Source organism: Polypterus senegalus, chromosome 9, assembly GCF_016835505.1.
Source record: "Polypterus senegalus isolate Bchr_013 chromosome 9, ASM1683550v1, whole genome shotgun sequence".
Classification (NCBI taxonomy): Eukaryota; Metazoa; Chordata; class Cladistia; order Polypteriformes; family Polypteridae; genus Polypterus; species Polypterus senegalus.
The window spans coordinates 90491947-90564035 of record NC_053162.1 but is presented as its reverse complement, the minus strand read 5'-3'; the positions used below and the strand labels follow the sequence as shown (position 1 = coordinate 90564035).

The 72089-nt window shown below is 39.8% G+C and overlaps 1 protein-coding gene across 1 annotated transcript; it reads left to right on the top strand.

Annotated features, from left to right (window-relative positions):
• Positions 1–15455: 15455 nt before the first annotated feature.
• tat (tyrosine aminotransferase) lies at positions 15456–64510 on the top strand. The gene is made up of 12 exons (XM_039763464.1): positions 15456–15542; positions 15869–16099; positions 27582–27686; positions 28746–28813; positions 32560–32718; positions 34437–34575; positions 36375–36427; positions 55187–55339; positions 58075–58203; positions 60872–60955; positions 62394–62492; positions 64162–64510. Exons 1-12 carry the CDS (start codon positions 15476–15478, stop codon positions 64309–64311), a joined length of 1437 nt encoding a protein of 478 aa, XP_039619398.1. The 5' UTR covers positions 15456–15475; the 3' UTR covers positions 64312–64510.
• The last annotated feature ends 7579 nt before the right edge of the window (positions 64511–72089 follow it).

Here is a 72089-nt window from a genome sequence, read left to right as displayed (position 1 = left end):
TGATACTAACAGAACACCCTGTGATATTATAAATCAGTTGTGACCAGTTTTTGAATTCTTGCTTAAAACTACTTGATCATATTTCTTAAAACTGTGAGTGCCCTGATAACCTCTTTATCTGAAAGAAGCAATGTGCACATTCCAATTCAGGGAGTCGCAAGCTATGGTAATTTATGTATAACCTAAAAATGAACTGCCATATATATATATTTTTTTTTTGTTTAATAAAAAACTAGGTATAAAGAGGGAAGCCCCAAGTTAGGCTGCAGGCTGTCTGATCTGACCAGTCAGCGGCACTGAGCTGAGAGGGGCTGCAGCCTCTTTGACTCACCAAAAATAAAGAAATTGCTTTTTTACTTTTTTATTGGTGTTCGCCTCCTGTTGTTTCCGACTTTCAGCAACCACACTATCTTATTGTGTTTTATTTCAGCAGAGGTTATTGACAACACAATTAATTAAAGAATCTGATTGATTTTAAAGTACCAAATTTTAGTATAGAGTATTTATTGTTATTGCACTCTTTATTGGGACTGAAACTGAAAGTAAAGTTTTATATAGACTATTGCTATCGGCTCAGTCTCTGATGAAATATCAACACCCTATAGTAATTTTTCCCTGGTGTTGGCCCTGCTACTACTGCAACATTGGTAATATGTACACCATAACATTCTGATCCCATTTAATCCAATTCATGGTCATGGTGATCCAGAGCTGGTCTTGGCCAATTTGGGTGCAAAGCCAGAATCAACCCTGAACAACTCACAAAAATGTTAATTAAATGCACTATGAGATTGTATTCTACTGAAGTTATCACTGGAATTAATGTGCAAGCCACATACAGTTATCATTTATACAGCCTGACATCTCATAAACCAGCGTTTCTCAACTTTTACGTATTTGCGACCCAAGTTTTCATAACAGTTTTAATCGCACCCCGCTAATGTTTTTTTGAAAGGAGCCCACTAATACCAATTTGTTCTTTTTTTAATTAATGATATATCATAGATGTATACATATTATACCTACTTAACTTTTATCGACATTTATCTAACTCTATGTTTATTTATCTAGTATCAGAACGTAGTTTAAGTTAATTTGTTTTGGTTTCAATAGATGTATTTTTCATATTTTCGATTCTTGTTTTCTTTTATTCACATCTTCGCACTCCCCTTTTTATTACTTTGCGCTCACCTAAGGGGGCCCACCCCACAGTTTGAGAATCACTGTCATAAACCATGAATGATCATATACATTGTAAAAGAAGACAAATGAGAGGAGACAGGACCTAGGGTCCCAGATGGAAAAAAAAAACATATTTTGCAAAGCTGGAGGTGGGAAAGACAAGGTGCACAAGCATGCTGGTGGAAATGACTTTTGCATTTCTAAAGAGCACAGATCCCTGCTCGTATTGGGTTGTTCAGGGTTTTCTCCTTCTTGTTTTGGCTGTTATGTTATTTTCCTCAACAATGAAAATCAAACTGCAATCAAACTTTCTAATGAGTGGATCATATAATTAAAATTTAAATACAAATTTATTATATGTGTGTTAGCATTAGCAAAATTACATTTTGCGCCGACAAATATCATAGTGATTTTTGACATTTGACTATTGTGAGGGATGGCCAGCAGATCAACCCAGCCAGGACGCCCAAAGGATGGAAGAATGGAGGAAGGGAGATATTTTTGGACACTGCCTCCCCCCAGTGCCCTGGATTCCCAGATTGTATCCTGGGACTTGGAGTTCAGTTTCACAGCCTTGTTGGGTACCGTGGGTGCTGCCTGGAGGAGCTGTAAAGGACCGGAGGAGCCATGCCTCATCCATAGCCTGGAAGTACTCACAAATCACAAGGACAGAAACTCTGAAGTACTTCCAGGCTGAAGAAAAAAACAGTTCTCCATCTGATCCGGAAGTGCTACCAAGTCACATGGGCTGAAGGACAGAAGCACTTCTGGGTCGAGGACTATTTAAAGGCCTGATGGGAACCCAGCAAGCGAGCCAGAATCAGGAGGTGGTAGACAGTGCTTGCTGGGAGGTTTGGAGGAGAGAATTGTGCTTTATTGTGTGTATTATTGTTAATACTAGCCTGTTATTGGTGGATGAGGTGCTTAGGGCACTGTTTATAAGAAGACCGTCTATTTTTTGATATTTTATCAGCCCACATTTAACTTCCTCTGTCAAACAATGTGACCCTTTTCCATGTCATTTCTGAAATCTGTGTCCATATTTATCATGCATCTCAGAGAAGGAAAACAAGCTGGCCATGTATGCCTGCTTCTGATGTCAGTTTTCACTTAAAATGAGTTATTGAGTGTGACAGGACACGAACATGATAAACAAGAATAGATTACAATAAACAACTTGATCTCAATTAATAGAAAGCACAAATCACCTTACCTGATATACTTCTGGCATTACATATCAAAAGTATGTATATTAAAATAATGTATTTAGAGATTTCCACACAACTACAGTGACAATAATTATGTGGTCTAAAAAAAAAAGCAGATGGACATATTATCATAGTCATTATAGTAAATGTAAATATTGCATTGCATTACATTTAGGAAATAGATAAACAACACCTAAAAATGGAATGCTCCTTGTTAATAAAGAAAAAAATTGTCCATTTCATAACCACAACAACTTCTTATTTGGAGTTTGTAAAATTAGGACTGTAGCTTGTGGCACATGGTGACTAGTGAAGTTCATTTTTAGGCATTGTTATGGTGTATAAAATCTGTAAATTATTCTGTATATTTTTATAATTATATTTTGCTCAATCCCAACAAGATGAATTCAGATGTAGGAGGCATTATAATAAAAAGGCATTTCCTGTTCCCTTACACCTCACTTTTATAACAGTTGTTCACAGCATAGTGCTAATTTGGTATTACATCCTGGGAAAAGAAGACTGAGTCGACACCTCAAGGCTATTGATTACTTTATGGATGGACATCTGGGACAACAATTTGATTTACAGCCTGGGAAAGACGGACATGGCAATGTTTTAGGCAACATCAAAAAACTTTGTTATCTGGGAAAGTTATATTAAAGAGTTTGAGCAAAATTCATCCATCATATTGACAGCCAGCCAATCAGGTGCATGCAACATTCATGTGTTGTGAAACCACGGCATGAAGCTTTATAATAAATATGCCTCATTTGAAAGCAACGTCAGAAGAACGGAAACAGCAACGACGGAAGAGCAACGTCAGAAAATAAAACAAATATGATGGCATATGACTTTGTTATATGCAAAAAAGAAGAAAAATCTCAGGTTGTAAACATATGCCAACTGCTGCATTTGAAGACAGCGAAAAAGCCGTTTTTATGTGGTTGAGTGATGCTCCTTCAACAAATATTCCTATTAATGCGGCACTCATTCAAGAAAATGTGTGGTTTTTAAACTCTCTTGGGACCTCTGTCAACGGGACAACAAGCTTTGAGCCTGCTGTTTCCGGCCCTGGCAATGGACAAACAATCTTACATAGATGCTGCAATCACGCTTCAGGATGCACTTCAGTGTGACGTTCCCGTTGGGTGGGTGATTCCCAAAAGAGTTCAGAAACCTCACAATATGAAGAAGAAGCAGACTATTCGGCTTCTGATTGATAACTGTGCGGCCCACAACATACTTCCACATTCAGATAATGTTCGCGTTGAATTCCTCCCGCCCAATTGCACAGCAGTGCTTCAGCCATTGGGTTTGGGCATCATTCGCACCCTGAAAGTGTATTATCGCAAGGAAATGCTGAGAAAAATTCTTGTCAACATAACTTGTAGGCAGGAGGAGATTAAAATTAACACGAAAGAAACTATTGAAGCTGCTTCTATTTCCAACATCCTATCTTTGTGAGGCAGCATTTTCTGCAGTGACAGCAACCAAAACGAGATTACGGAGCAGACTAAACATAAGCAACACACTTCGCGTGGCACTGTCTTCCATCGTCCCCAGATGGGATCTTCTGGTTGCAGGAAAACAAGTTCAGGGTTCCCACTGATTCTGCATTATGGTAAGCTGTATAATTTCTATTACGATATTATAAATTAATAATAATAGAAATGTAATGTACATTGTGTATAAAACTGCCCTACGAACCCGCCCCTAATCCCTGGAATGCAGTGTTTTCCTTTCTCCAAACATCACGGTTTTCATTTAAACCAAAAAGTTCTATTTTGGTCTCATCCGTCCACAAAACATTCTTCCAATAGCCTTCTGGTTTGTCCATGTGATCTTTAGCAAACTGCAGGCGAGCAGCAATTTGTTTTTGGAGAACAGTGGCTTTTTCCTGCAACCCTGCCATGCACATCATTGTTGTTCAGTGTTCTTCTGATGGTGGACTCATGAACATGAACATTAGCCAATGTGAGAGAGGCCTTCAGTTGCTTAGTAGTTACCCTGGGGTCCTTTGTGACCTCACCAACTATTACACGCCTTGCTCTTGGAGTGATCTTTGTTGGTCAACCACTCCTGGGGAGGGTAACAATGGTCTTGAATTTCCTCCATTTGTACACAATCTGTCTGACTGTGGATTGGTGGAGTCCAAACTCTTTAGAGATGGTTTTGTAACCTTTTCCAGCCTGATGAGCATCAACAGCTCTTTTTCTGAGGTCCTCTGAAATCTCCCTTGTTCGTGCCATGATACACTTCCATAAACATGTGTTGTGAAGAGCAAACTTTGATAGATCCCTGTTCTTTAAATAACACAGGGTGCCTACTCACACCTGATTGTCATCCCATTGATTGAAAACACCAGACTCTAATTTCACCTTCAAACTAACTGCTAATCCTAGAGGTTCACATACTTTTGCCACTCACAAATATGTAATATTCGATAATTTTCCTCAATAAATAAATGACCAAGCATAATATTTTTGTCTCATTTGTTTAACTGGTTTCTCTTTATCTACTTTTAGGACTTGGGTGAAAATCTGATGATGTTTTAGGTCATATTTATGCAGAAATATAGAAAATTCTAAAGGGTTCACAAACTTTCAAGCACCACTGTATGTGTGTGTTATTATTTAGGGTGTGGGAGTAAACCAATCCAATAACGAACTTGACACATGTAAGGGGTAAATAGATGATAACACAGGCACCAATGATGGTAGGAAATAACAAAGTTGGTGAGAGGGTGCAAGTTCATGACTGCTCATTTTGAACCCACAATGTCTGAAGTATTGCCGAATTAATTTGGACGAATGCCATCTTTTATATGCTTGTTATGGAAGAAGTCAGTGTGACCACCCCTGTTTGGTTACTGATGGAAAAGAAATCTTGTCCATCATCGTCTCTGTATGTTTTGATAGATAGATAGATAGATAGATAGATAGATAGATAGATAGATAGATAGATAGATAGATAGATAGATAGATAGATAGATAGATAGATAGATAGATCGTCTGCGTATTAGTGAAACAGGACAGTGAGGAGGGCCCCGCCCAGCTCTCTACGCCTGAAATCACTCTTCCCCCTCCCCTCAGCCCGCATCCTCTGTCTCGGATTAGTGCGAATATACCGCTCCTGCAAGCAAACTATGATTCTTAGCGCAATGAGAGAAGTTGCAAAATCAACCGAAATGTTTAAGCAAATTATAAAAAAAAAGATCTAAATCTGTTAAGTAGTTCTCTCGTCCGCTAACTAAGAAATTTTGCACTTGGACCACGATAATTTAAAAGCCATTTCTTAGTGAGCACCTATATGCCAAGGGTAACCTACATTCCAAACTTCAAGTCCCAAGTCCTCATGGTTTGGGAGATTTCGTAATGAGTGAATTAGTGATATTTGGCTTTTATATATACAGTATATATATTAGAAATGTTGTGTACCCAACATCCCTTATCTTCCACTTGTAGTATGTCTATCCCTGAGGTGATAATGTCTAGACAGCTTCTCCAAAGTATATCAACAAATTTCAAGGAAATTACCCCTTAATGATCTTATTGAATGAAGAGAAAGAGATATTTGAATTAAAATATTAAAAAGGAATGAAATTCAGCCATTCATATAATGTGTTGTAGTTCAAAATAGGAGGTGTGGTGTAGTGGACTTCAAACCCTGAGGTTGTGGGTTCAAATCCCACTACTGCCACTGTGTGACCATGAGCAAGTCACTAGACCTGCTTCTGCTCAATTGGAAAACCAAAAGAAATGTAACCAATTGTATCATAAATTTTGTAAGTCTCCCTGGATAAAGGCATCAGCCAAATAAGTAAATCAATGTGTGTCAAGAATGTCATAATTCAGTTAATGTTTTTATATTGTTCACATACACTCACCTAAAGGATTATTAGGAACACCATACTAATACGGTGTTTGACCCCCTTTCACCTTCAGAACTGCCTTAATTCTACGTGGCATTGATTCAACAAGGTGCTGAAAGCATGCTTTAGAAATGTTGGCCCATATTGATAGGATAGCATCTTGCAGTTGATGGAGATTTGTGGGATGCACATCCAGGGCACGAAGCTCCCATTCCACCACATCCCAAAGATGCTCTATTGGGTTGAGATCTGGTGACTGTGGGGGCCATTTTAGTACAGTGAACTCATTCTCATGTTCAAAAAACCAATTTGAAATGATTCGAGCTTTGTGACATGGTGCATTATCCTGCTGGAAGTAGCCATCAGAGGATGGGTACATTGTGGTCATGAAGGGATGGACATGGTCAAAAACAATGCTCAAGTAGCCCGTAGCATTTAAACGATGCCCAATTGGCACTAAGGGGCCTAAAGTGTGCCAAGAAAACATCCCCCACACCATTACACCACCACCACCAGCCTGCACAGTGATAACAAGGCACGATGGATCCATGTTCTCATTCTGTTTACGCCAAATTCTGAGTCTACCATTTGAATGTCTCAACAAAAATCAAGACTCATCAGACCAGGCAACATTTTTCCAGTCTTCAACTGTCTAATTTTGGTGAGCTCGTGCAAACTGTAACCTCTTTTTCCTATTTGTAGTGGAGATGAGTGGTACCTGGTGGGGTCTTCTGCTGTTGTAGCCCATCCGCCTCAAGGTTGTGCGTGTTGTGGCTTCACAAATGCTTTGCTGCATACCTCGGTTGTAACGAGTGGTTATTTCAGTCAAAGTTGCTCTTCTATCAGCTTGAATCAGTCGGCCCATTCTCCTCTGACCTCTAGCATCAACAAGGTATTTTCGCCCACAGGACTGCCACATACTGGATGTTTTTCCCTTTTCACACCGTTCGTTGTAAACCCTAGAAATGGTTGTGCGTGAAAATCCCAGTAACTGAGCAGACTGTGAAATACTCAGACCGGCCCGTCTGGCACCAACAACCATGCCACGCTCAAAATTGCTTAAATCACCTTTCTTTCCCATTCTGACATTCAGTTTGGCGTTCAGGAGATTGTCTTGACCAGGACCACACCCCTAAATGCATTGAAGCAACTGCCATGTGATTGGTTGATTAGATAATTGCATTAATGAGAAATTGAACAGGTGTTCCTAATAATCCTTTAGGTGAGTGTATATCTAGTCTAAAATTGTCTTAAGTGTGTCAGAAGTACCAGAATCGCTACATCATATATTTTAGAAATGTCCTACACTCAGACCATTTTACGCAAAAACTTTAGTACATCTGCCAGATGGCCTGTATTTAGAATCACTTCTAAAGCTTTAAAAGCATTTTTGGAATAATATGAGATGGGATAAAATATGTAAAGAAAAATCTCTTAATAACCCACAGTACATGTCTTGCACTGATTCTGCTCTACTAGGACAATTCAATTCAATTCAATTCAATTCAAAGAACTTTATTAATCCCAGAGGGAAATTACTTGTGCTCGGTTACAGGTGCTCACAGTTGTTGACTAAGGAAAGGAAAAAAAAAAAAAAATACATATGCTATAGGGAGGTAGTATTGCAGTTGTCATATTATTATTATGGGTAAGTATTAATGTCCTGTTGTATACCAGTCAATGCAAAAAGCCACATACATGTTTGTATGGGTTACAGAGAAGAGTTGTAAACTTTTATGGCCGTTGGGAGAAAGGATCTCCTGTGGCGCTCTGTGGAGCACTTGATAGTAATCAGTCTCTGGCTGAAACTGCTCCTCTGTTCAGCGAAAACACTGTATAGCGGGTGAGAAAGATTGTTCACAATGGATTTTACTTTGGATAGAATCCTCCTCTTCGCTACTACATCCACAGAATCAAGCTCCATGCCTAGCACAGATCCGGCCTTTTTAATTGACTTGTCCAATTTGTTCTTATCAGACACCTTAATGTTCCCACCCCAACAGACCACAGCGTAAAAAATTACACTCGCCACAACGGTCTCGTAGAACATCCATAGAATGGTGTTACAGACGTTAAAAGACCTGAGCCTTCGAAGAAAATACAACCGACTCTGTCCTTTCTTGTAGAGTGCCGTTGTGTTGAGTGACCAGTCAAGTTTGTTGTCCAGATGGACTCCCAGATATTTGTAATCAGAGACCATGTCCACTATCTCCCCCTTGACAGATATAAGAGTCGAAGGGGTCTTGCTTCTCCTAAAGTCCACAACCATTTCCTTTGTTTTCCTGATGTTCAGTTGAAGGTGATTGCGCTCACACCAGGAAACAAAGTCATCCACAACAGACTGGTACTCAGAGGTGTCACCCTCCTTTATACACCCAACAATCACAGAGTCGTCAGAGAACTTCTGCAGGTGGCATGACTCTGAATTATATCTGAAGTCAGATGTGTAGAGGGTGAAAAGAAACGGAGACAGTACTGTCCCCTGGGGAGCTCCAGTGCTGCAGATCAAAGTCTCTGACACACAGTTCTGTAGTCGGACATACTGGAGACGGCAAGTCAGATAATCCATGATCCAGGAAACCAAGCGGGTGTCAATGTTTATGTTCATTAGTTTCTCCCCCAGTACTGCCGGTTGGATGGTATTAAAAGCACTGGAGAAGTCAAAGAACATCATCCTTACGGTGGTCCTAGGCTTGTCAAGGTGAGAGTAGGTGCGATGTAACAGGTGTATTATGGCGTCATCAACTCCCATGAACGACTGATAGGCAAACTGAAGAGGGTCCAGAGAGGACTTCACCAGGGGACGAAGTCTATCCAGGATCAGTCTCTCAAACACCTTCATAATGTGCGATGTTAAAGCAACAGGCCTGAAGTCGTTCTGGGCACAGGGACGTGGTGTTTTGGGTACCGGCACAATGCATGATGTCTTCCACAATGCAGGGACTCTCTGTAGAGACAGACTCAGGCTGAAGAGGTACTGGAGGACACCACATAGTTGGGGAGCACAAGATTTCAAGACCCTCGGATTGATCTTATCCGGGCCTACAGCTTTTGTAGGGTTGATCTTACTCAGGCCATGTTTTACCTGATCCACAGAGATGTTAATTTCTGGGAGTGCAGGAGTGGTGACTGTTCTCTGTGTAGGGGAGGACATAGGAGCAGGAAAGTGTAGATTGGGGCTGAAGCCGGGGGAAGTGTGAGACATAGGGATATCAAATCTATTGAAGAAAGTGTTGAGGTCATTTGCACGTTCCTCATTCCCCTCAATAGCCTGGCCGCTTGTCTTATAGCCAGTGATGCTCCTCATGCCCCTCCACACCTCTCTCGTGTTGTTTTGCTTCAGCCGTTGTTCCAGTTTTCTCCTGTATGACTCCTTCCCCTCCTTGATTTTACCGGTTAGCATTTTTTGAGCCTTCTTCACTGCTTCCTTATCACCAGACCTAAAAGCACTTTTTTTTGCATTTAAGCACGCTTTAATGTCCTTGGTGACCCAGGGTTTGTTTTTGGGGAAACAGCGAATATCTCTCATCGGTACACAGGAGTCAACACAGAAGTTAATGTACTCCGTGATGCAGTCCGTCATTCCATCAATGTCCTCGCCATGTGGTGCACTGAGAACCTCCCAGTCTGTAGCCTCGAAACAGTCCTGTAGCATAGCAGTGGCTTCTTCTGACCATCTTCTTACACTCCTCACTATAGCAGGCTGTCTTTGAACCAGGGGTTTGTATATTGGCATGAGGTGGACCAGGTTGTGATCTGATCTCCCCAGGGGGGGAAGTGCTGCAGCACTGTAAGCACCTTTAGCATTAGCATACAGCAGGTCTAGTGTGACAATCAACGTACTGATTAAAAGTGGGAATGGTCTTGGTCAGCGATGTGTGATTGAAATCACCGGAGATCAAGAGAAAGGCGTCAGGGTGTCGAGTCTGGAGTTTGGCTGTTACTGAATGGATGACGTCACACGCTGCCGCGGCATTCGCATGGAGGAATGTACACCGCAGTTATTATCACTTGGGAGAATTCTCTGGGTAAATAATATGGGCGAAGTCCAACAGCCAACAGTTCAATATCTGGACTACAAACGCGCTCCTTAACAGTCACATGACCGGGGTTACACCACATGTTGTTGATGTAAACAGCCAGCCCCCCTCCTTTCCTCTTCCCGCTCTCTCGCCTAGTCCTGTCGCTCCGTATCGCGCTGAAGCTGTCCAGTGTAATATTAGAGTCTGGCACATTACTATGTAACCAAGTCTCAGTAAAACACATCAGACTGCACTCGCGGAAGATGTTTTCAGTCCTTAACAAAGCTGTCAACTCGTCCATCTTATTGTCCAGAGATCTCACGTTGCCCATGATGAGAGACGGGACATACGGCTTGTACTTTCTCATCCTTTCCTTAAGCGCCGCGCATTTCTCTTCCTCTTTGGCTCCCTTGCGCCGCTTCCTTCCACCTCTGCATCCCCTTATCGTCCTCCTCCGTATCTCCTCCGTAGTGTTTAGAGTCCTAAACAGAGTCGGATCCCTTATGCCGGACGGCTTCTGTGCGATCAGCTGTTCCACGGTATAAACAAAGGAGCCGCCTCCTTGCTGCTGCGCACTGATCACCCGGAGCGCCAAAAATGTAATTAAAATTGCGTAACTAAAAACAAAAACACTTTCAAAACGCATGGTTTGAAAGGGCGACCCTACTTTTTAAATACAAAAAAAAAAGTTATAAATAAATATTTGCAGGAAGTATAAGAAAAAGTAAAAACATATGAGAATTCCGGGAGCACCCGCACCAAGCTGCTGCACGCTCGCGCATGCGCAACCATATCCACCTTCATTAATTTAATAGGAAAATGGTGTTCTATTTTATCTCATATTTTTTAACCTCTTGATGGAAGTCACTTGATTCTGTTCTCCTAAACTGTGGAAATAGTCTTCTCTGCTATTGGTGAGTAGACAGAGTGGTCACTCGATGGGTAGGGGACTGGACACCATGATCCAGTGACTTCTCTTTTTTCGTTTTGTGCGTCGTTCACAGGACTATGCTGTCACATTGGGAAGGGTTGTGTTTTATCATTCTTAATTTGTGTTCACTTGTCAGTCAGTCAGTCATTTTCCAACCCACTATATCTTAACACAGGGCCATGGGGGACTGCTGGAGCAAATCCCAGCCAGCAAAGCAGGAACAAACCCCTTGCAGGGAGCCAGCCCATCTCAGGGCACACACCCACACACTAGGGCCAATGCAAATAACCTGCATCTCTTTGGACTGTGGGAGGAAACCGGAGAACATGCAAACTCTTCGCAGGGAGGACCTGGGAAGTGAACCCAGGTTTCCTTACTACGAGGCAGTAGCGCTACCACTGCACCACTGTGCCGCCCTGTGTTCACTTGTGTTTATTTTTGTTTCAAATATTTTAATGTCTGTATTTGTAATAAATTTTTTGATCAAAGTGAAAAAAATCAAGTTGTCTTTATCAGAACGTGATCTATTACAGATTAGGCTCTGTTGTGTTTCATGGGTGTCACACACGTGCGCATGGGAGGCAGCTAAAGGGCTTGAGTGAAGGCAGTTCTGAGGCATGCCGGGATGTGGCAGAGTGCACTGACTCTTTTTCTCCCTTTCCTGTAGACCATTCCCAGGAGATTCCACCTGGCTCTCTTGACGTCACTTCCGGGACCGAGCCAATGATTGAAGAACACGTGCCTGATCCTTATGACCTCACTTCCTGTCTTCCCCTTTAAAAGCCTGCCCCTTTTCCCTTTTCTCTCAGTCTTGTTCTGGACTCAGTTGTATGCACTTCAGTGCTGGTTATCTGATAAAAACGACTTTTGCAGCCGGGATACCATATTATACGGGTAGCTGTCCCAAACCTTTATCTGTTTATGTCTCATTTTTGTGACATGGGTCATCTTACTTTGATTGAACTGTGTTTTTATTACTTTTGTTTTTGAAATAAAAATGGTTCCCATGCTAGAAATGAAAGGCTTCCTACACATTTTACAGTAGGTGAGAGAACTGAAATTCAAGTACTCTTTGATAGGTGACAGAAATCCTAATGTCATACTCTCATCAACATTTCACTTAAATACGTGAAGGGGATTATAAATATATCTAACTCAAATTATATTATAACAGTATGGATGGTAACTGGAGTCTAACCCAGTAGCACTGGGCACAAGACAAGAGCAAATCATGAATGGGACCCACCATTCATCACCAGGCATACTTACAATGACACTCAGCCTAACACAATGGTATTTGTTCTGGATGTTGGAAGAAATTTTGGAATAAGCAGAAAAATTCAATGGAATATTTACAGTATTAATATACCTATTGGGAAGAGATTTTACCACAGGCTGTTAAATATTTGCAGCAGCAACACAAATGAAAACAAACTAAAAGTAAATGTAGATAAACAACTAGAACTGCAACATGGTGGTGCAGTGGTTGGCATTCCTCTGTAACAAGTTCAGCATGCTGGGTTCACAGCTTGTGTCTAAGTGCTGTCTGGATGAAACCTGCAGCTTTTTGCTGGGCCTTTAAGGGTTTATCTTCAGGTACCCTGGTGTTTCTCCCACATTCCCAAAGACATCAGAACATTAGAAACATTGTGACAAGAACAGGCCATTTAGCCCAGCAATTCTGTCTATCCTACTCACTTAGAATTTCCAAAATAACATCAAGTTGAGATGTATGAGTTAAACTAGAGGACCATTCTGTGTGGGTGCATACGAGCTGGCCTTGTGATGGACTGGAACCATGTCCAGAGCTGATTCCTGCCTTGTGTCCAATAATGCTGGGATACACTCCATGCCCCCTGCAGCCCCAAACTGAAATAAGAGGGTCTGAAAATGTTATGTAAAAAAATATCTATAGTAAGTAGTAAATACATTTAGCAAAACATCATTCAGTCCCCCTCCATAAAAAAAAAATTATGCCTATTTACTGTACATGCATTTACCATGTAGATGGTTTTAAGACAATACTTTGCAAACAATTTGAAAAGTTTCAATAAATGTAATACATTTGTTGCACAAAATAAATCCCTGTCATGTCAGGATGGCAGTGAATTGTTTTCCAGCCAAATAGCTTTTGATTACGTATTTTGTCACAGTGAGGGTAATTATGCCAAAGAGCCCAGGAAGCACTCTTAGTAATGGGACACAACAAGCACCCATGAAGATATCTGCCTTGATATGGCAGTAAGCCAGGTGGATAACATTACATAATACAAACGTTCTCCTTGTACACCTTAGTTATGTTAGTGTAGAACACAATGATAAACTATGTGCAATGTACAGAGGAAGAAACTGCACTGAGCACAGCCTGTTTTATAACCTTTGTCTACAGAGAACAAAAAAGGAAACAAACAACAGATTGGCTATTTTATTATTAATTTGTTTTAAGATTAATGAAAGCAGTAACTTTCTCAGAAACTAGGAAATGAGTGACACTAGCAGCACAAAGATGCCCTATAGCGGGCTACAAGAAAACTGTTCACATTTTAAATCTGAAGGACCCAACTTCAGCCCTTAAGTAATGCACTGAAAACTGTTTTCATTCAAACTAAACTATTAACCAGTGGCCAAAGCTCTCCTTTCAATCAAGTAATTATAATTCTTCTTCTTTTTGTTTTGCTTCCGCACTAAACTTTGCAGTTTCAAAAATACCAGCATTGTCACATGTACAGAGCACAGTAAAATCTTGTCCAATCAAAATGCAACACATCAGCATTTTCCAGCACCACAATAAAGACAAAAACATCAAAATCCAGAACTTTGTTTAATTGAAGAGAAAACACAAATCAGCTTACCTGATGTACATCTTGGCCCTGTTACTATTTGTCCATGTTATGCTTACAGTTCACTGCAAAATTCTGCATGCGTGGAGAAACATTGGCAAGGTTTGTGGCACAGACAGTTCAATTATATCTCTTTAGAGTGCATCACATTCAATGGGTTTTATTCAAACAGCCAGTTTCTGGCACTTGATGCAGTTTCTCCAGATACACAACATATTGTCAGGCCTTCATTTTTCATAACGTCAGTCACATAAGGATGGATGAACAAAGCTCTCTATGGGTAAGATAACATCTTACTAAATTATGAACTAAATCTGATCATTACTGCATCACTATAGAAATCAGTTGGTGTAAGAGCCAGTCTGGGAGTGTTAAAGTTAATGTAAAAGTTACATAATGTCTGCTAATTTCAGTAGAATATCAGTTTCTCATAGTTTATGGTATAGTCTTCTACCCCCTGTAAGTTAACATGAAATAGAAAGTCCTTAACTATTCATATAAAAACAGAGTATTAATTAGGCAGTTAGTTAATAGTCTCACTTCTAGAAGCATGCATTGTTAGATTAGCTTACAAATTTATTTGAACACGTGTCATACTATATATACTGCTCAATTGTTCAATGACGTACACTAAAGCTGCAGAACCTTAGAAAATTTGGACAAATGTATCTACAGTCAAAAACAACAAAGCCAGTTAAATTAAGTTAAAGAAATTAAATTAGAGAAAAGAACTCCCTGCCAGGGCCATATGGGCACAATGGGCACTGGCCGGGGGCCCCGGTGCATAGGGGCCCACAATGTTTCTGGTACCTATGTGTTTCAAAACAGGGGCCTCAGTGCACTACTTTACCCAGGGGCCTAAGATGCTGGTAAGATGCCCTGGCCAGAACGATGATTTCTTATGGTGTCACAAGACTATTTTCCCACCAATCTTCAGAGGATTTCTCTACTCTGATACACTACTATTTTTATAAATTGGAATTGACTATATACTTTCATTTTTAATTGAATGTATATTTTAGTATCATAACATTTAGCATGGCGTTTAAAGTGTGTCTAATCGTTTGAAAAGCAGTATTTTCATCAACTGTAAATGGTGTATTCATTTCCATAGATAATGTATATATTATCTTTGCAATTGTAATAGAAAATGTCTATGGACGAACCACCTTCCCTTTGCCAAAAGAATGACCCTTAAATAAACGAACAGTCCTTCAATCAAACAATTAACAGCAGACGCGAAAAGACTTTTTTTAAAAACATTAGCCTTTTGGATTATATAAAATCGTCATCCCTAAGTATTTTACATCGCCTGTGAATGTAAGGGGGTGTGGGGCTCTGCCCTTAGGATCCGCCAATGACCGATGGAGTTGTGACTCGGCCCCTCTATGGTGGATCCGTTTAAATAGCAACTGGATATGCAGACTCGGCAATTCAAACTTTGGTCGAAGTCTGTCAATTGTGCTATCTCGTTTCAAACAACAGGTATGACCAAGACAGTGTCATTCTTAAAAGCCGTCACCCGTTCTTTTATGTCCAACAGCGTAAATGTTCTTTAAATTCCTTGTTTCTGTTTATTCAAATGATTGTGCTTGCATATTCATATTGCTTTATCTTTGCCAGCTGCTCTGAATAATTAACACACTGCTTCAATATGCAGTTTTACGAGTTCAAAATCTACTCCGTGAAATTCTTTAAAAGAAGATGCACATAGTTTACAATACCATTTACGATAGCATTTAGAAGCGATTAAATATGTGCTGAAAACTTGTATCCGTCCATTAAAAATGAAACTTTTTTTTAAAAAAAAGGTCCAAGAGAGATGGAGAATCATGCATATGTAATCCAGGTTAGCGGTAACGGCAACCTCCACGACAGCATAAACGGGAGATTCTTACCTTCCAAAATGAAAATAAGAAAACCCAAATGGAACATCAAAGCTTCGGAAATGTCCAATAAAACATTTAACCCGATACGAGCTATAGTGGACAGCATGAAGATTGAACCAAATCCCAACAAAAGTATGATTCGACTCTCCATTGGTAAGTACATTTTAAAGCTGCAAATTATCTTTAAAGATCGTAGTGAGAAGTAAAGCAAAATGACACCTTTTATTAGCTAAATAAAAAAGATTACAAAATGCAAGTTTTGAGGCAACTCAGGACATTTCTTTAGGCAAGATGTAATCATTACATCTTGCCTGAAGAAGGAGCCTGAGTTGATCGAAAGCTTGCATATTGTAATCGTTTTTAGTTTCAGCATGGTTTATTGTTATTTTTATTATTATTACAGTATGTTATTATTATTATTATTAGTAGTAGTAGTAGTAATTGTGGCAGTAGCGGCGAAATGTCTGGCCTATAATTAAAGTGTTAAAACAACCATTAATAAATATGAAAACATTGAAGAATATGGATTATTATTGAAATGCTGATTTCTTGCTCTGAACCCGAAATTGACGGGATATGGTAGATGAAACGGGTACATATATTCAATGGCTTATGATTATGAACAAATATGATGAAAATAATGACTAGTAATATTCCAAGCCTCCATTTTCCAAATTGCTTAGCCTGTGCAGGTACGTGTCCGACAGGGCTGTTTGCAAGGCAAACCTGGACGGTCCACTATTATTGTTACTTTTGTATTTATTGTTTTCCCATTTTTTAATAATATTGTTATAATCTGCACAGATAATATGTAGTTAAATTTGATTTAAACGAATCGGCTCAGACGTGTGCAACTCGAAACAGCGAGAACCGACGCACCATTTACGTCCATTTAGTTTCATCCACATAACATTTAAAAATGAAAAGATACAAATTATTGGAGCCGCTTTTGTAATTGCAGTTTGACAAAAAAAAACTTTTAGGAAAATATTTAATGTGAAGTAGTTATGTAATATAACCATCAAAACGTTATCACGTGCGCGGTTTGAAAGGCGCTATATGAAATACAGATCGACTTTTAAGTATGAGCGTCGTTCGTTTTCGATATTTGCGCAGCTTTCAAAAATTTCGACATGGCGCGTTTGTTATCAACATTTCTGCTACCTGTTTACCGTTCGTTTATGGATGTCCCTGTTACTGTTCATTCAATTGCATTGAGAGCTCTTTATGTAACAGTTGCACTGGTTATGTACGCTTCTTTTACTGTTTTGTGTTTATAAATCTTTGTTACCGTTATGTTTATCAAGAAATCGTTATAATGGAAACAAAACAGTAATTGAACTGGGAGCAAATTTCGCGTTCTGAGACTTTCCATACTTTAAATATCTGTGACTTCGCAGTTTAAAGTTGTGTCTAATGTTGACTGGATATGAGACCGTGAATTGCATTAACAAGGTTCGACGTGGATGTGCGGATTTCGGAAAGGATCGTTGTGCTTTTTCCCCAGTATTTTCCGCCCTTTAACAGAATTCGATAGATAGATAGATAGATAGATAGATAGATAGATAGATAGATAGATAGATAGATAGATAGATAGATAGATAGATAGATAGATAGATAGATAGATAGATAGATAGATAGATAGATAGATAGTGATCTAATTATTTTAATTACGTTGAAAATACAATCTTTTGTTTATACGACTCCAACGCGCATCTGAACAGTGTTTTCAATAAAATAATCATTGAACCGCTTTGCTTTGTAAGTTATTCAAACGATAATGTGAAAGATCAAGAGGGTCGTTCTTACAAGGACATTTTAAGTGAATAGCCGCAGAAATTGCGTCAGTTATCTTGAGATGAAATAGATGAACAGACACGTACAACCCGACGAGAACGTTATGTCATTTCATTTTTTAAACAATCGCAAATTGTAGCGGCACGGTGGAGCAGCGTTAGCTCTGCTGCCTCGTTGTAAGCAGACCAGGATTCCCTTTCCGGGTCCCCACCCAGTGTGGAGTTTGCATGCTCTCCCGTGTCTGTGTGGGTTTCCTCTTAATGCTCTGCTTTCTTCTCAGGTAGGCAATACTAAATTGGCCCAAGTGTGTGGTAGGGTTGTTGTGTGTGTGTTCGTCCAGCAGTGGACTGGCGCCGTGGCCAAGGTTTGTTCCTGCCTTGTTCCCTATGCTAGCTGGGATCGGTGGACTCCAGCACATCCCCCACCCTTCCACGACCCTGTTCAGGATAAAGCAGTTTAAAAATTGGGAGCGAAATACAACTAGTAGTTTAAATTTATGACTTGTCACCTAGGAGAACAAAGTGTCTGAATAATGGATAGTTTTCCAATCCAAATAAGTATATACATAAATAAATGCATTTTTATATTTATTCCTTTATGTATTGAGCCATTTGCAGCATTCTGCAAAATTGACTAGCAGCTCCTGGCTTTCCTTTCACTTTTTTTTTGTCATCTTTGCATTGCTGGTCAGCCACTGTTTGATCGTTCTACAACAACAACAAAAAAAAAAGAAAACCTGCAGCTTCCATCCTTCTCTGGATCACCCCTTCCTGATCAGAACTGTTCTGATCTGAATCTGTCCAGCCTGACAGACTGACTGATGTAATCTCCTACAATTTCCTCTTTTATATCCTGTCCTGTGACCTTTTAACCCTTTATATAAATAAAAAACTTTGCTTGAGTTGAACCTTTCCTTATCTTGTATATAAACGTCTACACGTGAAAGTGTGTGTGTGTGTGTCTGTCCCGGAAGTGAGAAGTGGAGTCTGGCTAAGGGCTCCACCTCCAAGGATACACAAAGCGAGGCCAGCACGTCTGCAAAATGAAACCTCCTAAGAAAGTCATTTGCTTAGCCGCTAATACACAAATGAGGCAAGCATATCGCCAAAACGAAACCTCCAAAGAAAGTCACTCGCTTAGCCGCTAATACAGAAGCAAGGTGAGCACATCAGCAAAATGGTATCCCTTTTACTTTTCCTCTCGCTTCTAATACTCAAGCAAGGCAAGCACGTCGGCAAAACAAAACCTCTGAAGAAAGACAAAGTCACTTAGCGGCTAATGCACAAGTGATGCGAGCACTCCAGCAAAATGAAACCTCCTAGGAGAAAGATGCCCAGAGTGGTTCCATTCAATTACTTCACATCTCTACATTTCAATTTTTTTTCTGACAATTTCAATAGTTTCTAGGACCCTGTGCTTTTTATAGCACAGGTTTACACATATGGTAAATGCAAACACAGGTGAGTAAAAAGACATTTCTAAAATCATTACATTTAACATAACAAAAAATTCAATATATACATTATAGTTTGAATCCCATACATATCAATATTCAACAACACAAAATGTTAATTAGCTGCTAGATGACAAGAACTTTGTAAGGTAATAGTAATGAAAAGTAAATTATGCATACATTTTATTGCAAACATACTGATTACAGTATATACTGTACATATTGGTTCAGTACTATTGTATATATTTGTATAATTCATTACTTACAATTACAAAATATTCAATGAGAGCCTTGGTGGTTACATTTTACTCACTAGTTCTTCAATATTAGGTTTCATAGAATTTAAAGAATTTCAAGGCTGGCTCCACTTGTAAATGTTTTTTAAGTTTTGTTTTTATAGCACGAAGAGCAGAAAATGATGTTTTGCGCATATAGGCTGCGTGAAAGTAACAGAGTACTTTTTGAGTTCATGTAATTTTAAAGATGAAATAATTTAACCTGCTTGCTCATTGTATAGAGATGCCACAGCCACACCCAGCCACTGGGCATGCACAAACCAGTGTGTTACTTCGTGCCAGTCCCAAGCCCGGATAAATGGGGTGGGTTACGTCAGGAAGGGCATCTGGTGTAAAATTTTGCCAAATCAATATGCGGAAAACAATACAAATTTCCATACTGGATCGGTCAAGCCCCAGGTTAACAACGACCGCCACCAGTACTGTTAGCTAACAGGATGCTGCCGCAAATTGGGCTACTATTGGCCAAAGAAGAAGGAGAAGAAAAGGGGGGAGACGTGTCTGGAGGCAGGAGTCAGGCAGAGTAATGATTATGAATCCAGAAACTGGAGGTGTGATGATGAATGTTGTTAGTGCATATGCTCAACATATTGGGTGTGCAATGGATGAGGAAAAAGATTTTTGGAGTGAGTTGGGTGAAGTGATGAACAGTGTACCCAAGGGACAGAAAGTGGTGAGTGGAGTGGATTTCAATAGACATATTGGTGAAGGGAACAGAGGAGACAAGGAGGTGATGGGTAGGAGAGGAATGAAGAAAGTCAGAGGATAGTGGATTTTGCCAAAAGGATGGACATGTCTGTGGTGAATGCGTATTTAAAGAAGAGGGAAGAATGGGAGGGGTTATGTACAAGAGTGGAAAAAAATGCACACAGGTAGATTACATCCTTTGCAAAAGAGTTGATCTGAAGGAGATTGAAGACTGCAAAGTGATAGCAGGGGAAAGTATAGTTAAGCAGCATAGGATGGTGGTCTGTAAGATACCATTGGAGATCAAGAAGAGGAAGAGAGTGAGGGCAGAGCCAAGGATCAAATGGTGCAAGTTGCAAAAGGAAGACTGCAAGGTTGAGTTTAGGGAAGAGTTGAGATAGGCACTAGGCAGCAGTGAAGAGTTACCAGACAGCTGGGAAACTACAGCAGATGTAGTAAGGGTGACAGCAAGAAGGGTGCTTAGTGTGACATCTGGAAAGAGGAAGGAGGAAAAGGAAACCTGGTGGTGGAATGAGGAAATACAGAAGAGTATACAGAGAATGAGGATGGCAAAGAAGAAGTGGGATAGTCAGAGAGATGCAGAAAGTAGACAAGAGTACAAGAAGATAAGGCGAAAGGTGAAGATAGAGGTGGTGAAGGCTAAAGAAAAGGCGTATGATGAGTTGTATGAGAGGTTGGACACTAAGGAGGGAGAAAAGGACCTGCACTGATTGGCTAGACAGAGGGATCGAGCTGGAATAGATGTGCAGCAGGTTAAGGTGATAAAGGATATAGATGGAAACATGCTCACAAGAGAGGAGAGTGTTGAGCAGATGGAAAGAGTACTTTGAGAGGCTGATGAATGAAGAGAATGAGAAAGAGAAGAGGTTGGATGATGTGGAGATAGTGAATCAGGAAGTGCAACGGATTAGCAAGGAGGAAGTAAGGACAGCTATGAAGAGGATGAAAAATGGAAAGGCCATTGGTCCAGATTACATACCTTTAAAGCATGGAGGTGTTTAGGAGAGATGGCAGTGGAGTTTTTAACCAGATTGTTTAATGAAATCCTGGAAAGTGAGAGGATGCCTGAGGAGTGGAGAAGAAATGTACTGGTGCCGATATTTAAGAATAAGGGGGATGTGCAGGACTGCAGTAACTACAGGGGAATAAAATTGATGAGCCACAGCATGAAGTTATGGGAAAGAGTAGTGGAAGCTAGGTTAAGAAGTGAGGTGATGATCAGTGAGCAGTAGTATGGTTTCATGCCAAGAAAGAGCACCATAGATGCAATGTTTGCTCTGAGGATGTTGATGGAGAAGTTTAGAGAAGGACAGAAGGTGTTGCATTGCGTCTTTGTGGACCTGGAGAAAGCATATGACAGGGTGCATCGAGGGGAGCTGTGGTATGTGGTATGAGGAAGTCGGGAGTGGCAGAGAAGTAAGCAAGAGTTGTACAGGATATGTACAAGGGAAGTGTGACAGTGGTGAGGTCTGCGGTAGGAGTGACAGATGCATTCAAGTTGGAGGTGGGATTACATCAGGGATCAGCTCTGAGCCTTTTCTTATTTGCAATAGTGATGGACAGGTTGACAGATGGGATTAGACAGGAGTCCCCGTGGACTATGATGTTTGCTGATGACATTGTGATCTGTAGCAAGAGTAGGGAGCAGGTTGAGGAGACCCTGGAAAGGTGGAGATATGCTCTAGAGAGGAGAGGAATGAAGGTCAGTAGGAACAAGACAGAATACATGTGTGTAAATGAGAGGGAGGTCAGTGGAGAGGTGAGGATGCAAGGAGTAGAGTTGGCGAAGGTGGATGAGTTTAAATACTTGGGATCAACAGTACAGAGTAATGGGGATTGTGGAAGAGAGGCGAAAAGAGAGTGCAGGCAGGGTGGATTGGGTGGAGAAGAGTGTCAGAAGTAATTTGTGACAGACGGGTATCAGCAAGAGTGAAAGGGAAGGTCTACAGGACGAAAGTGAGACCAGCTGATTTATAAGGGTTGGAGATGGTGGCACTGACCTGAAAACAGGAGACAGAGCTGGAGGTAGCAATGTTAAAGATGCTAAGATTTGCACTGGGTGTGATGAGGATGGATAGGATTAGAAATGAGTACATTAGTGGGTCAGCTCAAGTTGGACGGTTGGGAGACAAAGTCAGAGAGGTGAGATTGCATTGGTTTGGACATGTGCAGAGGAGAGATGGTTGATATATTGGGAGAAGGATGCTAAGGATAGAGCTGCCAGGGTAGAGGAAAAGAGGAAGGCCTAAGCAAAGGTTTATGGATGTAGTGAGAGAGGACATGCAGGTGATGGGTGTAACAGAGCAAGATGCAGAGGACAGAAAGATATGGAAGATGATCTGCTGTGGCTACCCCTAACGCAAGCAGCCGAAAGAAGAAGAAAAAGCTCATTGTAAAGAGATGGGTTGATAGACAGCAGAATCAAGAAATTCACACTACTAAAATATTCCGCCATAGTGCATACAGGCGAAACATACAAGTGAGCAGTAGTGACACGTCAGTCTTGATGGGGAAGGAGAAATAAATGGTCTTATACTGACTGTAAGGTAGGAGTTTATGATCTTTATAATCTCAGGACCCAGATAAGAAAATCAGTACTGGGACTCAAGAAAAGTATTATGATGGCAGCTGAGCCATACATAGACAAATAACAATTGCCATATCAATATATACTATACTGTATATATAAAATCCAACATCTGTCTGCCTGTGTGTCTATCCACTTTTCATGAGAGAACTACTTAACGGATTTTGATTGGGTTTTTTTTTCTATAATTTGCTTGAAAATTCTGCAACTTCTTTCATTGCACTATCATAGTTTGCTTGCGGCAGCAACTTACACATGCAAATCTGAGAGAAAGGTTGAGGATGAGGGGGAAGTGGACGGGGCCCTCCTCACTCACATGCCAGCCTCCATTCGAGTCAGTCTACCTCTTTCCACATGTTGGAGAGTACCTTGCTTCCACTCAGCTAGCAAAACGTGTTTGTTCAGCAGACATTATCATCTACAGATTGTTAAGGAGTAACGTTTGACGTTTTTGAGAGACAGATCAGAGCTACGTGTGTTTTAGAGGGTAGCTGCTGATTGCCAGAGATATCATGGCCTTGTGCTTTTCTCCCCACGTGGGGATGCTCTCCCGTCAGAGCTTAACACGGTCAGATACAGTGCCAACAAGCGTACCTACCTATCTCTTGGGCAGAATAACATTTTTTTTTTAATTGATTTTTAAAGTTTGACCTGTTTCACTAATATGTGGGCTGAGCTGCAGGGGACAGCTAGTGATAAAATAAATATAAACTGTGATCTTTTTTCCATTCAAGCATATTTCTAACATTAAAATTTCTAAAAAATAGAAAACTGGAAAGAAAACCTATTGTTAATACAATATATTCTTTAAAATGGTTGTGTCTGGAGGTTGTGTTAATTTTTGAAAGGACTGTAGGAATAATACCTTAACTTAATCACTTGGTTCATTGCACTGAATAAGGAATAAAATGATAGGAATAATTAATCGTTTCCATTTGTTTACTTTGTCTTAAATACAGTTTTACATTTTTGTATAATGCATTTCAAATGAACTGCACAGTTGACATTACATTGTGCAACAGTGCTACATGATTAACGTCATCATAAATGTATTTTGTGCTGGGTTCCGTCTTTCGTAGCTTTGTCATGTTTACATGGTCTGTGTGTCTATGTAAATATGCTCCCCTGGAAACAAAGGGGGAAGGATAACACCGTGGAACCGTAGTCCCTCATTATAATTCACACATTCACTATTTAAACAGGAGGTCAAAAAGAAGGAAAAAAAATCCTGTTCTACTATACCACCAATTCATTGCTGAGCCAGGAGAAAGCAACGATCCAGATCATTTACACATTTTTCCACTTGCCACTTTCAACACCTGGCAACTTTACCTTTGCAACATAAAACCCCGGGGTTCTGAATTATGTCGACGTACCGAGGTTAAGCATGGTGAGACTGTTTCTTGTTGTTTGGGGAGAGGAGCAAACCATTATTTTCATCTGCATATGATTGCCGTAGGACTCTTTTCCAGCTGAACAAGGTTCACAACCATTATTCATTTTCTGTTTAATCTTCTGGACTTTTATGTGCAGTTTTCTGTGTGCCCCATTGATTTCATGCTCAGTGTGGGGTCAAAGGAGAGTTTGTGTTGTATATTAACCTATTTGCTGCACCTTTTATTACATTCCGCTGGTCACTTTTAGGGTTAAGTGTTATGTCAGAGCTGGTTGGGGTGTGATATATATATTGTCTGGAGTTTGTTTCATTCCTTTTTTTATTAATATATACTCACTTTATTATTTTATCATATTGTTTGTCTTTTGGCTTATTTTTGATCGTTGATTGGGGGAAGTTTATTTGGAAGAAGTACGGCTTGTTTGGTCTAACACCCTCAGCTTGCCAGGCCACGGGTCTTGGAGGTGTAGCTGCCGGTTAGGGAGAGTAAGTCAACCGTTACAGCATTTTTCGAGCAGACTTTGCAAATAGTTCCAGTGGGGTAGCAGTGTACATGCAATCAGGCACCAGCCTTTTGATCACTGAAACTGCATTTAGGCTACAACTCTCATTACTAAGACCAGACTTTTTCATGGGCTAACATGGGCAAATGTATGTAACCGTTTTGTTTTTTAAAGAAACGTTCCCACCACTAGACAGGTATAACCAGCCCCCTTTAACTCCTTTACCGTTACCCCTGTGGTAATTCCTCCACGGCTAGTCACAAGTACACTGTCATCACATGTTTGCGCATTTCCAGTGTAGTTCAGGGAGTGATGGAGAGGGTGGCTCAACATTTGGATGAATGGAGTGAATATTATATGGTCATGTTACAACCTGTTTCAAATATTTCTTTGACCCAATTTGGCTCATAATTCATAGTTAAAAAAAACGCTGATATAAGCTATAAGGCTGTTTATTGCATATACAGTAATATGCGATCATTAAAACCATACAGAATCAGAGCAAAATCATAGCTTTTAAAATCAAATCCATAATGCAGAAACAGACCACCTGGTAATGCATTGCAGACCTCAAGTGGTTTGCGGAGCACAGGTTGAGAATTACAGGTTTAAGAAGAACACCCAGTAAACTGCAGACCATGGTGTCAGTATAAGCAGGAAGCAAGATCAAGGTTAACTGTCATCCAAATATTCATCTGCATGATGCTGACGTTGGTAAGCCAAAGGCACTTTATTTTAAAGAACCAAGGTAGGGTATCTCATTGTACTGGCACGTTATAGGAAAACGTACTGGCATACCTACCAAAGCACGGCTAAGTTGGTCCAGGTAAAACAAAGATGGTGTGGAGCAAAAGTAACCCTATCCAGATACAGCAAGTTTTTAAACCACAACTATGAAGGATCACATTTAGAAATGTAAACCAGAAGGAAATCCTACAGTCAAATACACATATGGTTAAATCTCAACCAGTACTATTAGATCAGTGCCATAGTAGTGATTTTTCCTTTAGAGGTTGAAGTGACCAATAAAATACTATGAACAAGATATCTCCACCAGTGCTGGTTGAAGCCCATATGGAGCACTAGAAGTGTGTAGGTGGTATACACATACCCCTTTAGTTACCATCCCTGTCCATAATGTGTATGGGGGTGTAGGTCGTGATCGTGAGCCACTTTTGTTGCTAAAATGACACTTCTCTGTGTCTACAGCGTGCTCTCAGTATTATTAGATTTTGAGGACCTGGGGCAGGGTCCCCCCCCAGTGTTCATAGCATGCCTTTGACTTATCACAATGAAAGTAAAGGTTTGGAGGATACAGTATGCCACTTATATAAATCACTACTATATAAGTTATATAAACAGTGACTCTGTTTTGCCTAATGGTTTGAGTGGCTCTTATTTTCAGAATTATTAAGGGGTAGCACAGGCTAGGGATATTCAACACAGATATGAGCACCTTGGACCAGTAGTTAATACAAAAGAAGCACCCGTTACGCTACATGATTCTTCTTGTGATTTTTCAGTTGTAACCTTTATTTAGTTGGGGGTAGTAACACATGTCCTGTGAGTGCCATTAGTGTAGTTTGGCATTCCCAGGTTTGACTTTATCTTAAATTGTAGGGCTGGACTTCTGTGTTCATGAGAGCTGACAACCAATGAGCACTCAGCGTCAGAGTACAACGCATACAGTGCAGCAATGATGAAAGAAGAAAAGTGTGTGTTTTGGATGACTAAATCAGCAGAGAGACTCATCTGTCTGATGTCTTGTACAACAAAATGGAAAAAGTAAAAATATGTGCTGAGAAATGCATCTTAACTCACCAAACCCAGAAAACTTTCATATAGCTACTGGAGCTGTCAAGCGTGACAAGCTCACAATACTTTGAAATCTGACACTGTGCTGTCACATATTCTGTCATCCACTGTGATTCCTAGTCATGTAATCTGACATTCTCATGACAATGAGATCCAGCAACTGTAGTAATTAAGTTTGACATTCTCTCCAACTACAAAGTGTGTAGTGTGTCGCTGGCCTAAGAAATACCGTTTTCATTAGTTAAAGAAAACAACAGATATTGTAATCCGTGTAAAATGCGGTGAGGTGAGGAAGATACCATATTGTTTATTATTATTGTATTATGGTTCAGCATGCATCTTGCTTTCTCTTCTGTACACCGCTAATTAGACATATATAATTATATCCACTTTGCATCTTCTTGGTGACTTATAAATAAAAGATAATTCACAGCAAAATGTTCCACATAGAACAATGCATCAAACAGCAAGCAAAAACAAATAAGGATTAAGATTATTTATAGTGGAGATGGTACCAATCTCTTTTTAGGGTAAGATAAACATTCCCAAATTGTACCTCTTCTCTGACTTATAAGTGATAAGTTTGTTCAGTACTGGGCAGATAATTAGTCACCATGCTAATAAAGGGAGGAAAACTTTGAGTAATGTCTATAGTGCTAGACATCTGTCTGTGAGTATGTATGACAGAAGGTGTTGTGTGTAGCACTGTCTGCAGTAGGGATGAGTACATTAGTTAATTATCCATTTGATGATGCCATCTACTGACTCTGAATGGATTTATGAAATATACATCCAGTAAAATACTTATATGGTTTCTTTTGAGGTCAGACTCTTCTCATCACTATTTTGCTACTATAAGATAATATATGCAGCTGAGTTTTCACTTTGGTGTTTATAGTTCCAAGGCAACACCACTGACTGATTTATCAATGACTTGAACTCATACTACAGTATGTCTTCCCTGAATCCTACCATGAATGTTGGCAACAATATCTACTGGATTCTTTAAAAAATAGTACTGTGTCATTACGTGTACATAAGTTTGTTATTTCATTTACAATTATTTTCTTCCACTCTAAGGTGATCCCACTGTGTTTGGAAATCTTCCCACTGATGAAGAGGTACTACATGCAATGAAGGAGGCAATAGATTCTGGAAAATATAATGGATATGCTCCTTCTATTGGTAAATATGTTAAACATGTAAAAGTAAGGTAATGGGTGGTTTACAAAGTTATCCATAATGATATGTTGTCACAATATCAGTCTACTTCAGCCACTGGGCCACACAATCTGAAAATCAGATGGTCATCTAAAAGGTCTGGCTCATTGATTTAAAGTTGACTAAAATGCAAGATATAGCAAATACATTAAAGACACTTTAACCAACTTACAGTAAACCCAAGTAATTATATGTTATTACAGTTCAGCCCAAGTCAGACTTGGGGTGACGATAGTAATCCTGTTTTACAGTGTTAAGCCTGAAAACCTCTTGGGACAGTATTCTGTTACCATCTAATAATAACATAAATGCTAAGTAAATAACAATATGCTGCGAAAAATCATGTAGTATTATGCGTTTGCCACTTTATGGTAACTCATCAATATTCATGAGTGGGGCTGTGCCTTTAACCAAAACACAATGGCATGTAAATGAGATGGTTTAAAGCCAATTTTAGAATAAAGTGAAACTGAACCATTAGTTGAATCAAACAAGAGTAATGTACAGTAAATTGGTCATCCTACATTGACATAGATAGTGAAACTGATGCATATGGTACTGTGTGACTGAATCATCGTGATATGTCTGGTGAATTTGGTTGCCTGAAGGTTCACTGTGCAAGTAGGTGCATAACAAAAAAGCAAAATGATTATGATCAAGTGGAAGGACAACAAGACATTAGCCCCTTAAGCACAATGCAGCAGCTATTGTTCGTGTCAGGGTGGAAGTGAGTTAAATACCCTCATTGGGCATCTTCACAGAGAAAGAAGAGACAAGACACTTAGACAGAGTGCCCCCTCTTGCCCTTGCCAAGTATTGCATACCTTGGAAGAACCATTAAAGTGGCGCCCATGCTTGACAACAGGCAAACAAAAAAATGAATATGAGCTATATATCTAAATGAAGACAATTTTAGCTGGAAGGTGACCTAATATTGAAGTATATTTCACATTTTCAGTTGTATTTCCTTACTTAATCAAGATGGCCCTTGCCTTATTTACTTATTTATTTTTTGATTTGTAGGGTACCAAAGCAGTCGTGAGGTTGTTGCCAGCTATTATACATGCCCAGAAGCACCCCTGGATGCCAAGGTAATGCAGTTTTCTTTACTGAAATAGTATATCTTTGCAATAAGTAATTGTTAAGAGCTCAGTGCATCCTTTTTTAACTTGATGTCTACGCATCCTAATACTGTTCTCATACGGTTAGATAACTTCACCACATTACTGTGTTTGTAATACTTGTCAATAAAATCAAGCAGGAAAATGAATAATTGTTGGAAATCGGAATACTTTGATACTTTTAATTGATTTTAAAACTTTATTAGAATTTGTAAAAAAAAAAAAAATCCCATCAAAAATGCAACCAGTTCAATCAGACCAAAAAAGAAATGCAATAATTCATAATCACACATAAAGGCCATACCGCCCAGTTCAGCAAGCTATGTGAGAAAAAAGTTCATTATAATGTACTTCTTTGTATATACTGAAACAAACAAAAAAAAATCAAACAGAGGCAAACCAATCATTATATCCAGGGAGAATAGGACAGACAGAAATTAGCAATGCAATGATTTAGGAGATGGTAACGATCACTGTTTCTGTTGGTTAAATGTCCATTTTAAAGGACACCTATGTGTACTGAATTACGAAGATAATAAACCATAGTTAATACTGATTAGTAGCATGTCAAATCAATGCAGAATGTCAAATAATGATTACAAGTGCGTTCCTGACAGATAATTTCTGTCCTCAAACATAACTAGCATTAGCAGGACAAATTTAATAAACAGCTTTTATAAAATTCTGTCAGAGAGCAATCTGGGCCTGTGGCTTTTCTGCTTTGTAAAAAAAGATAGCATTTTGACTCTTGTACAAACAGTATGTTGATGCACAGCAATTCTCTCTGAATATGAAGTTTTTTTGCTTTATTATAGATGTCATACCATGTTAATCAGCATTGGCAACATGACAAGTATTTTTGTCTAAGAAATTTTAGTCACTCTATTGGTTTTCATATAAACTGTGCATCAGTGTGAAACAATTGTAATAAAAACATCAGGAGACAAAAATCATAAACAAGAATGACACTCCTAAATAAGGACAATCCTTCACTAAGACTGTATCTACTCTTTCCCAACTCAGAAGTTTTCTTTGTCTTTAGTAAGTCTTGTGTGTTTTTATTTCTTATAATATTTAAGTGTTTATTTACTTATTTATTGAGCTTCTCTAAATAGCCAAATCCCCCCCTTGATATAAATCAAGTTTTGTTTATCAAGGAAATGGGCTAACAGTCAAAATTGTGTGATCAAGGAATTGAGACTTTGAACCCAAATGCTCAACTACAGTTGTTGGCCAGAAAAGACAAGCAATCATTTCCAGAACCAATGGGAACAGATAAGATTTTAATGAAGGAATGGAGGTTTAATGAAGTGGCTACCGAACTTTCATCTTTTGTGTGTGATATCACAGCACGTGACCTTAGTGAACATACCAAGGCATTTGACTAATGCGTCCCTGATGATAGAACTAGAAAATAGTGACAATTTTAAAAGTAAAATGGCATTACAATGTAAAAAAATCATTATGTTAACAAAAAATTAACATAGCTCAAAATAAATAAACAGATAAAAAATATAATATATAAAATATTTTAGAGATAATTCAACATAATACTAAATTCAGAATCTACATGATTCATAACTTATAAAAAGTACCTCATAGCATGGAGAAAAAATGTATTTTTAAAACAAAAAATATTCAAAATCTACCACAACAGTCAGTAGCAGTGGGGGTCTTATTGCTGAGCTTGGTTATGTTTAATTTATAATGTTTTCTCCTGTTTAGAGGCATATTTGTAAATGATTATTTAAGTATGATGTTTTTTTAGGATGCTGCATTCAGTTCTGATGTTAGTTTTCTTTCCCACTTTTGCTTCATACATGTCTTTTTCTGATGCCGTTTTGTTTCTTGTGAGCACTGCCATTTTGTGATGCAGTTGTTACAGTGTCACTATGGTAATCAGGTCGGTGGTTGGGATTTGTGACATCAGCAAAGTGACTTTATAAAGTTTGTGCTGCACACGTCACTTTGTCGTTCATCGGTCTATTGTCCAACTTTACTGTTCCTGGGATTTGATTCTTTGGTTACGCTATTTTGACTTCAGTTTAGGGTTTTGTTTTGGCTTTACGAAAGATTGGTCTGATTTCTTGGTTAAGAACCTTGTGTATTTCTGTTTTACACTTCATCACCTGGTTTTCATTTCAGATCATTTCTACAGTTCTTTAGTAGAACATCATCCATTTTCTGAAAACACTGTTTATAGTACTAGGTCACAGGAAAACAGAACAAGTTCTGGCAGCAACGAAGACAAGGAAGAAGCAAACCCAGGATATGACTCTAATAAATCCAGGACATAATTATACATGTATACATACTCACATTCAAACAAACATAATGTAGCCTAACTTGCACATCTTTGCAGTATAACTATAGCTGCAGAAAATATGAAGAACTGGAACTGCAGAAAATTCATATGGACCCTGGGAAATTGTGCAAATGCCACACAGACAGTAAACTAGGCTGGAAATCAAACTCAGGTTCCTGGAGCTGAGATATGGAAGTGCTAAGTACTTGAAAATCTACTTCCATTCCAAGCCTACCCAGTTTAGAGTCATGATTAGCCAGATCCAGTCCTGATATTAACAGGTGGAAGTCTTTCTGGGACACTAATAGTAACCTATTGCTATAAAAACTGGCCTGTGGGGTGAAACTGGTAGTCCCGGTGGTGTAGGAAGCTGCCATGACTTGTACTTGGAAGGCCACCCTTCTGGGAGTTACTTTTTCGTCTCAGCCATTATGAGACAGTCCAGTGACAAATTAGTCAGCATTTCATAGTGAGCACTACTGAAAATCACTTTCAGAAAAGAACACTCACATTCAAATAATTCTCTGATGGTTGCATTTTAAAGGTTAGTTGCATGCTGCCGTTGAGGTTTTGTTTCAGATATTGATTGCTTGTTGAGTACCTTTTGATTTTATTAATACAATATTGGTCACAAAACATTGTCACATACCAAAATAGCACTACATTGTAATTACTACCATTCTTGTTTTATTTATCAATTAGGTTCAAAAATTTCTTTTGAAAATATTCACAGTAAGGCAGTACATTACTAGGATGTCATGCTAGGGTGGGCAATTGGATATATTGTACAGGGAAGGCAACAAAATGGCAGTTTTATTCTAACCCGTTTTCATTGGACCACCCTTTTTGGGTAGGCACTTCTCATTTCCCTGTCCAACATTAATTCTCCTTTAGTAAGATCTTTTAAGTCAATGCTCCATCCAAATCTCATTGTTTGTCTTTCACAAGGTCTTTGTTAACACACTAAGTTTTAAAAATATCAGAAATGGCCAGAAGAGAGCAGGAATTTGCTGTTCTGGCTGTAAATTTACTGTCATTTGAATTTATTAATAATCCAACACAACTTATTTCAGTTTAGTATCATTGATATAATGCATAAACTAAAAATGGACCACGTATGAGACGTCAAAACATTTAATATACTGGGACAGTGTGAGAAGATCAGACTGAGTGGCAGAAACACATATAGGCACAGGTATAATAGGCCCAGTCCAAACAATAGAAACACAAAATTAGAACCAAATCAGAGTCTGAGATGATGGTGCTCTCTGTTGCCCATAATTTGAATCAAGTCACTTGAATAACTTTAAGAGTCTGGTAAATATACAAGGGTTACTCTAAGAAAGATTCTACTCAAATCACGCTCTATTCTGTATATCTGATATCATTATTTTTTTTTTCCAATGTGTAGGATGTCATCCTAACCAGTGGATGTAGTCAAGCTATTGAAATGGCAATTGGTGTGCTGTGCAACCCAGGAGACAACATCCTTGTGCCTTGTCCAGGATTCTCTCTGTACAAAACATTAGCTTTGTCCATGGGCATTGATGTCAAACTATACAATTTACTGGTAAGATTTAAAAAAGTAACATACAGAAAATAATTACTTATGATAAAAAAAACTTAGGATTTTGTTGTCTATATCAGTTACCAAATACCAGCTTATTTCATTAGCCGTTTTGTCCATTTATTGTAAAATTTTGCAATGTTAATTACACAATATGTAGACTGAATGTAATCAGTTATAATACTTAATTGACATTGCTCTGTGTTACTGCATTTTTAATGTAACTTTTGTGTTTTTGTATAACTAGCTATGCTTCTCATATAAGAAGTATTGAAATCAAAGTAATCAATGGAAACCTCAGCACTAATGTTTGCAGTGCACCATGCAATGCATATGTTTCTGATATTTGCCATTTAGTATGGGATTCGTAAAAGCACTGTTAATGTTTGTGATGTGCCATCTGTTAGAATGACAAATGCAATGTTTTGATTACTACAATTGTTTGTGCACCATCTGTTGGAATGACAGAGACATGGCAATCAGATGAACACAAACAGATACTTGTCCTTTTATTAAGGTGAACACATACATGTTGTCTGTTTTGGTGTTGAATATTAGGGATAGGCTGAGGTCCCCCATACACCTTATTGGATTGAACAGTTTTAAGAATGCACACTATTTTATATTATGTTAAAGCATTAAAGAACATAAGAATTTCACACATAACAACAAACAACTCAGTCAGTCAAGCTCATTTGGTTTACTAATAGCTAAATGTAAACCATTATCTCAGATGCTTTCAGAAAGTTGCAAAGGTTCCTGCTTCAACTTCAGAAAAATGGTTGTTTGCTCCAGATTCACGTGAAAAAGGTGCCTGGACTTCTGTCTTAACAACAACTTTTATTTACTGTATATTGCACATTTACATACACAAAAGTGTCTCAAAATCTTTACTTTGATAAAAGCTCAAATGAGTTACAAAAGAAAGTAAAAACTAAAGAACCGTTTGTTATAACAGTAGAGAATCAAAAACTCTAGCGGTAAATGCACTTCTCCTTAATCTCCATATGTGTCCTAGAGTATCTGATTCACTATTCACCAGGGTCACTGCTGATAGAGTACTGGATCAGTTTTATCAATACCATTGAGAATTAGGAACACTTGAATTATGCTTCCATGCTCCCTTCTCGACTCAAAATGAAAGAGGTTTCATTTTCTGAGCCTCACACTGTAGGACATGCTCTACTCTGGGACACACAGTAGTCCAAATGTGGTCACACCACTGCATAATACAGTCTTCACATAACATCCTTTGATTTATATTCAATGGTTTTTACAATATAATCTAACATTGTATTTGACATTTGATTGCTTATGCACATAGCCTAGATAACTCAGATCCCAGAGGGCTGCAGTGGCTGCAGGTTTTCATTCCAGCCATTTTCTTAATTAGTGATTAATTTTTGCTGCTAACCAACTTCTATTACCTTAATTTTAATTGATTTGCTTTTCAGGACTCAGACCCCATAATTATTTCTTTCTGTCTTAATTAGCAATTAAACAATAATGAAATGTGATCAAGCCAACAGATAACCAGCGACCTGTGCCCATCATACAGTATCACAAAATAATGAAAGGTGAAGTTCTGGTTCACAACATTGACGGTACCCTGAGAAACAAAAGAGCTTATATATATAATAAAAGTTATTATATTGATTATTACAATGAAACATTTCTAGTTTAGATCCTTCACTCTTTTACTTTAATCATTTTTGTTCCAGCCTGAAGAATCCTGGGAAATTGACCTGAAACAGCTAGAATCTTTAATTGATGATAAGACCAGTTGCATTATTATTAACAACCCTTCTAACCCCTGCGGATCAGTCTTCAGTAAATCTCATCTTCAGAAAATTCTTGCAGGTATGTTAGTAAGAAAACTAAAAGTAGCATTAAGCTTGATATTGTAAAACTGTTCCCTTTCCTTCGTAATAACTCATTGTTTGGCTTTCAGAAAGCTCACCACGGGCTTTCTAGCTCCCCTCTAGCTTGCTAGAATCTTTAAGGTAGTCAATATTTTGATAGACCTCAGAACTCTGAACATATCTGAGAATGGGTGGATGGAATATGTGGATATTTAATGTATGTGTCATTCAACATATGATGGAATCAGGCACAATTATTGTAAAAGAGAATATAGAACAATTGCCGAAGTCCTCACTGCAACAGTTGCTTACTTAGCAATATTTTTCCCTTGAGGTTCCCATGTGAACAATGGAGCCAAGTCCTTTTAGAGCATTTCATGACAAAATAATTTAAGATGGACGTATTGTCATTTCCCTGTCCATAAGCATTATATCAATCCTACAAGTGAGTTTCCTTTACAATTCCTTTGCTCTGAATATGACTGGTGATCCTTTAAGTGAGAGGGATTAGACGAGTGTGTCCTGTCATTTGATGGAGTGAGGCTTAATCTTGATCCTCATGCTGCCAGAGTAAGACTGTGCTCTTCATGACTCATAACTGGACAATATTACATTAACAATAGGATAAATATTATACAGAGAATTTACACTTAAATACTTTGTTGTGGTACTATGTATAAAGAACATTGGATAATTCATGATAAATTCTAAATTATAAACTTTTAAATTAATATATGATACCATATCTTATTTAGATAACATACCAAATTGCTTACATAACATTAATATATACCAAAATTAAAATGTTGAATTGAAGATTGAATGGATTTAAAATATTAATAGTAGTACCTAATTTATATAGACCTAAAGAGGTGGTCCTGTGGTCATAAAAGATCCCTGGACATCTTTCCCGATGTCCTGGTAAATTGCCCACCATAGCTGGGTCATTCTGGCCCCCATCATTTCCTGTCACTTATTGACTAACTAGCTCTCTCGCCCCTTCACCACTTAATAGCTAATGTGTGGTGAGCGTACTGGCGCACATCTTCAAGGTAAATGCTGCACATCGGTGGTGTTTGAAGTGATTCCCCACATGTAAATAGCTTTGAGTAGGTTAGAAAAACACTACATAAATGTAATTTATTATTTTTTTATTATGATAGGTTTTCTTTTAAATGACACAGAAGGCTCAAATAATGGACAACTGAATGGTTGCAAAAGGCAGATAAAGGCTGAATTTGAATAGCTATTAAACAGGTTGCCATTATGGCACTTTGAGGTTGTGCAATGAGGACTGGTAGAGGCTCCACTCCAGTAAATATAAAGGCATATGGCTGGCTCTAATGAATTCCAGATTTGAGAGTGACTTTGCAGTTTCTTAAGTGTAACCAGAGCTTTGCTACGTGCCACACTCATAGAATTTGCTCTAATCTTTTGACAAACAGCTCACTCCCACCCCCTCGCACACCCTTCGTTTCACCCAATCAGATTTTGACTCAGCTATGTGTCTACATGATGTATGGATACCAGTCCTGAATTACATAAAGCCATCCTCCCTTGTTAAAATTACAGAGACGTGGAGACTGCATCCACATTCTTAAACTGGCCTGCAGTTTACATCAGATACAACATAATCATTTTAAATGGATAGACGAATGGATCTGAGATCCTATGAATTCAGTAAATGATGGTTATTAAAAATGATTTTACTGTAATTGTATTTTAATGTATTTCTAAATACCACAATATACTACATTTATATAATAAAAGTGTACTTTACATTTTTTTCATTTTTAGTTGCTTCTAGAAACTGCATACCCATATTGGCTGATGAAATTTATGGAGACATGGTGAGTTTCATTGATTTCTTTTTTGATGTAAGCTTGTAATAAATAATTAAAAATTCGAAGTAGCTTTATACTTTTAATATCTGCAGGCATTATGTAGAATCGCCAATATTTATTAAAGTATGTCAAAAAAAAGAATTAATCTAAAAACATTACTAATTTTTTCTCAAGACATGAACACCACATAGCATTCCGGATATCTATATTGATGATCCCTGAAACATGCTAGTCACCATTGCCGCTGATCATTTTATAGGTAGAGGAGTTTCTACCTTTAAGGTGCCCATGACATTGCCCCACAATCCACCAATGTTCATTGAGCACTAAAGCACTGGCCATCAGATTCCTTGCTCATGTTATTGTGATAAAGAGAAAAGTGAAGTAAACATCCAACTTTGGTACCTTTTACAGTTAGGAAGTGGCACTCTTTTTTTACCAGCAAACAAACATGATTTATAGATTTTCTTAACACCTCTCTGTGCTTTCTCTTGGCATGTGTGACCAGCATGGGGTGCCACTGAGCCCCTAAACCCTGAGACATAACTACATGGCACAATCCTGGTTCAAACAGAAGATGTTCTTATTTTACAATACCTACACAGGCCTCCTTTTCTACAACAGTACAATACAGTATGTTCTCTTGTCTCCTTCCACATCCAATGTAGTCTCATCTGTGCTGACATTGCTAACAGTTACCACAGGATGTGATTCCCCTTCTCCTTTTCCATATCTTCTCTGGCCCCCTGCAAACCTACTCACATGTCACAGATTTGGAAGGGATACAACCAAATACCAAATTAAAGACAGGTGCTACCATTAAAAATAAATGAGTTCACATTTTATGAGTATAAAGAAAAAGTGAAGAATTTCAGCTAATAAACAAAAAAGGCAATAAATGAGAATTACATTGATGCAAATGAAAAATCATGTACAGTGTTAAAAACTAATTCTAAGATAATTTCTGTGTCAGTTAAACAAACTAGAGGATCTTTTTGAAATAATTATTTGTTTCTTCCTTGGGCCCCCAGAGCACAAGCATCACCCACTGATCCATTATAGTATTTTATTTTCTTGCAGTATATTATCCATCCATCCATTATCCAACCCGCTTTATCCTAACTACAAGGTCACGGGGGTCTGCTGGAACCAATCCCAGCCAACACAGGGCGCAAGGCAGGAAACAAACCCTGGGCAGGGTGCCAACCCACCGTAGACAGTATATTATTTATTATTCTATTCTTCAATTTTCTAACCCATAACACAGAACTGCAAGGCTCCAAGGCTTAGTCTAGTACTGGATACAAGGTGCCACTCAGCCACATAAGGGTCAATACTGTATGCCTTGTGCATTCGTGTCATTTTGCTTGGCTTTTCTGTACAGCAAAAAAAAAAAAGAAACATAACATTTTCTGTAATTAGAAACCTTTAATTATATCTTGAGTAGTTCCACTTCCACTAAGAACTTTCAGTTTCTTTTAGCTCTATGACCAGCAATACAGCTTATGCAATGCGGTATTGCGACTTGTCTCCCACACGACTGGACATCAGGTACACTGTCACTCAGTAGGGTCCAGGTGTAAAATAACAGATCAGTTCACCTATAATAGGCCTTAATTCAAAGATGAAGTCGCCACAAGGTAAAGGCTATACTTGACTAGTGTTCTGTGCAAAGGAGCAGGCCTTTGCAAGCTGCCATCTGGCATGTCACATGTGAACTTTGTCGGACACCACAGATTAAGCCACTTCACCTTGTAAGGTGAAGGTTTCAGCAGATCAGCAGGACAGATAACTGTCTAACCAGGTTGCTTTCAAGTGATTACAGTGCATCAGCAGATCAGACTGGTCCATCAGAGTGATCGTGTTAGATTTGACAGTTGTACTGCTGCTGAAACTACTATCATGCACAATATTTTTCATTATTTGTTAAGAATTGTGTACTTTTTTTCTCTTTTTAAAATATTTTTAGAACAATATATAGGAATTGGGCGGCATGGTGGCGCAGTGGTAGTGCTGCTACCTCGCAGTTAGGAGACCCGGGTTTGCTTCCCGGGTCCTCCCTGCATGGAGTTTGCATGGTCTGCCTGGTTTTCCTCTGGGCACTCCGGTTTCCCCCCACAGTCCAAAGACATGCCGGTTAGGTGGACTGGCGATTCTAAATTGGCGTTTGTGTGTGTCCTGCGGTGTGTTGGCACCCTGCTCAGGATTGGCTCCTGCCTTGTACCCTGTGTTGGCTGGGATTGGCTCCAGCAGACCCCCATGACCCTGATGGATGATTTGTGTTCGGATTCAGTGGGATGGATGGATGGATATGTAGGAATTTCTGTAAACTTCTGTGTAGCAATTATAAGTTTTCTAAATGTAATGATTAATTATTCACAGGGTCGTGGAATTTTACTTTGTTTTGCAATTGGGCACTGCCATGTTATTATTTCTGTTACCAGCAAGCAGCTTCTGGTCGCCATGAACGTTGCATTGCACGACACTTCACCTTGCCTCATCAGTACGGTCCTTGAAATAGCTGTCCAGGATTAGGATAAAAAACCATTAAAAAAAACGTACTTTCTCTACTTTCTGGTTTCTGATTCTACCGTTTCTTTGTCTCTGACCAATTTCTAGTTTGTGATTAGGTTTTTGGCGTGCAAGGTTTAGTCCTTACCCATAGGAAAATATTACCGCTCAAAGGTTGATCGTTGATGTCTCAAGACACTTAAAGAGATTTTCATTTGTTTCATTTAGGAGTCAACTTTGTCACTGATGTTCCTCCTAAAATTCCTTAGGAGAAATAGCTTTAGACAAAAAAGAGACATGAGGGAAAGGAGTCAAAATTGAGAATTGAGAACATTTTGTGAGATCTCTTTCTAGTCTTCTTTTAATCTCTTTCAAGACTTCATATTTTTCTTATCATTGGACTGATGCTTTTATCCAAGGTGACTTATAGCCTTTGAGATACAATCAGTAACATTTCTTTTGTTTTTCCAATTGGAGCACAGGCAGGTGAAGAGACTTTCTCGTGGTCACATAGTGTCTCTAGCAGGAATTGAAGCCAAAACCTTAACCACTGTGCCACACTGCATGCCTTATACCCTAGCAGGAGTACAATCTAATTGGAGCACATCAATATAACTAACAGCAATTAGTATCATTCAGAAGCAAGCACTACAGTTTTGTAATCAGAGTACAGTGTATTATTACCTCAAACAGCTGTCCATACAGTTCACCATATATTGCTGAGCACGCAATGCATACTCTTTCAAATTGCAAAAAAATGTCAAGCCACTACTTGGAAAATCTGAAGTCATTGTGTGACTTTGCTGAGATCTCTGCTGAAATGCAAGAGGAGACAGAAGAAAATGTCTCTGTTTTGTTTCTTTTGGATCTCATTGTTGTCTAGGAGAAACCGAAAAGATATTACTAAAATCTCCATTTTCGATTTTTCATTCATCCAATTTCTGGTTTAACAAACATTTCATCTCCTGGTCTTCTTCTCACATTTGAGTAGAATATTAGAAACAGGGCAGCCTGACTCCATGGTGCTAGATTTAGAGCAAGGTAGCCTCTCATAGGCCCTGTGCCCTCATGTCCTAGACCATGCCAGGCCACACAGATGTGGGCTCACAACAGTCCAGAGGAATGTTTGTGTGCATGTGCTGCCTTGGTTTTTGTAATATTTAATTGGTTATTTAATATGGTTTACTTTATATAGCTGCAAATATATTAGATAAATCCCTTTTATGTGTTCTATTTTTGGTAACAACACTGAAAAAAATCATTTTAAAGGCTCGCAAGTCTATTTTGTGCAAGAACCTTTGACTTACAGTATTTGAAATTATTTTTAAAGCACTAAACTGGTTTAAATGAAATTGTATAGTTGACAGAAATTTTTAACTACCAAATGCCTAATGTTTTATGACACAATTTCATACTATTGTCATATAAGTCTATTTCTGCCAATTAAACATGTTCCTTTTAAATTAGACAGTGTTGTGTACTGGTTAAGGCTTTGGCCTTCAAACTCTGAGACTGTGGGTTCAAATCCTACTACTGACACTGTGTATCCATGAGCAAGGCACTTGACCCGCCGGTGTTCTAAATGGAAAAAAAAACCAAGAGAAATGTAACCAATTGTTTCATAAATGTTGTAAGTCCCGTTGGATAAAGGTGTCATATAAATAAATTAAACTGAATTCAGTTCTGTTTATTCATATAATGCATGTTTCAACATGCAAGTCCAGTTGACTATATACTAAAACAATTTCAATAGAGTTAAATTAAAACACACAGAGATATTCAGCGTAAACTCACAACATAATGTTGAAATAATATAACAAATAACTCTGTGGGGACTCTTTAGGTTCTAAATCACTGTTGAAATCATTTGGTGTCTTTTTATGGCTTGGATTTTGGGAACTGGCCAGGGGGTGAGTCTGCCCTTAATGCCTAACGTGCTTGTGAATGACTTGGCATTTTTCATAAAAGTGAGGTGGTTTGATGCATTCTCTACAAGAAGAAAGTCATTAATTTGCTTGCTCTGTAACAAGTAGTAATAAAAAACAGATGTTAACTTCAAAGAGATAAGGCTTATTTATAGGGCCAGATGAAGAACTCTAGGAACCCTAAGCACTTAAAAGATTTTGGTGCTCACATATTTATCTCATTCAAAATATAAACAATAATAAAACGTAAAGTTTTTTTTTTTTTTTTTTAAATGAAACAAAACTTACAGCATGATGGAGGGATGTGGGAGCCCCTTTTTGTGCACCATATGGTCCATAGTAAATCTGGCAACAAAAAATATCTGTCGTGCCCCCTTTAACTTGATGTCCTAAGCACATGCTTATTTTGATTTATCGAGCCCTGCTTCTTTGTTAGAGCAGATGGTGAAAATACGATGTGAGCTAAGCAAATTTTCAGATTCAGTTAAAACTTGTACAACCTTGATGAGGTTCCATTGTGCTCCAGCAAGTAGCCTGCTCAAGGTACCTGATCCTAATTTAAATTCATTCAGTACATTACAAAGACCCAACACTAAAGTATACCAATGCTCCCTCTGATTCTTTATAGACTGAGTATGCAAAAAATATCCTTTGGGTAGATTTCTTTAAGCCAATTTTGAATGTGTGCACTCCAGGGCTCCAGGACTCAATGATACAACGTCATATAAGCATACTGCAGTGACAATAATTCAGCTTATGAAAGATGGAATCACACAAAATTAAAACCTTTAAAATTATTTTCAGAAGTTTCAACTTATAAGATTGTTTTAAAGATTTCTGCACATTAGTTGGCTGTAAAGAGCAATTTTTCATATTAAAAAATTATATACATGCAATGATACAAGTTGTAAAATTTCATTTATTTTTTTATGGAAGCATTCATTCATATTTTGCATACTTTAATTGAAAAGTCTTTTAAGTTTTTTCTTGCAGCCTTTCACGCATACCCATTCAGAATTAACTCTATCCTAATGTAATCATCCTCCATCCCAAAGACAGCTTTTGCATCAGCATTTTCAAATATTCGAATTGTAAACAATTCCTTCATTTTGTTTTTAAACTGTTCATTAAATTAAAACCACACTCACACGCTGCATTAATTACTAAGAACTTTCCCCAAATATCCAGGATAGTGGTGCAAAATTTGTAAACTGGTCATTCTAATGTGCAAATGTCACCCGGGCCGCTGCTGGCCATATGGGTGCCCAAAGCAGAAATTTACTTTTGTGCCCCCTCCCCCAAATATAACGGAAGTAAAAATAAAATAATAAAAAAACACCTACTATAGGGGACAAAATAGAACTTTATTGAAATAAAAGTAAATACATGAGGGCGCGCGCGTCATCACGTGTGCTTAGCCTACTCTGCATTCACCGTAAAATGCAATATATACGTTTATATTTTTGTTTATTTGTATATGTATATTATTTTATAATATATAAAAACGATTTTTTTGAGCAGCTGGGATGGTGCCCCCTGGGAGTTGGTGCCCTACGCAGACTGCGTATAGGGAGCGGCGGTACTGAATGTCACCATATCTGGAAATGTATTTATCAATTTGCTTTTGATTTTTTTTTCAATCAATGAAGAATTTGAAGTTATTATATTATATTATACTAGCCAACCCGCGGCGTACCATACGGAGCATAATCAGGCCGGTTTGTTAATGATTTTTAAGCACAGGGAGAAAAATAACATTTGAAAAATCGGTAATGTAATAAATCACCAAGAAAAGCAATTGTAACAATGCACGGAACGAACCAACACACAATCGTCCGTGACTGAAAACTGGCGGACCGCCTTCACGCCTTCTCCTGCCAGACGGAGGGATGGGGGTGCACGGCACTCAGTCGCGGAGTGTGGAACGGGAGGAGAGAAGGACGTCCATTCAGCTCCCTCCGTCATACTAGTCTGCTGATTTCTCGTTCAGTATGCACTGCCCGCTCATTTGCCCACCTCCAACTTGTCACTTAAGCACCTGTGACTCACGTAGACGTTTCATTGCTCTGTGCGGTTTTGGCTGATTTTCTAAATATAATCCACCAAGACACCCGACCACGGCAGTAGCGAGGTGGGAGGGGGGTGTGTACAAAGGGTAGGGACGAAAACAGTGGGAGAGTATGAGTCGCACTTAGTGGGAATTCCACGGTTTCCATGGGGTTCAACGGCTTACCCACGCCTAGACATGCATAATTATTTATTGAATGCTAAACACTTCTGGAAAGACACGGTTGTCTAAAACGGGTTGGTGTGAGAATACAACAGAAAGTGAATGAAAAGATGAAACTCTGGAGAGAGCAAAATACAACACAAAAGTGAACCGCGGCATAACAAACGCCGCATAATTATTTATTGATGGTTGAACACTTCTGGAAAGACACAGTTGTCTAAAAAGGGAGGGCTTGAGGATACAACAGAAAGTGAATGAAAAGATGGAACTCTGGAGAGAGCAACATATAATTGTCCGTGAGTGAAGAAGACGCACGTTTGTCGCGGATGCGAATTGCTGTATGTAGCGTGTAAAACAGTTTGCTATGGTGCAAGACGTCGTGCGTCGTAACCAAAAAGTCATTTTTTAAAGACTGCTTACTTCATTGTGCTTTAACCTCAGTTGTAAAGGATTGTTTTAAGGATTCCATGGGATTCCCCTCGCAAATAGTTTCACACGCTGCATATGGCGACTCACCTCCACGAGAAACATGCCTCTATGAACAGTCAAAGTGGCTCAGAGGTACATGAGGCCTCCACGACAGACGAATATAAATGACGCTGTTCTTTTTGTGTCGTCGCGTCCGAATTCGTGGGCGTGGCTCTGCGAGTTGTTGTCATATCCAATGGTCTTGGAGTTGGTGGCCGTGGCCCCTCCCTGCGTGTGCCATAGGTGTCTTACTTCTCAGCAGCTTAGTGAATCCACGCCCTTTCCTGCGTGTTTTCCATGGGTGTCTTGCCTTTCCATGAATGTCTTGCCTTAGTGAATTATATATATACTGTAGATTATACTAGACATTAAGCCCGTTACAATAACGGGCGCTAGAACAGTAGTGCATTTTGCAAGAAGCCTAAAGTAAAATAATAATAAAAATAAAATAGAAACGTATATGACAACACAGTAAGTATAATTAATATTGCCTTAGTATAAAACTTTGTAACAATCTGTAAGACACAATATCTGAAGAAGATACGAGTATTTAGGTAAACTTTTCTATTTTTTTACCTCATGAAATTTTTCTATACAATTTCATTATAAACAACATTCCTTGTAAATATTCTGCCTGATACAACCTTGACAACAAAATCTGGAAAACGTCAAACTCTTGATAATGCAACATATAACTGACAGTGGCTGAATACTGGTTCTGGCAAGTAAATCCCAACTTTTTCTAAGGTTTGCTCTTCTGAGTCTTTCTCTTTTAGCGTTTTTCTGACGGTCATTTTCTTTTTCTTCAATCGATCTATTTGCTCGTATTTTTCTTTGTCTTTCTGCCTTTCTTTTGTTGATGTTTACTTGTTGAGCTGACCGTTCTTCCAGGAGATGTTGCTTACATAGGATTTGATTGTCTGTGTCTTTTGTCCTACTTGACGTGTCCTTTTTTTTGGGTGGCATGTTGTTAGTAGATACGTCCGTAATATTTTCTCTTACAGTAATACTGGCTTGTATGTGGCTGTAATATGCGTCACTGTATTGTGCATCTTTAATTTTCTCTAGCAGTAATACTGGTTTGTATTTCTGTAAAATGCCTGTAATTTTCTCTGACAGCAGTACTGGCTTTGTTGTCTGTAATACGACTTTAATTTTCTCTGCAATCAGCAGAGTGTCCCCAGCAACTGATTTAATGTGTGGTGTGTAGCTGATAATCGTGCCCATGGCATCTCCCCAGCAAGTACTGTTTAGTTCCCCGGCAAGTATTTTAATCTGTGCTGGCATGCAGCTGATTATTGTATGTGTGGCGTCTCCCCAGCAACGGATTTTATGTGCGCGACCCTGACTACCCAATCAGCACTCTCCCCAGTAAGGTTGTCCTTTATTTCTTATCATGCACGGCAGCGGCTAGGCCATTCACTGTGTGCCCAGCTTCCAGTGTGTGTGTGTCCATGGTGCCGTGCGCATGGGTGGGGCACGGTGCGATGCACGGTGTGGCCCGCTCATGCGCACTTCACCAGAAGACACACACACATGGACACCTGGACGCACACAGGGGTTTTATTAAAGAGGATGATTATATTATATTATATTATATTATATTATATTATATTATATTATATTATATTATATTATTAATTACATCATTGTTCCAAAACTGTACCAACTTTGTGCTGCTGATGCCCATTCTAAAGTTTACAATGTTACCAAAGTGTAATTTTCAGATTTAATTCAATTTACCAATGCAAGATAATAAGCTACTAATGGTGTCAAGCCACTTTTTTGAAATGTTGGACTTAATGAAGCCAACACATTATTTAAAACTTCCAGTCATATTCATAATTGTTGGATACGCGGTATTTTTCAACAATACTATGAAACTGCATTTTTGTCTTCTTTAAAATATTCCAACAGAAATTCGTAATTTTGAAGTGCAGTGTACTTCATTTAGAGAGGTTTAAGAAACTGAGTAACATTCAGAAATATGCACTGTTTCCTAAAATATGCATGTTCTGGTGGAATACCAGTAGAACGAGAAGGGTCTGGCTGCAGACCTATAGCAACAGACCCCTCTGTGGCTCCTCCAGCCAAAGAATCTTGTAACATCATTCAGGGTCCTGCAGCTGGAGGTGTAAAGTGGAGAGTCTTGCCACAGGGTAATGAGTGCATGTAAAGGCCGTGTCTCAAAATAAATCATCAAGCACAGGCTTCATGGTTGGGGTACTAAGGGAGCAGCTCCATTTATTCACAATTAAGAAACAAAAATAAGTCGAATTCAGGAGAAAACAATTGGCATTTAGCTTTCTCAATAACAAACTCCTGTTGACCAGAGGACACTAAATTTGTGACAGTGCTTGTCTCTCTGAATCTTGATTCTCAAAGACAATCCTTTGCTACAGTACTTCTCAAGCATTGTGTTATGGGCTGCTGATGGTGGGTTGCGAGTTGTTATTGTTTATAATGGTAGATGGTTGCGGTAATGCACAAGGAGGTCAACCCCCTCCCTCACATGATTCACCAAGGTGGGTCGAGAAGACTCATGCATGGTAAAAAGTGGGTTGTGACACCAGAAAGGTTGAAATACACTCCAAAGTGTGACACGGGTGGAGACTTACATCTCTCTTGACTGGCCAGTCAAAGCTATGGGTGAAATACGAAGGTGGTCAGGACAGTGCCACCACTTGCTCCAAAATGGAAGTGCTTGCCTAGACCCCAATGCACAGGTGTGTGCCAACAGATATAAATAAATAAATGTGGCTGCATTTCACCAAATTAAAAACTAATACTATAAATTAAATAACAAATTATTATTATTTGTAAAATAATGGAAACCTCCTTAAAACTGATTTAAGTCAGAAGTTTACATATACAAATATATCATTTAAGACATATACTTTGTGCAGGGTAAAAGTAATTTTTTCCAACAATTTTCACAGACCTCAAAGTTTTTCACTTTTTATTGACTATATCATAATTCCAGTGGATCACAAGTTTACATACACTTTGTTAACTGTGCCTTTGCACAGCCTGGAAATGTCCAGAGAATGAGGTCAAACATTTAGGCAATTACACAATTAGCTTGTGATAGCCAATTAGCTTAATTAGAGTCAATATGTGGATGTATGTTAAGGCCTACCATCAAACTCTCTGCCTCTTTGCTTGACATAATGGAAAAGTCAAAAGAAATCAGCCAAGACCTCAAAAAAAAAAATGTTGACCTTCACAAATCTGGTCCATCCTTGGGAACAATTTCCAAATGCCTGAAGGTTTCACATTCATCTGTACAAACAATGATATATAGTGTAAACACCAAAGGGACCAAACTGCCATCACACCACTCAGGAAGGAGATGAATTCTGTCTCCTAGAGAAGAATGTGCTTTGGCATGAAAAGTGCAAATCAATTCCAGAACAACAGCAAAGGACCTTGTGTAGATGCTGGAGGAAACAGATAGACAAGTAGTGATATCCACGATAAAACAAGTTCCTATATAGACATAACCTGAAAGGCTGCTCAGCAAGGAAGAAGCCACTGCTCCCAAGCTGCCATAAAAAGGCTCATGTTAAACAATTTAAAGCAATACTACTAAATATTACCAAAGTGTATGTAAACTTTTGACCCACTGGAATTGTGATATAATCAATAAAAAGTGAAATACTCTGTCTGTGAACATTGTTGGAAAAAATTACTTTTGCCCTGCACAAAATCGAGTACTGTGAATAGTCACGGTTTTCCATTGTTGCCAGAAATAAGAGACCCCTCATAAAATAAAAATGTGCATTTGGCAGTAGATAGTTAGTAAGTGTTGCACTCTTTCCCATTATGTACAACAGCTAGAATTTCTCATTGTCTTTCCCACTCTCTACCTGTAATCCACCAAAAACACCCTCTTGTCTATTATTTTTTTCTGCCTGTATTCTTGAATATCATTGGTCTTAACACTTCAGCTCCAGTTGCGAGAATTCTTCTGGTTATTGACTTCCTTGCTCCATTTCTTAAATGTTGATATTTGTTTCACATCCTATGCTTTATTTATTAGATTTGTCTCCGCCTCGGTGATGACTTTTGTACGTGATGTTTTGTGTCACAATTTCAATTTCAATAAACAACTGCTGTCCCTTAGGTCAGTCAGTACAATCTCAGCCTTCCAATACTGTACACACTGGAGAAAAAGTGTTCAATAGCAGAATAAGAAGGCGGAAACCACTGCATACTAATAAAAAACAATTTTTCCAAAATACACATGGATAATCTACAACAGTTCTGGCATGTTCAACGGGTTCTGAATCATATTTCAATATGTGTCCTCCCTATGTCTGGAGAAAGCTAACATTGCATTCCACTCTTAGAACCTTGTTACACCAATTTAGTTTTTGTTTGAGGATGGTTTACTACATCCATTAAGAATAGGCCTCAAAACTTTAAAAAAAGGCCTAAATATTACAAATTAGGTCTGAGGTCTACAGTAAGGGAGAAGGGAATCATCACCCCTGGTTCGATAGTGTTTTGTATGTAAATAGTAGAGGGCAATTTTAAATAGAAAAGAAGTTAAAATAATTATGCAAAGGTGGGTACGGAAGATCTAAATGCACTGTCATCAAAGCTAAACACAAAATCCAAAATCAAAGTAAGAAGTTGTAGGTAAAGTTAATTTACTGGGAAAAAAAACTAGGCAGAAGTTCTTCACACATAAAGTCTCAAGGAAGTTGTTTGCAATCTTGGATACTAAGAACTGTTGTTGCTGACCTTTAACTTGAAGAATTGGTACATGACAGGTCTTGGCCTCTCTGCATAGGTATAGCAACCACTACATAATATATGTATAGTATGGCACCCTTACTAAACAAAATGATGCTGGGAAGCAACATAAAAATTAGATAGATAGATAGATAGATAGATAGATAGATAGATAGATAGATAGATAGATAGATAGATAGATAGATAGATAGATAGATAGATAGATAGATAGATACAGTACTTTATTAATCCCAAAGGGAAATTCACATAATCCAGCAGCAGTATACTGATACAAAAAAATAATATTAAATTAAATAGTAATAAAAATACATGTAAAAGCAGACAATAACTTTGAGTAATGTTAGCATTTAGTCCCCTGGGTGGAATTGAAGAGTCGCATAGTGTGGGGGAGGCATGATCTCCTCAGTCTGTCAGTGGAGCAGGACAGTGACAAAAGTCTGTCACTGAAGCTACTCCTCTGCCTGGAGATGACACTGTTCAGTGGATGCAGTGGATTATTCATGATTGACAGGAGTTTGCTTAATGCCCGTCGCTCTGCCACAGATGTTAAACTGTCCAACTTTACTCCTACAATAGAGCCTGCCTTCCTCACCAGATTGTCCAGGCGTGATGCGTCTTTCATCTTTATTCTGCCTCCCCAGCACACCACCGCGTAGAAGAAGGCACTTGCAACAACCGTCTGGTAGAACATCTGCAGCATCTTATTGCAGATGTTGAAGGATGCCAACCTTCTAAGAAAGTATAGTCAGCTCTGACCTTTCTTACACAGAGCATCAGTATTGGCAGTCCAGTCCAATTTGTCATCTAGCTGCACTCTCAGATATTTATAGGTCTGCACCCTCTGCACACAGTCACCTCTGATGATCACAGGGTCCATAAGGAGCCTGGGCCTCCTAAAATCCACTACCAGTTCCTTGGTCTTGCTGGTGTTCAGGTGTAAGTGGTTTGAGTTAGTGGTTTCAACTAACTTGAATAACTATCAGTTAATCTGAAAAATGTCATCCATCCATCATCCAACCCACTATATCGTAACTACAGGATCACAGTGGTCTGCTGGAGCCAATCCCAGCCAACACAGGGCGCAAGGTAGGAAACAAACTCCAGGCAGGGTGCACACACACACACACCAAGCACACACTAGGGACAATTAAGAATCACCAATGCACTTAACCTGCATGTCTTTGGACTGTGGGAGGAAACCAGAGCACCCAGAGGAAACCCACACAGACACGGGGAGAACATGTAAACTCCACGCAGGGAGGACCTGAGAAGCAAACCCAGGTCTCCTAACTGGGAGGCAGCAGTGCTACCCACTGCACCACCGTGCCGCCCTTGAAAAATACTAACAAAACTGAAATCTACATATTAAGCTAAAAAACAGCAAAAGCTGGGCAAGGAAAATATTATCAAACTTACTTCATAACACATAGAACAAAACCTTGATAATTTCATTTTTAAATGTATTCAGTAAATTTAAGAAAATTAAGCAAAATAAAACATTCCAAAATCAAAACAATAGTAACTAACATCAAAACAATTATTAAATAAGACAATCAGACATCAGAAAAACAACAGGCAATCAAAATTGCCAAGCCATGTCCACTAAACCAAAGGAATAGCAAATAACTTTGTGAGCCAATATTCCAAAAAAAAATAAGAATCAGTCCAAGGCTCTTCAAAACACCAATGAACCTCAAAAGATGGTGAAAAGACAGGATGTATAAAAAGAAGGCTAAACAACACAAGAAAGGAGAGGTAATGCCTCAGCAAATGGCTAAGGCAACAGATACCTTAAACAGAGAATAAAGTGTCAGTCCAGCCATCAATCTATCAATGCCTTTTCAAACATACTTAATCCAGTACAGATGTGTAGGGCTACAGCCTAAACAAAAATTAATTACCTACAGGAAAACATATTGAGACCCTGCTATAATTGTGATCATTTGTCTCCCATCTTGGCTCAATAAATTCTAGGCAGACTGTAATATTTTTTCTGCAAGATTTTAGTTAATTTGGAAAATGTCTCACCACAGTTCACCATACTTCAGGGTAGGTACAAGTAGACCACTATGGCCTAAATGAGATGAATAAAAAAGCGTAAGTGAGCCCCCTAATGATTTCCCCTGTTTCAGATAACATACAGAACTGCCATCTTTCTCTCCCCTTTAGGACAATATACAGGGTGTATCCCGCTTCAAGATCTTTCATTCCCTTATATGGGGCCAAAAGCCCCTGTTTTGTGTTTTTTTTTTCTTTCTTCCTTGAACTTCATTTTAATATGAACCAGGTAACGTAACTGTTACGAAAAAGTAGAAACAGCATTCCACACAAGTAACAGCTTCCAGATGGTCAAACATCCTTTTGTCTCAAACATCAAGACACTGTTATATGCACTATACAAATAAAGTTTTCAAAAAACTTAAAACTATTTTCCAGTAGTATTTTATACCTGCCACAAAAACAGTGAAAGAAACATACTTTGTAAATGGAGATCATTTTCATTAAAATATGTTAGCCTTAATGAGCCTGCATGGGTTTTCTGCCTGATAGTCCACCCACAAAACCCCAAACACATGCAGTTTAGGTGAATTCCCACTTTCATACTCCCTGCAGTTAGACAAGAACTATGAGTGGATTAAAGTTAAATGTATTACTCAGTGCATTATGTGAAAATATTTTGTTAATTTGAAAATAACAGCTGTTAGTGTGATTTTGCACTTTTAGACAATTCATAGATTTCAGTTGAGCACATTATGAATTCAGGAGTAATTTTTCTACTTTTATAATTCTATAGTAAATTTATACATTTTTAAAGTTGCTTCTTTTGCAAATAAGACAATACCTTGTGGTTGTTGCAGAAGGTCCTTACTGTCAAAATCTTTCAACACCCAGAGGATTAATGAGAATGGTTAGTTCTTCTTTCGCTATACATCCTTCCATCCATACATGATACAAGTGCTGAGTGGCCAGAGACTAGATAGATAGATAGATAGATAGATAGATAGATAGATAGATAGATAGATAGATAGATAGATAGATAGATAGATAGATAGATAGATAGATAGATACTTTATTAATCCCAAGGGGAAATTCACATAATCCAGCAGCAGCATCAGGAATTCAACAGGAGATAACCCTAAATCTAATTATCGTAATTCCTTCTTTAAATAGTTTTTTTCAGTTTATCTTGCTCTCATGTTTAATTTTTGGTGATGACTTCATGCAGATATGAAAAGTGTCTCAACTTTTAGACCTAAAGTGAAAATATCAAAAATACAAGCGCAATTGAGTTTGGTAAAATCTCTTATATACAGTAATCCCTCCTCGATTGCGGGGGTTGCGTTCCAAAACCCCCCGCGATAGATGAAAATCTGCGAAGTAGAAACCATATGTTTGTATGGTTATTTTAATATATTTTAAGCCCTTATAAACTCTCCAACACTGTTCATTAGAGCCCTCTAGACATGAAATAACACCCTTTAGTCAAAAGTTTAAACTGTGCTCCATGACAAGACAGAGATGACAGTTCTTTCTCACAATTAAAAGAATGCAAACATATCTTCTCTTCAAAGGAGCGCCGCCAGGAGCAGAGAATGTCAGAGAGAGAGAGAGCGAGAATAAAGCAAACAATCAAAAAATCAATATGTGCTTTTAAGTATGCCGAAGCACCGCGATAAAGCGGCATTTTGTAGAGGATCCTCTAGGCAAACAGCCCCTCTGCTCACACCCCCTCCGTCAGGCTCAGAGAATGCAGAGAGGGTGAGAGGGAGAGAAAAGCAAACAATGAAGCACTGTGCGGGAAGCATATCTTATATCATTGAGGAGTTTTAGTTAATATGTAATACATGCTCTGATTGGGTAGCTTCTAAGCCATCCGCCAATAGCGTCCCTTGTATGAAATCTACTGGGCAAACAAACTGAGGAAGCATGTACCATAAATTAAAAGACCCATTGTCCCCAGAAATCTGTGAACCAGCGAAAAATCCGTGATATATATTTAGATATGCTTACATTTAAAATCCGCGATAGAGTGAAGCCGTGAAAGTTGAAGCGCGATATAGCGAGGGATTACTGTATATATTTCTCTTCTGGTTCGTCCTGCTTCCTCTTTAAAACCGGTCCCGCCCACACGCAGCCCACACGGCATTTCTTGATTCCTATTTGTCTTCCTCCAAACCCTACCCCACGCTGCCTGAGGCCTCCCATACACCCCCACACTGCTTTTCTAGATTCCTATTCCTCCTTCGGACTACCGCGTTCCCCAACAGTAAAATGAACAACAGCATCTTCTCTGTCAACGGGTTTTTGTACAACATCATCTCTATTCCGGGATCTGGCAACTGCCTGTTCCTATCAATGGGTTATTTCTTGACACAAACGGTTGATGAAGGCAATGCACTCTCACTACAACATAGGGCAGTAGATTTCATTGCATCACATTGGGACATATTTGGAGACATTCTTCCTGTTGTTTTTCCAATGCAAGTCGTGTTATCATAACAAGTCAGGAGTACTATCAATACATGGCAACATCTGGAGTTTATGGTGGTGAAGCTGAAATTCGAGCTCTTTCCGAGATTCTACCTGCTACCATTGTCATTTACTTCAAACACGACCCCAACATCCCGCCTTGCATTATGTTTGCAAAGATTTGCATTAATCTACAGCAACTAGTCTTCAGCCATGGCCAGTTGTACTTTTTCTAGGGTTAGATCTTTCGACTCATTATCTGTCGTCTCCACCAAAACACCTATTCACAACTGTGTCTTTCAAGAAGTACTTCTTTCTTTTTGATTTCTGAATTCCTTCTTCGCCGTTTTCCATTCCTATTCTTACACCGACGTATCCTATGGCGGGCATTGGCTAGTACAGAAATAATTAGCAGCAGGGCACACAAGAACATCTACCAGCCACTAATCATTCAATCTTTTATCAATTCATTTTCTGAATCTTCTTTGTTCTAGTACAAAGTTGATCGATCATCTACTAAGCTAAAATACTTTTAATGATAAAATACATTAATCCATTCTTCACACACCATGAAGACCTTTGAGAGGCTGGGTCTACAATATATGAGTCCTCTTGTGAAAGACCACCTGTGGAAGACCATTGCCTTTTGCCAGTCATGTAGGATGCAATTAACTGTGTGCTCCACAGGGCTTACACTCTCCTGGATAAAGCTGGCGACACTGTGATGATTGTGTGTTTTGATTTCATCAGATATGCCGGTAGATGAGCCTGTGTTGTCCTGGATAATGGACCCTCTGTCTGTCAGGCAACAGTTTGTGAGGCTCGAGAAGTGTGTCTCTGATGTGGATGTAAGCAACATTGGAGCACCACAAGGAACAGTCCTATCTCCTTTTCTCTTCACTCTGCACACTTCAGACTATAAATATAACACCAGGTCATTTCATTTGTAGAAATTCTCAGATGACTCTGCATGTATGGGGTGTATTGATAAAGGGGATGAGGCAGAGTATAGGAAGACAGGTGGAGAACTTTATTTCTTGGCATAGAAAGAATTGTCTGCAGTTTAGCATCAGCAAAACCAAGGAACAGGTTATTGACTTTTGCTGCATCAAAGGGCCTCTATGTCCGATCACCATTCAAAGAGCAGAGAGGAACTATATAAGAAAGGGAAGAGCAGACTTTTTTCTTAGGAGACTGTGTACTTTTCATGTAGGTAGTGACATGTTCTACAATTCTGTGATGGACAGTTTGGTTTTCTTTGCATTGGTGTGCTGGTCTGGTAACATCACTTCAACAGACATCTACTGAAGCAACAAACTGAATAAAAGGGTACTACCTCCAGGGGCTACTACCTCAAGGGAGACCAGAGTGTGCCCCATAAGTGAGCCTGCCTTTTAATCATCTTATTGATTGACTGGGCCTTTCTGGAAGTGATATTCCCAGCTAAGCACACCAGAGAGTAGAAAAATCACCCTGGCCATCACTGAGTTGTTATGTGAAGAATGTCATTACCCCTGTTAAAAGAACACATTTTCTTAAGAAAAGAGAGTCTGCTCTGCCCGTTTTTATATATTTCCTCTGTGTTCCAAAACTAGTCCAACCTGTCCTTGCTGTTGACCTTAAGTACATGAAGTAGTGGACCACCTACACATCCATTCCCTTTTCAGTTTATGCAAATGGAGGTTAAGAAATAACAGGACTGAAGTGTTTAAAATTACAAAAGGAATTAGTACAATGGATCCCAGTTGCTACGTTAGAAAAATTCTCAAAATGAAACTTGTTAGAAGTTACATTTTACACTTACGTTAGAAAGTTAATTAGATGGAATAAGTAATCAGGTAGTCTGGTAGACTAGGAATTTGTGGATTATCATGTTGAAGTCATTTTGGAGAAATTAGGTGAAATGCATTGCTAGAATGGTTTGGCTGAAAGGCCTGTTCTCATCAACATTCTTGTAATGAAATGAAAGCATTTCCACTAGTCAGAATCAATTGAGGTCTTTCACCCTTCCTTGTTCACACTCACCAATTGTTATAGTGCTAAGTGACTTTCTTAAGATTTAGCATTCTGCTATGTTGATGTTTTAATATTACAGCAAGTCTCTTATCCTTAGCTGAACTCTTGCTGGCAGAATGATTAATGATACTAAACTGGTCAAGAGTACACACGAGCACCAGTGATGGACTGGTTTGTGGTCCAGGGTTGGTCCTTGATTTCTGACCAATTCTGATTTGTTAGACTCTGATGCCACACTGACGACCAACTTCTTCAGGGCCAAGAGAATAGGTGGATGCTTTTTGAATTAAATTACTTAATTAACAAATTAAATACATCCCAGTTTACAGATTGATAGAACTGGTCACTCATTCATGTTTATTTTATTCTTTTTATTTTATACAGGTATTCCCTGGTAGCAGATATTATCCCATTGCACCACTGAGCACTGATGTTCCCATTCTGTCTTGTGGTGGTTTAGCAAAGAGGTGGTTGGTGCCCGGGTGGAGACTTGGCTGGATACTTATCCATGACAGGAAGGACTTATTTGGAAGTGAGGTAACAACCAGATAAATTATTTATAGTGGCCTCTACACAAATCCACATAATATGTTAAATGATATAATTTCAAAAATGCACATACAAGAAACAAGCAGCTTTGTGTGGTACGCAACAGTAGTCATGCCAAATGTCTTAAATAATCCAAACTGAAATGTTTCATTGACTTAAAAAAAATGATATTTTGGAAGCTAAAGTTTTAGTAAAGATTAATGTATGCACCATGAATATATTTGCTGGTGGTGCTAAATGTCTTTAGAATAAGAGTGTGTGGTGATCTTCCTCGATTTCACTGTCTCTATCTGTTTCACTTTAATTAAGTTTCAATTTTAACTTTATTTGAATATGGCAGAGTGAAGCTGATAACTTGTTAACTTGGTCAAAAAGAGTTTGAGCATCTGTTGGGTTTCACTGTCAAACAACGGTTCTTTAATGGCATGTTATGGTTCTTTACATGACAAGGCTCCCCAGATTTAGATCACAGGAAGCTGATTCTTTGTGCTTTGAAAAACGTGGTAATTTGTAGAAAAAAAATATGAAATCTTTAATGTATGGTAGGCTACCTAGCAGGACACAAACATATTAAGAAAACATGGACTTACCCTGTGTTGCTGTGTGCAGCAAGAGTCCTTTAAAATCATGAGCCACTGGTATTTCACAAATCTGTTACCACAGTTCATAGTTATTTACTATATTAAGCCTGCTGCCAACCTAAATAAATAAAGTCTCTTTCCAGAACCTACTTGTGGAGGTGTCTCTTGGAAATTATAAATGGTTCCCATTTGACATTGCTCTGAACAACCACCCTGGCACTTTTATTTTTAAGAGTGTAGTAACTGAGTAAGACCCTTCATTAAAATAATTTTCTCACATACTTAGCAAAGAAAAAGAAATCCAGTTCTAAATCTTCTTTGTATCGTCGGCTCTTTGCTCTAGTCAAAACTAGTTGTCATCAATTTACCACCAGGCCCTTGGTTCACAAATCACTAAAGATACAAAGCTACATTGTAATGCAGAGAAGCTTCTAACTGTTGCTTGTATTCATAATAACCTCTTACTTCAGCCTTCTTTGACGTAAGCGGCATTCAGTCTATGAATGATGTTAGTTATGTGAAATTTAAAGATATCTCTGTTGATAATTGTATCCAGCAGGAGGCGCTAGCTCCCTTGTTGGAATAAGTTATTTTGTAATTGCAGCATGTTACATAACCTGAAACTATATAGATATAATATAAAAAGGCGATACCCCTCCCTTAGTGATACAGTGGTAAGAAATCACGTAGGAGAAATAACTTAGCTTTATTTAATGACGGATTACATGGCATAACAGATGAAGGAAGCCATGAAAAGACCTTCTGGAGTGGGGGCCCGATGTATAGAGTCAGATCAAATGACAGTATCTCCCATCTGTCCGTCGGCTTCAAAGGTGTTCCAGGCAATGTTCCAAGGCTTTATACTCTTTCTTCATGTGCAGGCCCCCACTTAGGTGAATCATGCCATTCCAAAAAAGGAAAAGAGAGGATACAATTTCATTCTGACTCTGTCACACAGAAATAGTACAATGCCCATTTTTTGTAGTTGTCCCTGTCTTGTCTTCTAATGCTTGCCTAGCAGTTCTAAATGATGAGCCCCTGTGTGCTAAATCTGACTTTGTATTAGCTCTTCATGTGAGTAGAAAGAAAAGTAGATTTATAAAATATGTGTATAGAGCACAGTGACATATTAAAAATATACACTTATTACAATAATATATTTGGTTTGTTTACAGAAGAAAAAGTTTGTTGCTGGAATTTAGAACTTAATAAAAATTTGCAAGGTATCCAGGTTTCCTCAGATTTCAAATACAATACATCTGTCATTCAGGTGATATCAGCTAGTGTGGGTGATGATTCAGAGAGCATTTTCAGAGTATGTCACAGCATTTTTTTTAACTTGCCCCATAATAATCTTAGAGAACAATGGGGGAAGAGATCTGTCATTTACAGATTCAGAAAAGGAACGGAATTCAGCTACATGCTCTTCAATGCAATATGTGTCAAGCATGTCCTAATTCAACTAAACATTGTTCATTTATCACATATATCTTGTCTAAAATGTAAGCAACTGTATTACTAAGTCAGACCATTTTGGGCAAAAATATCTTTATATATTCTGAATAGTCTTGAATTTAAAATCACATCTAATGCCCTACCAGAAATATATGAAGTAGTACCAGATAGGTTAAAAGAGTGCTATGGGGAATCAGTTGTAATATCCCATACCAAAATATTTACATGAAGACTTATTTTGCTCAACTGGAACAGTTTCAATTGACTCTCTCAAACTCAGTAATGATCTATATTATCTGAAATTGGAAGAAGGATAAAATTCCCTTTATGTTTTCATTCTGTTCTATTCTATTCACCTCCAAACTCATGTAATTAGCAATATCAGGCCATGATTCTTAGTGTGCATTGTTATTCCATAACAATTTACACAAGTTGGCACTGCTATATTTTTCCAAATGAATTCCTGATGTGAAAAATAAAGAATGAAAAAAAAAAATGCTGACATATAATCAAAAAAAGATGAAAAAATATAAGAAGTTAAAAAAAATTGAAGTTCCGGCAAGGCTGCAATGGTTTGGTAAGCAACTGCATATTGCAGGGTGTAGAAAAACATTATATAGTGTATCATATTCAAAACAGAGAATGCAAAATTTTTAACTGACATATATGCATGTGCCTTTGCCTTAGATTAGAGAAGGACTGATCCGATTAAGCCAAAGGATTTTGGGACCATGCACAATTGTTCAAGGAGCTTTGAAGAACATTATTAATAACCCTTCACAAGAGTTTTATAGCAGTACTATACACATCATGAAGGTATGTTTACTTTATTTTGCTTTATTTTTATCATATTCCTGATGTTTAAGTTCACATTATATTTGCCATGTATAACTAATTTATTTGAATGCTTATTCATCTATTTCAAAAGCAGCCATCCCCAAATGGGAATTTATTAACATATCACACCAGTACTCCCACTTACAGGGTCAGTTTCAGTCACTAATTAACCAAACAGACATTCAGTGCTTATAAAAAGTCTCCACCCCCATGGAAGGTTTCACATTTTATTGTTATATAACATTGAATTACATTGGGCTCAATTTGGTTTTTTGACACTGGTGAACAGAAAATGGCTATAAAGTGAACACAGACATCTGAAAAGTGGCATAAATTAAATAAAAACAAAATAATTAATAGCATTACCCTTTGTTTACCCTCTTTAATATGGGACACCTAAATCATCATTGATGCGGACAGTTGGTTTTTGAAGCCTATAGTTAGTGAAGTGAAATGCAATGTGTGTGTGGGTGTTTAGTTGATTGTAGTATAAATGCTTCTATATCTGGAAGGTCCATCTTGTAGGGAGTCAGTATCGTGGACTAATCTACACAATGAAGACAAAAAAACAATCCAGTCAGCTCTATGAAAAGGTGAATGCAGTGAGAAATCAAGCAAAATGACACCTTTTATTGGCGAACTAAAAAGATTACAATATGCAAGCTTTCGAGGCACATTAGGCCTCTCCTTCAAGCAAGATGTACTGTTCCGCGACCAGTACGAAAACCACACTGTTCCTCCTGAATCCGAGGTTCAACTATCCGATGGGCCCTCCTCTCCAGAACCCCCAAATAGACTTTTCCAGGGAGGCTGAGGAGTGTGATCCCTCTGTAGTTGGAACTCACCCTCCGGTCCCCCTTCTTAAAGATGGGGACCACCATCCCGGTCTGCCAATCCAGAGGCACTGTCACCGATGTCCATGCAATGTTACAGAGACGTGTCAACCAAGACAGTCCTACAACATCCAGAGCCTTGAGGAACTCCGGGCGTATCTAATCCACCCCAGGGGCCCTGCCACCAAGGAGTATTTTAACCACCTCGGAGACCTCAGTCCCAGAGATGGGGGAGGCATGTTAGTGGGTTTCAGGAGGTCTTCGAAGTACTCCCCCCACCGACCCACAATGTCCCAAGTCGAGGTCAGCAGCGCACCATCCCCACCATATACAGTGTTGACACTGCAGTGCTTCCCCCTCCTGAGATGCCGGAAGGTGGACCAGAATCTCCTCGAAGCAGTCCGAAAGTCGTTCTCCACGGCCTCCCCAAACTCCTCCCACGCCCGAGTTTTTGCCTCAGCAACCACCGAAGCCACATTCCGCTTGGCCTGCCGGTGCCTATTACCTGCCTCCAGAGTCCCACAGGACAAAAGGGTCCGGTAGGACTCCTTCTTCAGCTTGTCCACCAACGGGTTCAGGGATTGTCGCCACGAAAGGCACCAACCACCTTACGGCCACAACTCCGGTCAGCCACCTCAATAATAGAGGTACGGAACATGGCCCATTCAGACTCAATGTCCTCCACCTCCCTCGGGACGTAGTCGAAGTTCTGCCAGAGGTGTGAGTTGAAGCTACTTCTGACAGGGGACTCAGCCAGACCTTCCCAGCAGACCCTCACAACACGTTTGGGCCTACCAGGCCTGAATGGCATCCTCCCCCACCATCGAAGACTACTCACCACCAGGTGGTGATCAGTTGACAGCTCTGCCCCTCTCTTCACCCGAGTGTCCAAGACATGTGGCCGCAAGTCCAACGACACGACCACAAAGTCGATCATCGAACTGAGGCCTAGGGTGTCCTGGTGCCAAGTGCATATATGAACACCCCTATGCTTGAACATGGTGTTAATTATGGACAATCCATGATGAGCACAAAAGTCCAATAACAAAACACCGTTCAGGTTCAGATCCGGGGGGCGGGGGGGGGGATTCCTCCCAGTCACGCCATTCCAGGTCTCACTGTCATTGCCCACATGAGCATTGAAGTCTCCCAGCAGTACGAGGGAGTCCCCAGAAGGTATGCCCTCTAGCACCCCCTCTAGGGACTCCAAAAAGGGTGGGTACTCCAAACTGCGGTTCGGCACATATGCACAAACAACAGTTAGGACCCGTCCTCCCACCTGAAGGCGGAGGGAGGCTACCCTCTCGTCCACCGGGGTAAACCCCAATGAACAGGCTCCAAGTCGGGAGCTAAATTACTAATTTGTTTAAGAGGACTGCTAACTGAATGCCAGTTGCCTGAAATTCCTATGCAGAGTCATTCTTCTCTTCATTTTCTAACCTGCTTCTCCATTTCAGGGGCACAGGCAACAGGTATCAATTTTTGCAATACAGGGCCAAGGCAAATGCCACACCATGAATAAGGTGCCAGTCCACTGCAGGGTTAACTCACATATATAAAAGCAATCACTTGCACTGAGCCAGTTTAGTGGAACCAATTGAATTAAGCATTTAATATTAGCTAAAATAATTTTAGAGTAGGGTTAGTGTTAGGATAAATAGAGTCCTAAAGCACAATGAGTTAGAATAATGTTTAAGTTTGAATTCATCTCCTAATACTACTTTCTTCTGTTAGTTTATTTCAAACGTAGTGGATTGTGAGTTGTCATAGACCATCCTCTTTAATTACAGATTTTTTGCTTTTCTTTATTTTAGTCAAATGCTGACATCTGCCACAATTCCCTTTCGAGTGTCCCTGGACTTCGGCCAGTCAGGCCATCAGGAGCTATGTACCTTATGGTAAGGGTCATAAAAGTGCATTGACTGAGAATATTTGTTCAGTTTGGTTCAATTTGGTCAGGGGGTGCCAATCAGATTTAACATATTTTAAATATATTTTTCAAATTATGTGTGTTTTAAAGTTGTTTTCAGATTTAAATATGTGTGGCCTACAGCTCTCCAAACAAAACACAGACAGACGCAGGACACAAGTTCAGCACAACACCTTTTTTGGTTGTGAGAAATGCTTCCCTCATTTCTCACCATTACAGCACAGTACAAAACACAGATGACACTTCTCTCGGCAAGTGTCGTCCTCTCCTTCCTGACTCTGGCTCTCGGAACACTTCCTTGGGCCCATTATCATGATCCAGAAATACTTCCAGGTGAGGTGGAACCCCAACGTTGAAGGGCACAGCAGCCCCATGCAGCACCACCTGATGGTACCCATGGGACACAACATGGCTGTACCAAACTCCAACTCCTATGAAGCCTTTTGGGAGTCCATGGTGCCACAGCAACCAAAGGGGGCTGTCCTCTAGCGTTCTGGGGGAGATAATGCCCTGAGCACACTCTCTCCTCTGGTGGTAGTAGTCCTGGCTGAGCAAGGGCCCTGGCCGTCCACAACAATTGTAATCATATTATAGCAACAAAAACATTGAATCAATTGCAGTTACAAGTTATAGTTTTTAATTATGGAAAATCTGCACTATTTTAATGTGTACGCATCCTAGTCTAAAGTGATCGTCCTGATATTATGTGGTAGTTTCAAATCAAATACTTAAGTTGCTTAAATATTCAACTCCATTTGGCTCTCCTCAATCTCTTTGGCTTTAGTGCAGTAAGTCTTAAGAGCACAACACAATTGTTACAGTAATTGTGATTAATTAACAACACTTATTTTGACAATAGAATCACCTTGTATATTTTTTAATTGAAATTTCAGAAGTTGAAATCCTCATGAAAATGGACTGTACATCAGTTAAAAACATTTAACTATGCCCGGGGCTAGAATTAAAAGATAAAGAGTAGGACAGCTGCTGTACATGCTTTTAAATGTTCAAAACGTTGAGCGAGATGAAGATCACATGACATGGCAGCAGCAGCAAAGAGGAGGTTAAAAAAAATTGTATTTGTTTCCCATTGTATCACCGTTTAAGAGAGGGTTTCAGAGGAACGACCAAGTCTCCTTGGAGGTGCGTTCAGCCCCCCTCTTCACAACACAAGCAGCAGAGACGCAAAGTGACTAGCGCATAGCACAGGCCGGGAGGGTTGGCAAATGAAGCGAGCGGGGGGAACTCCCTAGTAAGTAAATGTAAAAAACTGTTAGGAAGGAAAACTGCTTTTGTGTGGGAAAGGGTACAACAGTACACCATGACTAAATATTTACACAATTTATCATCCTGTCTAGAAAATTTCTATTTCCCCTTTCCTATAAAAATCACTTACTTTTTTACAGGTTGGTATTGAAATGGAGCACTTTCCAGAGTTTCAGTCCGACGTGGACTTCACTGAGAGGCTCGTAGCGGAACAGTCTGTTTTCTGCCTTCCTGCCACGGTAACTTTTTAGTTTCTTCAATATGCCTTTCTGTTTTTCTTACATTGCATCATAACAACAACATATTTTGTCAGAAATGTATTATATAGTGAATGTTTTCAAATAGGATAAAAAAATATGTGCATGCAAAAAAGGGTCACAATTAATATTGTAAAATGGCATTGGCCACAAGAAAAATAACAAAACAAGTGTTTAACTGACAACAAAAATATGCAATGGATTATTTATCATGAATTGTTGCTGAGTCACCTATAAAAATGGGGTATCAATGTTTCCAAACTGTAGTTGTAGGAAAGAGACCAAATGATTTCCACTCACACAATTAAAAAAAAATAAAAAATAAGCAAAACATTTCTGGAATTGGAGTTGTTTCCCTTTAGGAGTAAAGTGAGGATTTAATGTTTTAATATTATAATTATTGCCTAAAATATTCTAGGCAATGATAGTGGCCTTTCCTCATGTTTTGAAGGAAATTATACTGACCACGCATGGGTCATTCACATATTTTCCATTTATCAGGATCAAAAGGACAAAACAAAATGTGAGGCCACATTTCAGTGGGAAAAGGTCACAAGCCAAAATCTGATCTAAATTTCATAAACCACCTTGCTCGTGTTTCAGCTAAGCTCAAGCACCTCGGTTTAGTAGTTGGTTGATGCTGTGGTTTCCAAATTTAACTTTAGAGTTAAGTATAAACCAGTGATGTGCAGTGAGGTTCATGGCTGGTGAGGCACTGACTCCTTCAGAGTCAGATTTACAAATATATGAACCCAAAAGAGTAGCTTATTCACTATTTAATTGGCAGCATGCATATTGACTACTGATTATGTTTCATATCTCATCAGCATTCTTTACACACACATAGGTAAGGCACATATTTGGCTAAGAAGGAACATTACGTTTATAGCGACAAGAGGGAATGGAGAGAGTGTGTTTGCTCTGCACCCTCTGCATGTTCTAAATTTGCAGTTGCAATTCTACAATTCATACTCATTCAATACAAATGAAAGTACAGAGTGGTGTATAAAAAAAAAAAAATTTCAATTTTAACCTTTTGAAGAACAGCAGCAACAAGCACCTGTTTGGCTCACATCCACCCCTTCGGCGTGGAACGGTACTGTCTGCCTCACCTTGTGCCTTTTCTCTGCGGTTTTATGTCCGATCAGCAAGACTAAATATGTCACACACATTCATTAAACATATTAGCCAGACCGTCAAAAGTCAGGGTGTATAGTAAATGTGTCTGCATATATTATATTGGCTGCATACAGTACAGAGAGACATCAACAGGCACACACCAATTGCATACATCAACTCAGTGTGTGAGGGATAGCGCAGTCTGAGGTGAGGCTCATCTCATCGCTGTCGCACCTCGCGTTTCTCCCCTGTATTTGAACAGGAAATGCGCCAGTTCAGCGATTTTGTCTATAAAAATGATCAGTTATTGGAATCATACAGAAAACAAATTTATAGCACAGACAAGTGGACACATTATTTTATGTTATCATTATTAGTTTTTTTACTTTTTATGATGCCTGCCTTCCCTGACCACACGTCCCTGTTATAAACGTACACTAAAGGGGTCATATTTGTGTATAACCCTTAAATATACAGCATGTTAACCATAACCCTTCCACATACTTTGATGAGTTCTGTTTTCCTTCCACAGTGCTTTGAATATCCAAACTTCTTCCGAATTGTTGTAACAGTGCCAGAGGAGTTGATGATGGAGGCTTGCAACCGAATTCAAGAGTTCTGTGAGCAGCACTACGAACCTTACTCCAACCATATCATTCAGGACATTGATTGTGATAAATGAAATGACGGAGTAAGGAACAGTGAGCTGGGACTGAAAAGACTGAATGCAATTCTTGCTACTTTACTTTGATGCCAAACCGTTTGATTTGTTTAACAGTGTGCAGAAAAATTGCAATTGCAATCAAATTTAATATGCAAAAGTAGTCATGTGAAGAAACCTTTTTCTCACTCTGTGTAAAGGAAAATGCCCATATCTTTTTTTTGTAAAAATATATAAGCTACATTGAAGTTTTATTTACCTTTTGAAAAATGTGTAAATATATTATGTACCTTTAGGCCCGCTAAGTAGAGTACTGTAGTAATTTAGTACATTCACATTCTTATTTAAATAGATTTTAGGAAAATGTTATACATGTCTGAACTGTGTTTATAATATTTATGAAAGCATGCATATAAGCTAAACTGCATGCAGAAAAATTATTTTAAGAGAATCTGCATTTCATATTTACTACAAAAAAACTATTGAGTTGTAACTTCATAACAGAATATGTTTTTGTTTCACCAATATGGAACATTATGGTATTACCACTTAAAAATTGTTTTCTATTATTTTTTTTTCTATTTAAATGTTCAAGTTAATGACATGTAAAGTGAAGCTTTCTTTTTTTACTGTAATTATTAATTTCATTTTTATCTGTTGTATGTTTAATATAAGCATTAAGGTTATAAAACTGATTGCTAACGTGTTTTTTGACTTAAAAGTTATGCAGAATATACTGAAATCAGCTGTTGACCAGGGTTGGTTCCTGCCTTGCTTCCGCTGTGACAGAACAAAATAGGTTTAAAAAAAATCAGGATGATTGAATGTTTTGTTACTAGTTTCATTATTCTGTGAGGCTGTGGATTATTTTAAAAGTTTTAAAAGCTAAGATTCTAAGCCTTGTGACAGATAGGGGGCGCTCTCACTCCCTTGAACCCTTGTTCACGACTCCAAACACCAGGTAAAAGTCCACAAATTGACTTTATTCAAATGCCACAGTGCACAAAGTACCCTCTCCGCCACTATATAGATAAGCAATCACTAAACAATACAATAAATCAATCCTCCACTCCCAGACGCGTTGCCACCCTTCCACCCAGCTCAGCTCGCCATCTGGGAGCTCCCACAGTCCTTTTATATATCCTGACTCAGAAGTGTTCCCAATCCCCAGTCCATGTGATCCTGTATCACTTCCGGGTCAGGTAAAATGTTCTTTTCTTCACCCCGGAAGCACGTCATTCCCCTTGTCCATGTGTGCTTCCGGGGTGTAGGGAAAATATCCGTTGTTCCTCCCTGCAGCGTCTCCTAGTGGCTCCCACGGTATCCAGCAGGGCTGCATATAAAAACTACAATGTCCATGATACCCTGCTGGTCTTCGGGGGACCTCCATACTACAAGGAGGGCTCCACCTGGCAGCTTGGGGGTATTGGCCAGGATAAACGGCCGGCCCTACACCACAGCCTTTAATGGGCTGTGGTGGAGGGCAAGGGCCTAATCCTGCAACATTAGGCACAAGGCAGGAACCATCTCTAGAAGAGGTGTTAACCGATCACAGGGCACACTAACACACATCCATACACACTCATGCGGAAATGAGAAACAATATTGCTGTTGTTGGCTGATTGGTGTAATCATTGTTGTGCTATTATCTTCTTATATAATACGCTACTGCAAAGTCTTCCAGTATTGCTAAAATTCTTGAGAGGGAGTCATGCTCCCTACCCAGGAACCTCATATCCACGACTGGCACATGACTCTAATAATATTTCTCTCCTTAGGTTCAGATCAGACAAACCATTCCTCCCACTGTCACTGAACGCATCTCTGCAAATTCACAGATACATGTTGAATTCTCACAGCAGGACAACAGAGTCAGGAAGTCTGAATCTTTCTAAAAAGAATGAATACTCTGAGTAAACAACAGTCACACTTCTCCCAACAACTCAAAGTTACTGAGGCTGCCAAGTCCCTTGGTACAGATTCCAACTGTTAGGCACCCAGCCCTGGGTTTCTGAGTATCCCCTGGGCCTCTCCCTTTGGGCATCACCCCTGATTTATTAATATGGTCCCAGAGCCAATGCTATGTGTAAAATTACAATATGTCTGACTCATTCTGGCTGGTAGTTTTCCACCTCCTGAATGAGCTCTGAGGTTCATTTACCAACTGAGAAGTTATATTCTGAGTCCCAGGAGCAAGTTTTCATTGCCAAAGTCTAACACATCTAAATAAAATCCATTCTTACCTGCTCCCCAACTGGTTCTGCACCTTCATCTTATAAGTGATTAGCCCACATGCTGACTCCACATGGCTTTTTCAGACTGAGCCCAAACAAACTATTTGAGACACTCTCTACTTGCTGGTAAACACCACTGCCTTTGACTTAATGGAGACTATCATGGGGGGCAGTAATAGATTGTTCTTTGTCTTGCTCCTTCTTTTAGACCAATTGGCCATATCGCTAAGCCTACCACAATCATAAAGCTCCATGAAATATAAGTTCTAAATATCATTGAAGCACAAAGCTCATCCATCACACAATTGTACAGTATCATTCCACTTCTAATCACCTGAGTCACATAGCCAACGCATGTCTGCCAGAACCTGCATTTGGGGGTAGATTTCTGTTAGCTGAAATAATAACTTAAAGTATAATGACCCTCCATGGCAGGACTTTTCACTTGCTTCTCTAGCGTACATATTTGTAATGGAAATAAACCAACAATGAAATGAACCCTGAGAACCTGCCAAACGAGTGAATAAAATTCCTTTTAAGTATGCGACAGGGTGTAAAATTTTGAAAGCTTAGTTATCTGTTATGTAACTGCCTGTTTCTATCCTCCCATTTTCCCAATCAACTTAATGCAGCTTAGGGCTGCACGAGGCCTGAACATCATTATGGCACCATCAGATAACAAGCAAAATCCAAACTAAACCTTAGTAGAATGCCAATTTATTACTGGGCACACCCATGCCAATGTAGAGTTGCGAATCCACCTAAACTGCACATATTTGGGATTTAGGAGGAAACTGGAATACCTGCAGGAAATCCTCTGGATCTGGAGAGAACATACAAACTCTACAGAAAGACGGACTAGGCTAGAACTTGAACCCAGGCCTCTAAAACTAAGAAGCAGTCATGTTAATCACTACCTTGCCACTTAAGAATGTCATTTCTGTTTTGTTTTTAATGCATGAAGACTCACTTTATAATGTAGGATGGTAATTATTACATGTTCAGAGTACAGTGAAATTTGTACTCGTATGTGCTACTCAATCCAATATGTGGCCACTCTTTGCCACTCAGGGTCAGGGAGCATTCCCTATTCTGTCTTGCTTGTCTCAAGGAACTACCTTACCTCAATGTGAGAATTATAATTAGAGAAAAACCCTCATGCATTTGCTTATTTTGCTGATGCCTTTATCCAAGACCACTTACAACATTTATGATACAATTTATTACATTAGAGAAGACCTTCACCCATTTACTTATTTTGCTGAAACCTTTATCCAAGACCACTTACAACATTTATGATACAATTGGTTGCGTTTCTTTTGGCTTTCCAATTGGAGCTCAGGCAGGTCAAGTGACTTGCTCATGGTCACACAATGTGAGTAGTGGGATTTGAACTCATAACCTCCAGGTTTTATTTAACTGACTTTTATTAAAAGGTAGGCAAGCAAACGTAGAGTAAAATAACACTGTAACACTGCATATTACATTATCACACAACAATGAGATTATCTCTAGGAATGAGTACGTTAGAGGGTCGGCTCAGGTTGGACGGTTAGGAGACAAAATCAGAGAGGCAAGATTGCGTTGGTTTGGACATGTGCAGAGGAGAGATGCTGGGTATATTGGGAGAAGGATGCTAAGGATAGAGCTGCCAGGTAAGAGAAAAAGAGGAAGACCTAAGAGAAGGTTTATGGATGTGGTGAGAGAGGACATGCAGGTGATGGGTGTAACAGAACAAGATGCAGGGGACAGGAAGATACGGAAGAAGATGATCCGCTGTGGCAACCCCTAATGGTAACAGCCAAAAGAACTGCTTCCTCTCATATCTCCAAGATGTGTGTGTCTCAAATAGCCTGTTGTGAAAGAATATGCATTGTGATGTATTGGTGTCCCATGCAAAGTTACGTATTGCTTTCAAAGCAGGCACTACCTGGATAAGCTCCAAGTCCTTGTGACCACAGAACTGAATAAAGGACGTTCAGAAAATGGGTGTATGCCTTAATAAACAAATAAACAAATGCACAAAATACACAAACCAATTAATTTTCTTTAGCATAGCTTAACAATCATAAGTGCATACACTTATCTTTGGAGGTTAAACAGTAAATGAATGAAAATTAAGCAAAGATTTAATCATGGTGACCAAAGCAACTTTTAAAATAAATGGGGGTATAAAGTGTAGAAAAACAAAGTTCAGGAAAAGCTGTAAGGAATGCCTATAAGTTACTTCAAGATGTTTAAAGTGTATGATTAAAACCGAGGTGTGCTCTGGACAAGTGTTTACCTGTAAAAGAATACTCCATCCAAAAAGACATTTGTTTATATGTTACTTAACCCGAGTCATTTGCAGTGGTGACCAAGAAAAACGTTTAATCTCGTGTTTTCAAGTTCTATAGAATGGAGAGAAATAAGTCAATGATATAATAGAAGCCATTAGTGTACAACTACAAACAATGTTTAAAAAAATGTCCATGGAAAGAAAAAAGATCTGAAGATAGGACTTTTACCAATGAATGAGATGGAGAGAAGGGTCTTCAGTACAAAAGGTTGCAGCAGTCCAGTGCCCCTCAGATTCACATTGTCGAAGGGGGCGGTGATTTGTTTTTTTTTTGGAGATCAAAGTAATGCACCCAGCCTTGGCCTGACTCACACCACACACACACACAGAGACACAACTTAACAGCGATTTAAATAAATAACTATACAATATATTGAATGAAACACAAACAACAAATAAACAGCTAACTCTCCCTTTTCCCTACGACAATATTAATTACTAACACAACCATAAACATATGACAATAAACACTAATGACGCAGTCCATAAACTGTCCAAATGCAATGGCAGCAGATGAAGTGGAATGTTGGAAAAGATGACAATCTAGGGAACAGCTTTCTGTAAATAATGTACAGTATGTGGAGCCGACCCGGACACAGACAGGCGGACATGTTGTTACTCACCACCACACGTTTATTATTTACAAATATTTACAATATTTATAGTCACTAAGACCCAGTCCCATGCACAAACCCCCAACACACAGTCCTGGCCACACAATGCCTTTCTTCGGGCCGCCTCCACACCTCTTCTGCTTCGTCCAGCTTCCACCTGACTCCAGCCCTGATTGAAGGGAGATGGCCCCTTTTATCCATGACCCGGATGAGCTCCAGGTGGTTTCCGACACTCCCCCGTTGGCCATGCCCCAGCATGGCAGAAGTGCCGGCTGTTCTCCCGGCAGCTCACCGGGTGTCCTCCTTAATCTTCCCCCAAGCACTTCCTGGTGTCGTGGAAGTGCTAAGGTAACAGGTCCCCAAGGCATTGGGGCGCCTCCTGGCGGTGACCACGGGCCCCTACAGGGTGGGGCTTCCATGCCCTCAACCCGTGGCCCCCAAAGCAACCCGGATGGTGGCCCCCACGTGATCCAGGGTGGGCGCAGACCCATATCCAGTCCCTCACGGTGTCCCGGCTGGGTCGTTGCCCCTGGTATCCCTGACAGTGCCCCACAGCCAGCGAAGACCACTCGGGAAGAGCGACACGTCCTGCGAGAGCAGCACACCCCCGAAGCGGATCCTACTCCAGGACAGCCGGGGTCCGGTCCTGTTCTCCAAACAGGAATAGGGGCGGAGACGTGGCCTGAGCACCAGCCCTTGGTGCCCTCCTGTGCCTCACACAGGTTGCGCTCCCCCCTCTTACCGGCACCCCTCGTTTGGCACCCCCTCCGAGGCCTCCGCGCCCCTTTGTTTGGAGTCACTCGCTCCCTTGCAGCCTCCTCCAGCCGTGGTGGCACCCGCACACCAGCGGAGAGATTTTGTGACAGATGGTCTGACTCCTGAGGGCAGGTCCCCGACGAAGTGGGTCCTACTGCTTGTCCGGGGTCCGTCCCTGTAATAAAGAGAAACACAGGGGCAGAACCGCTGTCTGGGCACCCTTCCTGTGCCACGCACTGGCAGCGTTACCCCCTCTAATCGGCACCCCGGCACTTGCCTGTTCGGCACCCTCTCCGCAGGTTCCATGTCCCTCCTGGTGGTGGAACCGCCGGCACTGCCTGCACTCTCTCCACCGGCCTCAGGGATTCCCTCTGCCCCCACAGAGGGTGGCCAGCACCTGGACATGTGCACCCAGCACCGCGTCCCAACATATCGGAAGAACAGGCACTCAGCCTCCAATTCCTTCCATCACTCTGGGACGTCCTGACGGTCTGAGACTCCTTATTGGAAAGAAAAGGCCTCTTTCCCGTCTGCGTTCCTACAGAGCAGCGTGAGACCGCGGCCGACTCGGGGAGGAGGGCGCTAGGACCCGGGGCACTTAGCAGCCCGTGTCCAGTCAGCGTCCTCACGGACTCCCCCCTTGCCGCACACACAGCCCGTTTCGCCGCACCTACTGTCGGAGGGCTACTTACTTGAAACTGATCTTTGGAATCACAGCCATGTTCAGCAGACGCTCCCTCATGCTGTACCTGCACCTCCGGCTGGAGAATCCAGCGCCGCACCGTCAGATCGCCAACCATAGCTCCTCTATGAACGCGACTGCCTTCCTCTCCAGTACCTGCATCTCTGCCCGGAGGGCACGTAGCACCTGAAACAAAGGCTGCTCCGCGGGCTGAAGGCACGCCTCCAGGTCTGCCAGAGCAGCCGGCAAAGACAGCAGGTTAACCGACGCGGAGCCTACCTGTCTGTCAGCCTCCGACGCCGGCAACTTCCTGTGGCGCTCCTCCTCTGGCCCAATCAGGTCTCCTCCCTGCACGCGATTGTCATTCCTTGGTCCTGCCTCTATGCAGTCATTGGCGGGCATGCAAGACACACCATCCAATCGCGAGCCTGTCAGCAGGAGGGACTTATGGTCCGCGGCCATCTTGCCTCCCCTTCTGCGGCGGCGACATGCTTGCCGGAAGCCTTGCTGTTGCCAGCGCCTCTCGAGCTGCAGCGTCTCCTCCTCCGCAGCCCTCGCGGCTGCCGCCGTGCTGTCGGAGCCCCGCAGACTGGCATGCGCCCGCCACTGACGCGGATCCGGGAAGTCCCTGCTTGTGAAAGATAGGCAGGGAACTCACCTCCCTGGACTCGTCCATCCGAGGACGCCATGCCGTCCTGGGCGCCTCCGGCCACGGAGTGCATGGTGGAGAATACTGCCGCCTTGTCATGCACGCCGCCTGCCCGCATCAGGGAAAAACGGCCTTCTCACGGACCCCAGGCCGTCCACAACAAGATTTTGTTTTTCAGGTCCCCGCCTTGAAACAGACGTAGCATCCTGCCGGCTACGCCACTGTAGAAGCTGGCCCGGACACACACAGACGGACATCTTATATTCACCCAACACACGCTTATTTTACAATTATTTACAATAATAATGTCAGTGCACTTCCCAGTGCCTTTTGCACCGTTCCCCCAAAGTCCAGGCCTCACAGTACTTTGTGCCTTTCTCCTGGCCCCTTAAATAGGAACCCGGATGGGCTCCAGCTGCTCCCCGGCACTCCTCCATAGAAACGCCCCAGTGTGGCGGAAGTGCCGGCTGCGCACCCAGAAGCCGTCCGGGTGTCCCCTGTCATCTTCCCCCCAGCACTTCCTGGT

Coding starts and splice junctions, on each gene's coding strand:
- tat (XM_039763464.1), top strand. CDS start 15,476: ATGCAGACTCGGCAATTCAAACTTTGGTCGAAGTCTGTCAATTGTGCT. Junction 15,543..15,868: donor TATCTCGTTTCAAACAACAG/GTATGACCAAGA, acceptor TTTAAAAAAAAG/GTCCAAGAGAGATGGAGAAT. Junction 62,493..64,161: donor TTTTCTGCCTTCCTGCCACG/GTAACTTTTTAG, acceptor TTCCTTCCACAG/TGCTTTGAATATCCAAACTT.